Source organism: Myxine glutinosa, chromosome 2, assembly GCF_964187855.1.
Source record: "Myxine glutinosa chromosome 2, kmMyxGlut1.1, whole genome shotgun sequence".
Classification (NCBI taxonomy): domain Eukaryota; kingdom Metazoa; phylum Chordata; class Myxini; order Myxiniformes; family Myxinidae; genus Myxine; species Myxine glutinosa.
The window spans coordinates 188,910,022-188,982,110 of record NC_136262.1 but is presented as its reverse complement, the minus strand read 5'-3'; positions in this window follow the sequence as shown (position 1 = coordinate 188,982,110).

Below are 72,089 nucleotides of genomic sequence, written 5' to 3'. Positions count from 1 at the left end.
TCCAGATTTGAACCCAGGTTCATAGCTCGGTCCAGATTTGCACCCAGGTTCATAGCTCGGTCCAGATTTGCACCCAGGTTCATAGCTAGGTGCAGATTTGAACCCAGGTTCATAGATAGGTGCAGACCTGAACCCAGGTTCATAGCTAGGTCCAGACCTGAACCCAGGTTCATAGCTAGGTCCAGATTTGAACCCAGGTTCATAGTTAGCTCCAGATCTGAACCCAGGTTCATACCTCGGTCCAGATTTGAACCCAGGTTCATAGTTAGCTCCAGATTTGAACCCAGGTTCATAGCAAGGTGCAGATTTGAACCCAGGTTCATAGCTCGGTTCCAGATTTGAACGCAGGTTCATAGCTAGGTGCAGATTTGAACGCAGGTTCATAGCTAGTTCCAGATTTGAACCCAGGTTCATAGCTCGGTCCAGTTTTGAATGCAGGTTCATAGCTAGGTGCAGATTTGAACCCAGGTTCATAGCTAGGTGCATATTTGAACCCAGTTTCATAGCTAGGTCCAGATTTGAACGCAGGTTCATAGCTAGGTGCAGAATTGAACCCAGTTTCATAGATAGGACCAGATTTGAACCCAGTTTCATAGCTAGGTCCAGATTTGAATCCAGGATTGATAGCTCAATGGTGAGTGCGCGTACCTTCCAGCTATCCTGCCAGCCCATAGGTGTCGTATACATCATAATTCAATATCCATGAACCATTCCCTCCAAAATATTTATTTATTTCTTTTTACCGGGCATGCATATCATGGATATTGAATCATAATTCAATATCCATGAATTTACCTCAGCGCATTTCAGCGAGGAATATTATGCACGGAATCTGAGGCGGTGGCAGAGCAGCGTGCTGATTCGCTCAGAGCGATCACGTGATGTTCCTTGCCGCCATAAACTCACAGTTACGCGTTCGCACATAATTCAGAGCGAAAAGCGATTGCGTTTTTTCACATTTCAGCGAGGAACATTGCCATTCACACCACATAGGTTTTTACACACAAACTGTGTTTTATATATATAGATTTTTTTTCAGCGAGGAATATTATACACGGAATCTGAGGCGGTGGCAGAGCAGCGCGCTGATTCGCTCAGAACGATCACGTGATGTTCCTTGCCGCCATAAACTCACAGCAAGTAGCATAGATTTTAGCATGATTAGCATTTAGCATGATTTAGCATGACTTAGCATGATTTAGCATAGATAGCAGTGAAGGAGCTGCGCTCCAACGCGAGTCGAAAGAATTGACGCGACCAAAGACGGAATTTGTCCGAGTTGCTTTATTGAAACAAAACAGCTCAGGTATTCTGACAAGCCCGGTTTTCGGGCAACAATATATATACACATTTATGCCGGGGCGTTTGCCCGGGAAAACCGAGACCGGGCATGCCCGGGTGTCAAGGGCGAGTCCTGGAAAGGCGAGTCTGGACATGCCCGGGCGTCCTGGATGCGGCCTGGCAAGTCGAGGCTGGGCGTGCCCGAGCGCTCTGGGCGAGCCCTGGAAAGGCGAGAGCGGGCATGCCCGGACGCTCTGGGCGAGCCCTGGAAAGGCGAGTCTGGACATGCCTGGGCGTCCTGGAGACGGCCTGGCAAGTCGAGGCTGGGCGTGCCCGGGCGCTCTGGGCGAGCCCATGAAAGGCGAGAGCGGGCATGCCCGGGAAAGACGAGACCGGGCGTGCCCGGGAGGTTCGGGCGTGCCCGGGAACAGCGAGTCCGGGCATGCCCAGGAGAGGCGCGTCTGGGCCCGCCCGGACGAGCCCGGCATGGCGATCGCGCCCTGGCCGCGTCCTGGCAGGTGCAAGGCGATTGTGTACCTTCAGCGGGAACCGCTACACACGCCCCTACAGAATCGACCTGCACCGGCAGGGTCAATTTAAGGGGGGTCCGATGACCCGGCCGAAGCGACCCCTGGAGGGTCGTGGGGGGGGGGGGGGGGTCTGATCCGGTGGTGGGTGATCGAGCGGGGGGAACTGTGGACGGGGGGCGGCCTCGCCACGGAGGAAGGGCCAACCGTGGTCGTCGGTCGACGTCCACTTGCGCCGGTTTGAGGCGGTCCACAGAGATCCGGTCCGACCGGCCGCCGACGTCGACGACGAAGGACTTGTCGCCCCGTCGCAGGACCCGGAAGGGCCCGTCGTACGGCGGCCGGAGTGGCCCCCGGTGTGCGTCATGACGCACAAAGACGTACTCCGCTGTGCGAAGCGCCGGGGGGACGTAGGACTGGGGGCCACCGTGGCGGGACGTTGGCAAGGGGGCAAATCGCCGGGCGGCATCCTGGAGGTCCGAGCGCTGGTGTGCGGCGGACCAGGGACTGGTAGCGTCGGGCACGAACTCGCCCGGGACGCGGAGCGGCTGGCCGTAGACGAGCTCGGCGGCGGACGCCCGGAGGTCCTCCTTGGGGGCCGTGCGGAGGCCCAAAAGGACCCACAGCAGCCGGTCGGTCCAACCGTCGTCCTGAAGGCCGGCCATGAGTGCGGCCTTCATGGAGTGGTGAAACCGCTCGCACAACCCGTTGGCTTGGGGGTGGTAGGCCGTGGTGCGGTGCAGTGTGATCCCCAACGAGCGGGCGACTGCGCCCCAAAGTTCGGACGTGAACTGTGGGCCGCGGTCGGACGAGATGTCCGCCGGTGTGCCTAAGCACGCGACCCAGGTGGCAATGAACACCTGCACCACGTCGGCGGTGGTGGTGGAGGTGAGGGGCACGGCCTCCGGCCACCTGGTGGTCCTGTCCACCATGGTGAGCAGATGGGTGAACCCCCGCGATGGGGGCAGGGGACCCACCAGGTCCACGTGGACGTGGTCGAAACGCCGTGCAGGCACGGTGAAAGGTGCTAGCGGGGCCTGGGTGTGGCGGTGGACCTTGGCCCACTGGCAGGCCGTGCAGGCGTTGGCCCAGTCGCGGACATTCCGTCGAAGGCCGTGCCAGACGAAATGCGCCGACACCAGCTTCTGAGAAGCTTTCCGGCCTGGGTGAGAAAGGCCGTGGATGGAGGCGAAGATGCGGCGCTGCCAGGAAACGGGCATGATGGGGCGAGGCTGGCCCTGGGAGACGTCGCAGAGCAGGACGGTGCCCGCGAAGGGGATGTCAGCCAGGCGGAGACCCGTGTCCGCCGCCCGGAGGGCCTGCACCGAGGTGTCGGTGGTCTGGTCGGCCGCCATGAGCGCGAAGTCCACGCTGAGGTGGACCGCGTTTGCGCTGGCCCGAGAAAGACAGTCGGCCACGGCGTTGTCTTTGCCGGCGACGTGCCGGATGTCCGTGGTTAATTCCGACACGGCGGAGAGGTGGCGCTGCTGGCGGGCCGACCACGGCTCCGTGACTTTGGCCATTGCGTAGACCAACGGCTTGTGGTCGACGAAAGGAGTGAACGGGCGGCCCTCCAGGAGGTGTCGGAAATGGCGAACGGCCAGGAATAGACCGAGCAGCTCGCGGTCGAACGTGCTGTATTTTAACTCGTTCGGCCGGAGCTGACGGCTGAAAAAAGCGAGTGGCTGCCAAACCCCGTCCACCCATTGTTCATGGACGGCGCCCACGGTGTAGTTGGAGGCGTCCGTAGTGAGGGCGATGGGCGCGTTGAGCACCGGGTGAGCCAGCAGCGTTGCATCGGTGAGGGACCGTTTTGCGCTCGCGAAGGCCGCGTCCATGGCCGCGGACCAAACGATGTCATGCTTGGCCGGCTTGCCCCGGAGGGCCTCGTAAAGGGGCCGCATGAGCTGAGCAGCGCGGGGCACGAATCGGTGATAAAAATTCACCATGCCGAGGAACTCTTGTAAGGCCTTGATGGAACGGGGACGCGGGAACGTGGTGATGGCCTCGACCTTGGTCGGGAGCGGCACGGGCCCGGTCTTGGTGATGCGGTGGCCCAAAAAGTCAACGGTCGTCGTGCCGAAGTGGCATTTGGCCGGGTTGACAATTAAGCCGTGCTCGCTGAGGCGACCGAACAGTGTTCGGAGGTGGAGGAGGTGCTCGGCGCGGGACGTGCTGGCGACGAGGATGTCGTCCAGATAGACGAAAAGAAATGGCAGGTCGCGCAGCACGCCGTCCATTAAGCGCTGGAATGCCTGGGCCGCGTTCTTGAGGCCAAACGGCATCCTCAAAAATTCGAACAGGCCGAACGTCGTGATGACGGCCGTCATTCGGGACGTCGGCCGCCCGGACAGGTACCTGGTGGTATCCCCGTATCAGGTCAATTTTGGAAAATATGACCCGTCCCGCCAAACGGGCGGAAAAGTCCTGGATGTGCGGGATCGGGTACCTGTCGGGGGTGGTAGCGTCGTTGAGGCGGTGGTAGTCGCCACACGGGCGCCATCCGCCCCCCGGCTTTGGCACGATGTGCAGTGGTGAGGCCCACGCGCTATTGGAGCGCCGCACGATGCCGAGGTGCTCCAACGCATCGAACTCGGCCTTTGCCACGGCGAGCTTGGCCGGGTCGAGGCGGCGGGCCCTGGCGTAGACCGGCGGGCCCGTAGTGGGTATGTGGTGCTCGATCCCATGCCGCACTGTGACGGCCGAAAACGTCGGCCGCGTGAGGGCCGGGAATTCCGCGAGCAGGCGAGCGAACTCGTTCGCCGTCGGGAGGGCGCACGCCAGTTCGGTCGGCGTGGAGCTGCTCATCGTGCACGCCAGGGAGCTGAAGGTCTCCGCGTTGACAAGGCGACGACGTTTGGCATCGACCAGCAGCCCGTGCGCGCAGAGGAAGTCGGCGCCCAGCAAAGCCATGGGGACGCAGGCAGTCACAAAGGTCCACTGAAAGCGCTGGCTGCCGAAGCAGAGGGTGACGTCGCGTGGGCCGAAAGTGCGTATGGCCAAGCCATTAGCAGCGACCAAAGAGGGGCCGCAAACGGCGTCCCGCCTGTCCTGCTCAGAGGCGGGTATGACGCTCAGTTGGGCGCCGGTGTCACAAAGGAAACGCCGCCCGGACTCTTTGTCCCGAATAAAAAGCAAGTTGCCCGAGTGGCTGGCGCTCATGGCTGGGAATGAACGCTGGCCCGGCCGTTTCCCGACTTGCCGAAAGTGCACGGGGGTCGGCACGTCCGAGCCTTGGGTCCGAACCTGGCGTGGTAATAACACCACGCCTGGTCAGGTGGAAGCCCCGGCCGTTGTGTCGGAAGCGGTCGGCGCGGCGTGGCGGCAGCCAGTTGCACCGGCAGTTCGGCCTCCAACCGCGCAGGGCGCTCGGGCGTCGCCTCAGATGGCGGCAGGCTCCAGGTAGCCGCGCCGATGTGTTGGCCCGCCGAGGAGATCTTATCGGCTCCCCTGGCGAGGGCGCGGGGATCGGTGATCGACATGCCAGCCAGGGCGAGGCGTACCGGGTGAGGCAGCTGGCGAAGGAACAGCTCGCGGAACAGAAAATCCGGAGAGTGCTCACCGAGCAACGAGAGCATATAGTCCATGCGCTCGGAAGGGCGCGTGTCGCCGAGCTCGGGCAGGTCGAGCAGGCGCCGTGCGCGTGCCGCTGGTGAGAGGGCGAAAGCGTCGAGGAGGAGCGTCTTCAGCACGTCATACTTGTCGGCAGCCGGCGGGTGCTCGAGGAGGCTCAGGGTGCGGGCCGCGGTGGCGGAACCGAGCGCTGCCACGACGTGGTGGAAGCAGGTGTCGTCCGCAGTGATGCCTCGCAGGGCGAACTGGGAGTCCGCCTGGGCGAACCAAACAGCCGCGTGAGCCTCCCAGAAGGTAGGCAGTTTAAGAGTCACTGCCGTGTCCATGTCGGTAGGTCACCAGTGAAGGAGCTGCGCTCCAACGCGAGTCGAAAGAATTGACGCGACCAAAGACGGAATTCGTCCGAGTTGCTTTATTGAAACAAAACAGCTCAGGTATTCTGACAAGCCCGTTTTTCGGGCAGCAATATATATACACATTTATGCCGGGGCGTTTGCCCGGGAAAACCGAGACCGGGCATGCCCGGGTGTCAAGGGCGAGTCCTGGAAAGGCGAGTCTGGACATGCCCGGGCGTCCTGGACGCGGCCTGGCAAGTCGAGGCTGGGCGTGCCCGAGCGCTCTGGGCAAGCCCTGGAAAGGCGAGAGCGGGCATGCCCGGACGCTCTGGGCGAGCCCTGGAAAGGCGAGTCTGGACATGCCCGGGCGTCCTGGACGCGGCCTGGCAAGTCGAGGCTGGGCGTGCCCGGGCGCTCTGGGCGAGCCCTGGAAAGGCGAGAGCGGGCATGCCCGGGAAAGACGAGACCGGGCGTGCCCGGGAGGTTCGGGTGTGCCCGGGAACAGCGAGTCCGGGCATGCCCAGGAGAGGCGCGTCTGGGCCCATCCGGACGAGCCCGGCATGGCGATCGCGCCCTGGCCACGTCCTGGCAGGTGCTAGGCAATTGTGTACCTTCAGCGGGAACTGCTACAGTAGCATGTTTCACATAGATTTTTTTCAGCGAGGAATATTATCTCCCCTCCTCCCCATTCCCCTCCCCTTCCCCCTCCCCCTCCCTTTCCCCCTACTCCTCCCTTTCCCCCACACCCCTTTCCCTTCCCCCTCCCCTCCCCCTCCCTTCCCCCCTCCCCTCCCCCTCCCCTCCCCATCCCTTCCCCCTCCATTTCCCCCCTCCCTCTCCCCCTCCCCCTCCCCCCTCTCCTCCCCTCCCCTCCCCTCCCCCTCCTCTTGCCCCACCCCTCCCCTCCCCTCCCCCCTCCCCTCCCCCATCCAGCCTCCCCTTTCCCCCCTTCCCCTCCCCCCTCCTCTTCCCCCCTTCCCCTTCCCCCTCCCTCCACCCTACCCCTCCCTTCCCCCTACACCCTACCCCCTCCCCTTTCCCCCTCCCATTCCCCCCTTACCCTCCCCCTTCCACCCTTACCCTCCCCCTCCTCCCCCCTCCCCCTCCTTTTCCCTCCCTCCTCCCTCCCCTCCCCCCTCTTCTCCTCTCCTCCCCTCCCCCCCATTCCCATCCCCTCCCCTTCCCCCTTCCCCTCCCCTTCCCCCTCCCTCTCCCCTCCCCCGCCCGGCAATGCCGGTACTGGAGGGCGTCACAGGATCGGTGAGTCTCCAAAATCTGCTTCGTGCTGTTGCGAAGATGCAGGACGATGTCGCGATTGTTGTGCTGCTCTCCGACCATGAGAACTGCAACGTCATTGTTGACTGGCCCTCCCCTTCCCTTCCCCCCACCCCCACCCCTCCCCACCCCTCCCCACCCCTCCCCACCCCTCCCCCCTCCTCCTCACCCTCCCCCCTCCCCCTCCCCCTTCCCCCCTTCCCCTTCCCCTCCCCTCCCCCTCTTCTCCCCTCCCCCCTCTTCTCTCCTCCCCCCCTCTTCTCCCCTCCCCTCCCCCCTCTCCTCCCCTCCCCCCCGTTCCCCTCCCCTCCCCTCCCCCCCGTTCTCCTCCCCTCCCCTCCCCCGCCCGGCAATGCCGGGTACTTCTGCTAGTACCCGGCATTGAAAGAAGGAAGGGGGAGGGGGAGGGGGAGGGGGGAAGGGGTATGGGGAGGGGGAAAAGGGAGGGGGAAAAGGGAGGGGGAGGGGGAAAAGGGAGGGGGAGGGTGAGGGGAGAAGGGGAGGGGGTAGGGTGGAGGGGGAGTGAGGGGGAGGGGAGGATGGAGGGGGGAGGGGGAAGGGGGAGGGCCAGTCAACAATGACGTTGCAGTTCTCATGGTCGGAGAGCAGCACAACAATCGCGACATCTTCCTGCATCTTCGCAACAGCACGAAGCGGATTTGGAGACTCACCGATCCTGTGACGCCCTCCAGTACCGGCGTTGCCGGGCGGGGGAAGGGAGACCCGTACATTACACACATTACAACATTACACACACACAAACTGTGTTTTATGTTCAATGGTCTGGCGGCGGGGATGGAACATCACGTGATCGCTCTGAGCGAATCAGCGCGCTGCTCTGCCACCAGGTCAGATTCCGTATATAATATTCCTCGCTGAAATGCGCTGAGGTAAATATGAATAAAAAATATGGATCTCGTCAAATATTTTTAGGTCGGCCATGTCCTTCCCAGGCTCAATGGCCATGTCTGTGCCAAATATCAAGTACGTGAGCCTCTCCGTTTCGGAGCCTATCGGTAACATTACACACACACAAACTGTGTTTTATATATGTAGATAAAACCAAAGTATTCCAACTCCACTTTACATACAAATCACAACCTCATTTCCAATGCATTTGCACAAAACACCCCCCATGCCCGATAACTCTTCAAACACAAGAAGGTTCCCCATGTTTACATGATAAGCATGTTCGAGCTTTATACGTGCTGACACCATCCCTATGGAACAAAAAAGTGCATTTTCATTTTTTCCACTACCTAATCTGGCTTTTCTGGTTTTATAAATTACAAGCTTAGCAATTCCAAGCAAAAAATTCAAAAGCAAAATCACAGAGTTTTTCCTAGTATTACATGCAAGTCCGTAAACAAAGACTGTAACAGAAAAAAGCAATTTTGAATTTACAAAAGATTCGGCTCAGATACAGAAACAGAGATGACAATCTCTTGCACTCAATAAACGCATGATACAAATGTTCAACATTAGCACAAAAAGGACATAAATTAGACACAGCAGGGTTAAACTTCTGAACTAACACCTGTGTGGCCAGGACGTGATGGATCAGTCTCCAATTTAGGTCTTCTGTACGTCTGACGTCTGACTAGGACACCTGTACATTTCATCCCAATTTGGAGTGAGAAAAGCTCCTGCAGGTAAAAGCTCTTTCCACTGGTTTCTTAATGGTGCCGCACAGCCCGGTAAGCACACCTCTAGACAAATTCTGTAATTGCCCTTTTCTCCATGATGTGGAACACATCGGATTCTTCGCTGTCAGAGGAAAACACACCAAGTTGTTCTTGGGCAGTGACTGAGAGTTCAGGGAAGGTTAAACGAAAATCTACTTCCTCATTTACCCCATTCCACCAAATATTTAAATCTAAAAAAGTCTGGGATACAATCTTTATGACCCTGCTCACTATTCTAATTGAACGCAAGCCAATATTTCGAGAAAAAGCGCTGGCAGACAACCATCGCTTCAAGGATAGCTCCATAAGATCTCGCACTTTATTAATCCCATTGTTCATAAAATGTTCCATAAAAGCTCGGCTGGTAGATATTTCAGCGAATAGTGAGTTTTGGAACAATGGCTCATGCACAAACCTCCTGGGATCATGAGAGATCTCCAACCGCTGCACTCCTAGAGCTTGCCAGGCATTCAGGAGAGACCGATGAAATGCATGGAGCCGAGCTCTATCGACCTGCTTCAAGCCCAGAAGGAAAAGTTCCCGGTCATAGTCCATTCCGCCTACTTGCCTGAGCAAGGTATTCGTGAGAAGACGCCAGGGCACAACCTCGCTGTACAGCAGACGTTTTATTGTCATTAGCCGAAAAGCCATTATTCGACTAGGGATGTGCACCAGGTTTTGACCACCTGAATTACGTGGTCTGCACAACACATCTGGCTTAAGCCAGTGGTGGCCTCCCCAGAAAAAGTCAACTGGACCCCTCTGAATGTTGGTGATCAGAGCTTGAGGAGGCTGGAGTGCTATGATCTTATGCCATACGATTGGAAGCACCAGGTTGTTTATTATCGTTACCCATGCCTTAAGTGACAAGATATGGAGCATCCCCTTCCACTTTGATAGTGTCTGCTTAATGTTATCTGGGAAACCATCCCAGTTTTTCTTCATATAGCTTGTAGTTCTCAAATGGATGCCTACGTATTTAAACCCATCCGTTTTCCATAACATTCCTCGTGGAAGAGTTGGGGGAACCGTATGTGAAGCCTGTGATGCAGATAGGGTATCTGGGTACAGAGAAAGAGCTACGCTCTTGTTCCAATTTACTCTTGCTGATGAAGCAAGTTCAAATTTGGCAAAAACACCGGGATAGCTCAAAAACATCTTCCTGGTTTTTAACCACAACACACAGGTCGTCTGCATATGCTGACGTAACAATTTTGGAATTGTTTGAAAAGGACAAACCAGATAAGGTGGTACGAAGGAGAGCCAGTAAGGGTTCGATGGACAGTGTGTACAACATGCCTGACAGTGGACAGCCCTGACGGATGCCGCACTGAAAGGGGAAAAGATGACACAGACTGTTATTTACTTTTAGCAGGCATGATACATTGTTATATAAAAGTTTTATGCAAAAAATAAATTTTTCTCCAAATCCTGCTTTCGTAAGAACTGCACCACACTGTCAAAAGCTTTCTCCTGATCAAGGAGTAATAACCCAAAAGCATGCGACGCAGTTAGACCGATAGTAATCAAGTCTCTAACCAAGAAAATACTGTCATACATGGATCGTTCAGGTATGCAATACGTTTGGCCATTCCCAACTAAGAAAGAGATGACCTTTTTAAGACGCATTGCAAGCATTTTTGACACAATCTTATACTGGCGACTGACGTATTTAACAATGACACAGGCCGCCAGTTTGTAATCTGCTGCAAATCCCCTTTTTTGGGAAGAAGGCATAAGACAGCTCTTCTGCAGCTCAGGCGCAATTCCCCCTGATTTAGGCTCTCGTGAAAAATCTCAATTAGAGCAGGACCTAGAACACTCCAAAAAAACTTTGTAAAATTCAGCAGGAAGTCCGTCAATTCCGGGGGCCTTGCTGTCTTCGAGTTGTTTCACTGCTGTAGTGAGCTCCTCCAGAGAAATGTCACATTCCAGTTGGAGTTGCTGCTCTTCAGAAAGAGATGGGAGAAGTTCAATCATCTCATTTGCCGTTGTTTTATCCACCGTTCTTGGAGTAAACAAGTTTGAGTAAAACTCTTGCAGTGAATGTTTAATGTCACTCTGGCAAGTCAGAACACCGTCGGAAGAGCACAGACTCTGAATCTGCCGAGAAGTGTTGGCAGCCTTCTGCATTTTGAAGAAATCTTTGTTTGGAGTCTCGAGGTGTATTCTGCTCATCCGCAGGTGAATCATTGCTCCAGCCGCACGCTCTTTGACCAGTTCGGCCAGCAGGGTCTTTGTTTCTATCAGCTGCTGATATTGGTCACTTCCCCAAGATGTTCCAGCTTCTTGTTCATATTTAAGTACATCTGCTTTTAGAGCACTTATCAACCCAGACGTATTACTGGTGGCATACGAGCAATATTGTTGGCAGAAAATCCCTGAATTTGTGATTTGGTACAATCCCACCACTGTCGCATATTGACAAAGGAAAACTTTTTATTTTCTAATCCTTCCCATACCAGTCTGAAGGCATTTTAAAAATGTTCATCTTGTAGCAATTTCACATTGAAATTCCAGTGTACACTCTTACAGCAATGATAGGGTAACATACATTCCATTGCAATCATATGGTGATCAGAAAAGCCAGATGGAGTTATACATGTTCTCTTAATCAGATTCACCATTCCTTGGTTCACGTACAATCTGTCCAGTCGACACATGGTTAACTGTTTTTTTGCACAGCACACCCATGTATATTGACGGGTGTTTGGATTTTCGCCATACATCTCTAAGTTTGTATTTTTTCACAAGTTGTGCCAAGGACTTTGCACTGAGTGGATGTGGCTCAGGAGTGTTCCTGTCCAGTCGAGGGTTGACTGTGACGAGGAACCCAGCGAAAACTTTCTTTGCCGGCCAACTTGGATAAACAAACCAGATAACTCACCCCCCCCCCCCCCCCAAATCATCCGTTCCCCCCAGGCACAGTCATCACTTAAAAATAAAGCAAAAATATTTCACCCAATCCCCTAGATTAATTCCCTCTGGACCAAGCGTCAACCACTTCTAGTTTATCTTGAATGATGGTTAAGAGGTGGTGACCAAAGCCCCAAAGTTAAACCTCTCGATAGCACTTTTTCGGGAGGCCCAGCTGAGTATTCCCTACATGGACGCCTTAAGGAATGTGGAGTTCACGGTTAGTCCGGGGAGGAAAGTTCATTACATGGACGCCTTTAAGAACGTGGAGTTCACGGTTAGTCCGTGCAGGAAAGTTCACTACCTGGACGCCTTTAAGAACGTGGCGTTCACGGTTAGTCCGTGTAGGAGCCCCGGCTCGGCGGCTCCACCGTGTATAGTGCTTCAACTTCTCCAGACTCCTAACAGTTACGGTGGGACCCCTTGTCCCAGCCTTTACCTGACTGGCGGTCTCCTTCCCGGCCAGTGCTCTGACATTCATTCTTTCGGGAGGTGCTGTAACTCTGGGAGCCTCCATAGTAATATCGGCTGCTGCCAACACCAAAACTACCGCCAAGTGGTCCTCTTCTGTAGACCTCTCGACGCCTACGAAATGCCTTCCCTACTGTTATGGTCCGACCTTCCAAATCCTTACCATTCCAATTCTTCTCTGCCTCCCTGGCGTCTCTTGTGCTTGCAAACGTGACAAAGCCGAACCCTCTTGACCATTGCGTTTCCCTGTCTTTTACCACCCGCACTTCCACCAGCGGCCCATATCTGTTGAAGACAGAGGTCAGAACTTCTTCCTCTGTGTTGAAGTTCAGTCCCCCTACAAATAACTTGGAACTTTTGTCGCCATTCCGAGCTGGTGTGGTGTTATTTCCCCTGCGGGGCTCTTTAACCCCCCCTCGGGTTACCATAAATTTGCCCCCCGGCCAAATCATTCCCGAGAACCACAGATACACCCTCTACAGGAAGCGTGGCTTGTAAACTGACGGTGACCGGTCCTGACACCAAATCGGATTCCAAATGGATGACATGAAGTGGGGCACGAACACAGTCACCGATCCCTTGTAACCGAACACTATCACCAGTTGCGGTACTCTTTGACAATGGCAAAATGCCTTCAAGCATTAAGGATTGATGGGCTCCTGTGTCCCTCAAAACCCTAACCGGTCTTGGGTTAATCAAGTCTCCCTTGAGTGAGACCAACCCCTCATAAATAAATGGTTGGTAACTCTTCTGTGGGTGATTTCTTACGCTTGCCATCGCATTCGGAGTGGTAATAGTCAGACTCCGCTCTGGGTTTTCCCTTTTCATGAGGTAACAACTGGACATCAAGTGTCCAGGTTTCTTGCAAAAAGCGCAAGTAGGCCCGGAGGAAAAAGTCGTGGTCTGCCTCGGGCCCCCCGAAAAATAAGTTTGTCTTGGGCCCGTAGCCCCCTGATTTCGAACCGTTCGGGTATCAGCGTTGTCCCCATAATCATCTCGAGGCCGCCGCCATGTATGGTCGTTCTCCGCACCTGCTGTTCCCCACCTCCCCTGCGGAGATCTAGGCGAGGAGTTAGGTTCGTGGACCCCTATTCGGTGGGTTAAGGCATAATCATCTGCCATGGTGGCTGCGTCCCACAACTTCGGTACTTTCTTTTCCTGCAGGTACACTTTGATGTCCTCGTGGACACACTGTTGAAATTCCTCCACCAGCATCAGGTCACGCAATGCTTCGAAGTCATTCCCGACTCCTTTTGACTCACACCACCGATCAAACATGTTTTCTTTCACTCTAGCAAACTCCACATGGGTCTCACTCTTCCTCTTCCTGGCATTCCTGAATTTTTGCCGGTAAGCTTCCAGAACCAACTCATAGGCTTTGAGGATGTGCTTCTTCAATACCTCATAATCTGCACATTGGTCCATTGGTAGCGCCAAATAAATCTCTTGAGCTTTACCCACCAGCACACTTTGCACTAGTATGGTCTAGGCCTCCTCTGGCCAGTTTAACTGTCGAGCCACTTTCTCAAAGTGTGGAAAAAATTTTGCGACTTCCTTTTCACTGAAGGGTGGAACCAGCCTCACATGTCTGCCCACATCCCAGGTGTTCTGGCTAGGTGTCGACCCCGTCAGCAAGGGTGGTACCTCTCCCCGTTCTCTCATTAAATCCAGCTCCTTGAATTTAATCTCTTGCTGAAGCGCCAGATCACGTTCCTTCAACTCCCTTTCGGCTTTTCTCTCCTCTGCTTCGAGTTCCCTGGCAGCTCTCCTCTCCTCTGCTTTTCTCCCTTCTAACCTTTCCTGGAGTTCTCGTTCCACTCTCCTTTCCTCTGCTTGTTTCTCTTCTCTCCTCTCTTCTGCTTTCCTTTCTTCTTCTGCTCTTTCCTTTTCTGCTTTCCTTTCTTCTTCTGCTAACCTTTCCTGGAGTTCTCGTTCCACTCTCCTTTCCTCTGCTTGTTTCTCTTCTCTCCTCTCTTCTGCTTTCCTTTCTTCTTCTGCTCTTTCCTTTTCTGCTTTCCTTTCTTCTTATTTTAACCTTTCCTGGAGTTCTCGTTCCACTCTCCTTTCCTCTGCTTGTTTCTCTTCTCTCCTCTCTTCTGCTCTTTCCTTTTCTGCTTTCCTTTCTTCTTCTGCTCTTTCCTTTTCTGCTTTCCTTTCTTCTTCTTTGATCCATTCCTGGCTCCGTAATTGCAACTCCAGTTTCCGGAGCTCAACGTCTTCTGGTTCTTCGGGTAGCCACTGCCAGGCTAACTCATCCCATGTTCCTAATCCCACCATAGATTGTATCACCGTGGTCTGCAACTCTGCCTTCCTCAAATTAGTTCGGACCTCCAAGTTAAAATGTTTGGCCAATTTCAAGAGGTCCGACTTTAGTAACGCTCGGAACTGTGCCTCACTCGGGGTTACCGCAAAGTTCTGTGCCACAAACGCCATGGTGACTATCGTTAACACCTGTTAACCTTCACCCAAGACTTTACCACAATTTCTCAAAAATTTACCAATTAATAATTAATTAATTAATTTTAATTAATAAAAATTATTATTTTATTATGTTATACAATTTTATATCCCGGACGAGCCCCCAATTCTGTTACGTGGTCCTCCTGGTAACTACCTGGTCTTGGTGACCCCCGGACCGTGAGAGGAACTCCGCCAGAAAGATCAATGATTTATACGCTTTCGTAACGCAATCAATATGAATTCCAGTCAATAAGAAACCCCACACCAAGGATCCGGAATAACCAATAATATTTTCCCCGAGCAATCAACAATCAACAACCATCAACAACCATCAACAATCAACAATCAATCACCAATATTATTAATATGGCCATCTTATATATGTGTGTCCCCTTTCCCCACTCCCGACCCCTTGGGTACTCACGACCCCTTTTGGTCTCTGTCCCTCACAATGTCTCTGGGCCCCTCCTGACCAAGATGAAGGTTGGCTTCTCCGCACACGGGCGGTTGAACGAACCCCTGGCTGACGTGCTCCCAAACGTGCACGTCACGTACCGGGAACAACGGTTGCAGCGCACACCTCCTTGCCAAGCAAAGCGGGCAAAGCAACGCGCGGCTTGTCCAGCGTGCGAGGCCCAAGGTGCGACCCGTACACGTCCTTGTAGACGGTGAGGCGAACTGTGCCGGACGCTTGGTTCCGTGCACGAACCCACGGCAACTTGATGTGTCAAGGGGTAATTACCCTGCGCAGGTAACTCCTTTCGCCAGACGGGCTTTCCAACGCAGCGTCAAACGCTGCTCAATATCGATACCCTCGCCTCGGAGCTCGGCGAGGAAGAGGAAGAAGATCGTCGCTTCTCCAGGACCTCGTGTCTTTTTCCTTCCGTTTCTGGTCTCCTTTTTCCCAGAAGGGCTCCTGACCCTTTAATCACAACAACCTTTAATCGACTACACATTGATAAGCAAAGAGCTGAATAGTAATTCACAGGAATTCGTAACACTTGTAACATGAAAATATCAATATTTTCTTTCTCAAATAGTTGTAACACCTCCAGACGCCGCATACAGCTGCGGCCTCCATTTATGTTGAGAGACGTTACCTTCATTTATTCTTTATTAATTTTCCTCCTCTTGGAGTTATTTTCCTGCCTTAGTGGCACACTTCCTCAACCGCTGAAATTGAGGTTCTGAGATCCGAACTTGCTGGGGTTCACGAATCATGTTTCTAGTAGTTTTTAGAAAAGCATGTAGGTTTGGGAAATAATCCTGAATTCTGACATTCCTTTTCCTGAAGGATTCATCGAGGAATTTTATAATTTCATCTTCTGTAACTACAGTGTCCCCATCCTCATCCTTTTGGGCACAAAACCCACTACCTGATGGGGTAGAGTAGGGTTCATCAAGATCAAACGCATCATCTTTGTCATTCTCTTCCTGATGCAAACTTATTTCTGAGGCACAAATCTCCCCAGGATCAGAAACATGGATATCGTTTTCATTCCTGTGTAGCTGCTCATCGTCACATGCAGCTTCCTTCTTATCATCCCTTTTGTTTTGTTTGAAACGTACAGGTTTCCTCTGAGGGGCTGTCCGACTTATCTGTTCTGTCATTACGCCCGGCCATCCCTGCATCCACCTCTGTGACCATTACATGAATGTCATGTAAGACATCAGGGTTATCAATATCACCACTTGTGTCCTCCTGAGAGGTGCGAGGATTCTCGATGTCTATATCACACTCAGAACCCTCAAACAGTTCGGCAAGTGGTGCAAACGAATTGCTTAGATTTAAACCCGGTTCCGGTTCAGTTTGCAATCCCAAACAGGGATTCTCTACACAAGCTCCATCTTGCAAGCTCGGCGACACATTTGACACAACCAGTACCTTACTTTGCACTGTGCTTGCATCCTTCACGACGGGACATGAACAAAAAATATGTTATCATACATAGATCTACCTGGAATACAATAACTCTGATCAGGGTGAACCAAATCGCAAATTACCCTTTTAGCTCGATTCGCCAGAACTTTTGAAAGGATTTTATAATCAGTGCATAGTAGAGAAACAGGTCTCCAATTCTTCATTTGTCGCAAATCACCAGCCTTTGGAAGAAGGGACATCACCGCTCTTCTCAAACTTAAAGGCAATTCACCATGAGTCAGTGATGATTCAAGAACATGCATCAGTTCTGGACCTAATAGTTCCCAAAATTCCACATAAAATTCAGCCGGCAGACCATCGATTCCAGGGGCTCTTCCCGAGTCCATTCCAGCCAGGGCTTGCGTTAACTCCTCGAGTGTAATTGGCGAGTCCATATCCAGCCGCTGGGACTCGGTTAACGAGGATAGGTGAGAGGTTAAAAGTCTCATTGTTTCATCACAAACAACCTGTTTTGAAAACAGTTCGGAAAAGAAGTCTTGAACACATAACCGTCTGTCTCTGGGATTTACAATGACAGCTCCGCCAGGATTAATTACAGAAAAAATGTTCTTGGGTGCTTTACTGACAGAGTCCAGACGAAAAAAAGCTTTACTAGGGGTATCTAAAACCTTTAAGTTCTTAACCCTTAGTCTGAGCAACAACCCTGCTGCTTTCTCCTGGATTAACTCTCTCAACTGAGTCTTCTTTTCTAGTAATAACTGGAAGTTTCTTGCATTATTATTTTTAGCAAGTTTACCTTCGAGCTGTACAATGTCAGCTTCCAAACAAGTCATTGTTATATTCTTAACATTTGTAATGTTTGCTCTAAACTGTTGACAAAACACCCGAATCTGGGCTTTCGTATTGTCCCACCAAAGATTAACTGAAGAAAAAGAGGGCTTTCTTTGGATTTGATTAGCCCAGAAAACTTGGAAGGCTTCTTTAAATAGACCATCTTCTAGAAGACTGGTATTAAATTTCCAGTATGCACTTTTATTTATTGACTGAGGAAAAAGAAACCCCATGGTTACTAAATGATGGTCTGAGAATATTGACGGAAAATAGTCCGGAGAGACTATAGCGTTTCTAAAGGGTGAGTTTATATACCATCGGTCGAGTCTCGCGAAGGACACTCTTCCTCTGGTGATGCGGCTCCAGGTAAACTGAGGTTCATTGGGGAAAAGTACCCTCCGTACATCTAGCAAACCAACCTGAGAAAGGAAAAGGGATAAATCAATACATGATTCGGGATGAGGTTCTGCCGAGTTCCTGTCCATTACAGGTTCAAAGGTACAGTTGAAATCACCCCCGATACACACACATTGGTTTAGATCAACTGTCTGCAGGTGATTAATCACAGACGCAAAGAAAGCTTTCCGTTCTGTGCTCTCACTTGGTGCGTACACATTGAATAATGTGAAATGGAAATTATTAACCTCCAGTTCAAGAGAGCTGAATCGGCCTTTAATGATCTCCTGGAAGAGGATTGACTCAGGTACTAGCCCTGGTCGAAGTACGAAAGCAACACCTGCTGAAAGAGAAGACAGGTTGCTAAAAAAGCACTGTCCCCCAAAAACGCGACACCAATCATATTCTACGTTTTGGGTGATGTGCGTTTCCTGCAGTAAAAGTACATCGACATTTTTGCGCCGAAACAAACTTTGCACTTGAGCTTGGCGGTTTGGGTTTGCACCTCCACCCTTAATGTTCAAGGTGCCAAAGGTAATTTGCTTCATTCCTTATCAAAAGGTTTGATTGGGTGTTGCGAAATCTCAAGACTGGCTTTTGTAATAAATTTCCTGAGTCGGTGAAATTGTGACCTTGTTAGTGGAAATTCTTTGCCCTTTCTTGTTATTTCCTTTGCTGATTGAATGAATGAACCTAAATCAGGAAATGTATCCCTGATAACTACATTTCGCTGTCTGTAGGTTTCATTCAGAAAGGAGAGTACGAGTTGAGGAGATATCATTGGCTGACTCAACTGAGACTGAGACAACTCGGGCACCTCGTCATCATCATCAGATTCCGACAAGTCTGACAAGGTCCCTCCAGGATCGAGGATGTCGGCCTTCGTGGTCACTATGGGAATTGTCAGTATCTCTGGGGATTCGCTGGAGAGCTCCACTGTGCAATCCACGATGCCATGGTGATATTTGTGCTCGTCAGAAGTTGAAGCCTTGGTTTCATCCTCTTGTGGAGCACAATCTACCGAATCGATGAGCGACTCGGTAACACAGTTTTGAATCTGCATCGGTAGAGCAGCACTGTAGAGGGATGAGTCAGTCACTGTCTGCTCGTTCACAGTGACTGATGTCAATGATCGTAATGGTTCGTTCGAGGGTTTATCAACGTATTCAGCATTGCAACTTATTTCACCCATATAGCAATTTGCGTCCACAGAGTTTGAACACAAACTTTCAGACATATTATCCTCAATTGCAGCACCCGATTCACCATCCTTTTTTTCAAACCCGATGGAAGCATGAGGAACACATTGAGGTGTGTGTTCAGCTACACTGGCCTTCTCCAATACCACCTTTTTTGGATTACTGGTAGAAAAATTATCAACCGACGCCCTTCGTTTTTTAGAACCAATAATAGGGTCCTCCTCCATTCCTTTCCTTCACTACATGAGGGAATCGCAGCAAAGGTTGTGCGAGTTGGGGTCGCTTCGGTTTCTGTGACAGGAAGTGAAGTGCGATCGTTTTCTAGACTCGGGATATGCCCATCGATGCTGCTATTGTTCGTCTCACTGCAGGAGGGAACAGCAGGAACCGGTAAACTCACAGGATTAACTCCAGTCGGTTGAATAGGAACACGAGTATTATCATTTTTACAATCGGTGTATGCGTGGCCATTTTCCCCACACTTTGAACACGAAACCTTGGGACAAAAACGTTTAACGGGACCAAAGGCTCCACAGTGAAAGCACGTTAGTGAGGCTGACGAGGCGTACATTTGATACTCCCGATCGTCGGATTTTACTTTAAATGAAATATTTAACCCTGTATCATCACCACGATCGGGAAGTACCATGTAAACTTGGCGACGGAAACTCATAACGTGTTTTATCCTCTCGTCTCGGCTCTTCAGAGGGATCATGGACATTCTCGACACAGCTGTTCCATAACGAGAAAGGACTGACATTAGTTTGTCGTTTGATATAAATGGTGGTACTGTAGCGGTTACCGCTGGATGCACACAATCGCCTTGCACCGGCCAGACGCGCCTCTCCCGGGCATGCCCGGACTCACTGTTCCCAGGCACGCCCGAACCTCCCGGGCACGCCCGGTCTCGTCTTTCCCGGGCATGCCCGCTCTCGCCTTTCCAGGGCTCGCCCAGAGCGTCCGGGCATGCCCGCTATCACCTTTCCAGGGCTCGCCCAGAGCGTCCGGGCATGCCCGCTATCGCCTTTCCAGGGCTCGCCCAGAGCGTCCGGGCATGCCCGCTATCGCCTTTCCAGTGCTCGCCCAGAGCGCCCGGGCATGCCCAGCCTCGACTTGCCAGGCCGCAGCCAAACACGCCCGGGCAGGTCCAGACTCGCCTTTCCAAGGCTCGCCCTTGATACCCGGGCATGCCCGGTATAGCTTTTGCCGGGCAAACCTCCCGACATAAATGTGTATATATATTGTTGCCCGAAAAACGGGCTTGTCAGAATACCTGAGCTGTTTTGTTTCAATAAAGCAACTCGGACGAATTCCGTCTTTGGTCGCGTCAATTCTTTCGACTCGCGTTGGAGCGCAGTTCCTTCATTGGTGACCTACCGACATGGATACGGCAGTGATGCTTAAACTGCCTACCTTCTGGGAGGCTCACGCGGCTGTTTGGTTCGCTCAGGCGGACTCTCAGTTCGCCCTGCGAGGCATCACCGCAGACGACACCCGCTTCCACCATGTTGTGGCGGCGCTCAGTTCCGCCACCGCGGCCCGCGCCTTGAGCCTCCTCGAGCACCCGCCGGCTGCTGACAAATACGACGCGCTGAAGACACTCCTCCTCGACGCTTTCGCCCTCTCACCGGCAGCACGCGCACGGCGCCTGCTCGCTCTGCCCAAGCTCGGCGACACGTGCCCGTCAGAGCGCATGGACTATATGCTCTCGTTGCTCGGTGAGCACTCTCCGGATTTTCTGTTCCGCGAGCTGTTCCTTCGCCAGCTGCCTCACCCGGTACGCCTCGCCCTGGCTGGCACGTTGATCACGGATTCCCGCGCCCTCGCCAGGGAAGCCGATAAGATCTCCTCGGCGGGCCAGCACATCGGCGCGGTTACCTGGAGCCCGCCGCCGTCCGAGGCGACGCCCACGACGCCCGAGCGCCCTGCGCGGTTGGAGGCCGAACTGCCGGTGCAACTGGCGGCCGCCACGCCGCACCGCCCGCTTCCGACACGACGGCCGGGGCCTCCACCTGACCGGGCGTGGTGTTATTACCACGCCAGGTTCGGACACAAGGCTCGGACGTGCCGGCCCCCGTGCACTTTCGGCAGGTCGGGAAACGGCCGGGCCGGCGTTCATTCCCAGCCATGAGCGCCGGCCACTCGGGCAACTTGCTGTTTATTCAGGACAAAGCGTCTGGGCGGCGTTTCCTGTGTGACACCGGCGCCCAACTGAGCGTCATACCCGCCTCCGAGCAGGACAGGCGGGACGCCGTTTGCGGCCCCTCTTTGGTCGCTGCTAATGGCTCGGCCATACGCACTTTCGGCCCACGCGTCGTCACCCTCTGCTTCGGCAGCCAGCGTTTTCAATGGACTTTTGTGACCGCCTGCGTCCCCATGGCTTTGCTGGGCGCCGACTTCCTCTGCGCGCACGGGCTGCTGGTCGACGTCAAACGTCGTCGCCTTGTCAACGCCGAGACCTTCAGCTCCCTGGCGTGCACGATGAGCAGCTCCGCGCCGACCGAACTGGCGTGTGCCCCCCCGGCAGCGAACGAGTTTGCTCGCCTGCTCGCGGAATTCCCGGCCCTCACGCGGCCGACGTTTTCGGCCATCGCGGTGCAGCATGGGATTGAGCACCACATACCCACTACGGGCCCGCCGGTCTACGCTAGGGCCCGCCGCCTCGACCCGGCCAAGCTCGCCGTGGCGAAGGCCGAGTTCGACGCGTTGGAGCACCTCGGCATCGTGCGGCACTCCGATAGCGCGTGGGCCTCGCCACTGCACATCGTGCCAAAGCCGGGGGGTGGATGGCGCCCATGTGGCGACTACCGCCGTCTCAACGACGCTACCACCCCCGACAGGTACCCGATCCCGCATATTCAGGACTTTTCCGCCCGTTTGGCGGGACGGGTCATCTTTTCGAAAATTGACCTGATATGGGGCTACCACCAGGTACCTGTCCGGGCGGCCGACGTCCCGAAGACGGCCGTCATCACGCCGTTCGGCCTGTTCGAATTTTTGCGGATGCCGTTTGGCCTCAAGAACGCGGCCCAGGCGTTCCAGCGCTTGATGGACGGCGTGCTGCGCGACCTGCCGTTTCTTTTCGTCTATCTGGACGATATCCTCGTCGCCAGCATGTCCCGCGCCGAGCACCTCCTCCACCTCCGAACACTGTTCGGTCGCCTCAGCGAGCACGGCTTAATTGTCAACCCGGTCAAATGCCACTTCGGCGCGACGACCGTTGACTTTTTGGGCCACCGCATCACCAAGACTGGGGCCGTGCCGCTGCCGACCAAGGTCGAGGCCATCACCACGTTCCCGCGTCCCCGTTCCATCAAGGCCCTCCAAGAGTTCCTCGGCATGGTGAATTTTTATCACCGATTCGTGCCCCGCGCTGCTCAGCTCATGCGGCCCCTTTACGAGGCCCTCCGGGGCAAGCCGGCCAAGCATGACATTGTTTGGTCCGTGGCCATGGACGCGGCCTTCGCCAGCGCCAAACGGGCCCTCGCCGACGCAACGCTGCTGGCTCACCCGGTGCTCAACGCGCCCATCGCCCTCACTACGGACGCCTCCAACTACGCGGTGGGCGCCGTCCATGAGCAATGGGTGGACGGGGTTTGGCAGCCACTCGCTTTTTTCAGCCGGCAACTCCGGCCGAACGAGTTAAACTACAGCACGTTCGACCGCGAGCTGCTCGGGCTATTCCTGGCCGTTCGCCATTTCCGACACCTCCTGGAGGGCCACCCGTTCACGGCTTTCGTCGACCACAAGCCGTTGGTCTACGCAATGGCTAAGGTCACGGAGCCGTGGTCGGCCCGCCAGCAGCGCCACCTCTCCGCCGTGTCGGAGTTCACCACGGACATCCGGCACGTCGCCGGCAAAGACAACGCCGTGGCCGACTGTCTTTCTCGGGCCAGCGCGAACGCGGTCCACCTCGGCGTGGACTTCGCGCTCATGGCGGCCGACCAGACCACCGACGCCTCGGTGCAGGCACTCCGTGCGGTGGACACGGGCCTCCGCCTGGCCGACATTCCCTTCGCGGGCACCGTCCTGCTCTGCGACGTCTCTCAGGGCCAGCCTCGCCCCATCGTGCCCGTTTCCTGGCAGTGCCGCATCTTCGCCTCCATCCATGGCCTTTCTCACCCGGGCCGGAAAGCTTCTCAGAAGCTGGTGTCGGCGCGTTTCGTCTGGCACGGCCTTCGACGAAACATCCGCGACTGGGCCAACGCCTGCACGGCCTGCCAGTGGGTCAAGGTCCACCGCCACACCCAGGCCCCGCTGGCACCTTTCGCCGTGCCTGAACGGCGTTTTGACCACGTCCACGTGGACCTGGTGGGTCCCCTGCCCCCCTCGCGGGGGTTCACCCACCTGCTCACCATGGTGGACAGGACCACCAGGTGGCCGGAGGCCGTGCCCCTCGCCTCCACCACCACCGCCGACGTGGCGCAGGCGTTCATCGCCACCTGGGTCGCGCGCTTCGGCGCACCAGCGGACATCTCGTCCGACCGCGGCCCACAGTTCACGTCTGAGCTTTGGGGCGCGGTCGCCCGTTCGTTGGGGGTCACGCTGCACCACACCACGGCCTACCACCCCCAAGCCAACGGGTTGTGCGAGCGGTTTCACCGCTCCATGAAGGCCGCACTCATGGCCGGCCTTCAGGACGACGGTTGGGCCGACCGGCTGCCGTGGGTCCTTTTGGGCCTTCGCACGGCCCCCAAGGAAGACCTCCAGGCGTCCGCCGCCGAGCTCGTCTACGGCCAGCCGCTCCGCGTCCCGGGCGAATTCGTGCCCGACGCTACCAGTACCTGGTCCGCCGCTAGCCAGCGCTCGCACCTCCAGGAGGCCGCCCGACGATTTGCCCCCGTGCTGACGTCCCGCCACGGTGGCCCCCAGTCCTACGTCCCCCCGGCGCTTCGCACAGCGGAGTACGTCTTTGTGCGTCATGACGCGCACCGGGGGCCACTCCGGCCGCCGTACGACGGGCCCTTCCGGGTCCTGCGACGGGGCTACAAGTCTTTCATCATCGACTTCGGTGGCCGGCCAGACCGGATTTCTGTGGACCGCCTCAAACCGGCGCACATGGACGTCGACCGACCACCACGGTTGGCCCTTCCTCCGCGGCGAGGCCGCCCCCCGTCCACAGTTCCCCCCGCTCGACCACCCACCACCACGTCGGACCCCTCCCCATGACCCTCCAGGGGTCGCTTCGGCCGGGTCATCCGGACCCCCCTTAAATTGACCCTGCCGGTGCAGGTCGATTCTGGAGAGGCGTGTGTAGCGGTTACCGCTGGATGCACACAATCGCCTTGCACCGGCCAGACGCGCCTCTCCCGGGCATGCCCGGACTCACTGTTCCCGGGCACGCCCGAACCTCCCGGGCACGCCCGGTCTCGTCTTTCCCGGGCATGCCCGCTCTCGCCTTTCCAGGGCTCGCCCAGAGCGTCCGGGCATGCCCGCTATCACCTTTCCAGGGCTCGCCCAGAGCGTCCGGGCATGCCCGCTATCGCCTTTCCAGGGCTCGCCCAGAGCGTCCGGGCATGCCCGCTATCACCTTTCCAGTGCTCGCCCAGAGCGCCCGGGCACGCCCAGCCTCGACTTGCCAGGCCGCAGCCAAACACGCCCGGGCAGGTCCAGACTCGCCTTTCCAAGGCTCGCCCTTGATACCCGGGCATTCCCGGTATAGCTTTTGCCGGGCAAACTTCCCGACATAAATGTGTATATATATTGTTGCCCGAAAAACGGGCTTGTCAGAATACCTGAGCTGTTTTGTTTCAATAAAGCAACTCGGACGAATTCCGTCTTTGGTCGCGTCAATTCTTTTGGCTCGCGTTGGAGCGCAGTTCCTTCAGTACGTTTGATACAACGATTTTCATCGCTGGAGTATCCATGGGGGACGCTAACATAAAAACACCACCTTCTGTGGTTAAACCTGCACTCACGACGTCGTGAACAAAGTTTTCTTCGGACAGGAAAATAACAACTTTTTGATTCATTCGTGAGGCAGCTCGGACATGCTCGCACCCGATTATTTTCCCCAGCTGCGAGTACCACATCCTCAGTGAGGACTCCTTCTGGTGGAACACACACAAATGCATGCTTCCTCGTTAGGCTATCGAACGCCTCTAAACGAGAGCGTGCATTCGCCATACCAGCGAATTTAACACCCCCCACTTGTCCGAAACGGACAAGAAGGTATCAAACCTAAATAATCGAACTAAAGTAAGTAATAAACGTGCATTATAAGCACAAAAATGGCTTACAAAATGCCGTCAAAGCCAGTAGGCCGCACCCAAAATGGGCCCGCTCTCAATCCTCTCTCTCTCGAAGACAAATGTGTAGAACGGATGAAAACAAAATGCCAAAGTACACAGGATGGGAAGGAGAGGGAGGGGGGGGGGGGCAGGGGAGGGCAGGAGAGGAGGAAAACTCACAAAGAACTCACTACAACACAGAGCAGTTGCTCACAGCCGCCATGACGCCACGCCCACCACAAACGGTCTGCAGGGGGCAGGAGAGAGAGAGAGAGAGAGAGAGAGAGAGAGAGAGAGAGAGAGAGAGAGAGAGAGAAAGTGAGGGTGAAAAAAAATACAGAGACAAGAGGGAAAGGGCCGGTCCATGGGGACCAATCAACACTCTGGCCATGACTGCGCTGCACTGACGAATCCGGGCAGCAGGAAATAATGGGGAATATTTGTCCCCCGACTGGAGTTGGGGGTTGTTGGAGAAGTTGTTCTCACAAGAGGATTGAGTAAACCTGAACATGATGGCCCAGACAGCATTTGCTCAAGTGCCACAACAGCATCTATCTATAATTCCAGCAATCTCTGTGTGTGTGTGTGTGTGTGTGTGTGTGTGTGTGTGTGTGTGTGTGTGTGTCTGTGTGTCTGTGTGTGTGTTTGTTTGTTTGTCTGTGACCGCTGTTTCTCGACAACCACGGGTCCGATATACTTTAAACTTGCCAGGTATATTGCTGGGGACCCGAGGATGTGCCTTTTCAAGGTTTTAAATTAATCGCAGAAGTAGTTACCGAGCTATGTCCAAAAAACGATTCAACCAATCAGAGAGCAGCGAGCTATCACGTGTGCCGAACGTGGCGAACAGACTCTGCCTCGGACGGCACATTTGAGAGCGTATTCATTTATTTCCCGTCGGCAAACTATGTTGGCGTTAAACTATGTTTTAAAACTAATAAAAACTAATTTGCGATTCTTTCGCTTTCCTGCGCGTTTGGGCACGCTATGGCGATTTCTTTACCAAACTCCGCAAGCCGTTCGCTTTGGACCAAACCATTTCATGTAAATAGAGGGGGGGGGGGGGGGGGATTGTCACCGTACTCGCAAGCCGTTCGCTTTGGACCAAACCATTTCATGTAAATAGAGGGGGGGGGGGGGGGGGATATAATTTTAGATATAGATATAGTACGGGCATGCCCTAGTTGTTTCAATGGAGACTACCATGTTGTTAAGCGATGTCGAGCGCTCCGTTTCGTTGGAGTGCTTCCTTGAGTGCTCTGAATCAAGCAAGCTGCTTGAAAAGCAATAGCAAGCTGCTATCTAATGGAACATACCCCTGGTTAATGCGTATGTCATTGCATCACAATAAGTTAATTTTTATTCTGTTTCTTGGTGCAGTGATGGTTCAGGTGTGTCCCCAGAGCAGATTTAAGATTCAATACTTGCTTGATAATTGTCTGTAAGCCATATGTTTACATGTGTTCTGCAGGGTGGTTAAATGTTTGATTTGGTGTCACGTGTGGTGCATATATGTACAGTTGAAAAGAAACCCCATAAAGCTCTGTGATTTGGAACAGGGCAATTTACAAGCATAACGTGGTAGGATATAGGAGTAAAGTACGAATTTGTTAGGAGTAAAGCCAATCTATTGTCCGTCCGTCAGTCCTTCCATCCATCCATCCGTCAGTCCATCCGTCCATCCATCTGTCTGTCTGTCATTCCATCAGTCCACCAGTCCATTATTCCATCAGTCTCCCTTTTAGTTTTGTGTTAAACAGCATTAACTTATCAAAAACAATGGCAAACCAGAGAAGTTGAGTTGAATAAAATATTTTGCCTTCACCCCTGTGACTCTAAGCACCCACCCACAGGCAATAACCAAAGGCCAAACCCAAAATATTGTTACATATTTCATGCATGCCCCAATGTTGATTGCATGCACAGTTTCATCAAAACACGTTTCAAAATGTGTCCATAATTGCATTTTTAGGATTTGAACTTTTGACCCCACTCCAGGGGTGGGGTCAAAAGGGCCAAAAGGCCGGGCCAACAATGATACTGTTCACCTTCTTGCCATGTGGTGATCATAATGATCAATTTTGGTGAATTTCTGCACAACCGTTGAGGAGGACATAGCAGGACAGACAGACAGACGGACGTAGCCGATTACAATACGCCTCCCTGCCCCCCGTTTTGTTTTAAGCGTGGGGATAATGACTCTAACGGCATCGATGCATTACGGTGAAGGATGGAAGCAGGTAGATTACAGGTGCCCCCTAGAGGTCAGCTTGTGTTCTAGCAACTGTAATAAATGTCAGCAGCGTGATTTTTAACAAAGATGTACAGAATCCTACAATGTGTGAGATTTTTTTGTCGGATATTTTCAATTTGGTTTAGAGTGTTATAAAACAACAACCTTGGGTTAAACTAATTGGCAAAAATTCCAAGTTCATCCTTATCCATCCTCTTTACAAAATACATAGTGATAGGACCTGAAAGTAGAGTTCTCTATCATGTATAACAAGGTAGGGGTCTTCCATACAGAGAGTAGTTAATGCTTGGAATGGTCTCCCTGGAAAGGTAGTCGCAGCAGAAAAAGTAGATAAGTTTAAAGTGTAATTACAAAGGTACCTGGATGCATTGGAGATAGAAGGGGAGAAGGATGTTGGCAGGACTTGTAGGTAGATTGTGTGTGATAGTTTCTGGTGTTGGTGTAACACATGCATGATGGGCCGAATGTCCTCCTCGTGAGCCTCAACCTTGTGCGTCCACCTCGTGCGATCAAAACCTATCGGTAAATGCAATGTACTGTATTGAAGACATTTCATTATGAGATTTTACACACTTCGATACATAAGGTGAAGCCATTAGAAAGAAGATTCACAAACAGTTGTTCAATGGAAACTGAATGCAGAAAAAACAAGAACGCCACTCGGTAGAGAGCATACCTGCGCCATGTTGAACAAACGGTTTACGTTTTGTGTCCCACAGCTCGGCCTGATCTGGATTTGGATCTGAACCAGAATCTAATCGCATTGTTCTCGTCATCGAACCAACTCATCCACCTGGTTTCGTCATAACTCGTCCACAACCTTTTGAGATATCGTGCTATATATCGTTTTTGGCTCCATCGCTCAATGGGTAAGAATCACTTAAAAAATAAAAATTTCTCGGATCCGGATCTTCCCCAATATCGAATCACTTCGTCCTTGGCACACACCAATGATCTCTATCGTAAATGGATAGCGTGCCTAACGTTAATTGCTTCTGGAGCCACCGGAAGTGTACTGGGGGCCATATTGTTTCCCCCAAAAGATTGGACTTCTACACGGATCTCTGCACCAGATCAGTGGCTTTCTCAGAAAACATTACCCCAGTGCATTGCTCCCGACAATTTCATCGATATTTCAGTTTATTTTATCAATTCGATTTTTGTGAAGGTCCGAATCCAGGTCCGGATATGCTGTTTTAATGGTTTTAATCCTCAAAAGGTACAACTCTGAGGATTTAAAAAGCAAGATATGTGAAAATACCCTAAAGCGAGCTACTTTTTCAAGGTCGTTGTGGGTCTGCTTATGTGGTGCACGGTGCATGCAACAAGGGATTCCGAACCAGCCCACGCCATCCACTTTTTCCCCTTTACTTTGCTTTTTCAATCAATTTCATTCATGTTATATTGATCTTTCCAGGGGAGGGGGTGCACAACAAGACTAATGATTAATTTGCAGATTACTGGTACACACCTACGTGGGCGGCAGGAAGGGTCATTCCTCTCTGGGGTACCATATATAGATTACAGTAGATCTACGGTTGGGTCTCAAGAACATTGGGGGAGTGTTAATTTACCATGTTTCTTGTGGAGAGCTCACCAAGTGGTTTATGCATTCGAGCAAGCACTCCATTCAAAACCGTTAAGGAACTGCTGGCTTGACAAGCGCTATCCAGCTGCTTGGTAAAGGAACACAATTCCGGTTTTCTCCCTTTTTGTTTCGTGTTAAACAGCATTAGTGACAGTTTCAAAAAGGTAATCATATGTGTTTGTGGCTTATAATAGTTTTAGCTCACCTAGAACATAGGTCTTTCGGGGAGCCCATGGGACGACGACGCATGTCGTCTACCGTCAGTCCATCACTCGTCAGTAAACACTTGCAACTTCTTCTCCGAAGCGCGCTGATGGGATTGTGACCAAACTTGACCAAATTACATTTGCTATGTTGCAACTCAAGTTTGTTCACGGCATCTAAAAGAGCGGGATCTCCGGGGGTCAATGTGGGCCCAGGTTTGCCCCCAAAAATAGGTATTTGTTTGTTTGTTTGTTTAAAGTTTTATGATTATGTTAGCATGATTCTACATGCTGCCCTGTCTTCTAGAAACCATTGAAATTGGTTTAAAATACCTTTAGTTAGTGCAGTATACTGTTTAATCTACCAGGTGAGCACCAGGGGTATTGCCCCTATTTTTACTTCTTGTAGGGGCCGTTGCTCTCATTAAAACGGCACGATAAGCTCTTTACACACATTAACACTGCGTTTGTTCAAGGAGGAAAAATCCCTTGGGGAGGGGGCATACCCCTGCAGGAAACGCACTTGTGTTGGTGCAGGAAACCACTTTTGCCTTTGTATTAGTGTGGAAAAACCACTTTTGGCACTTGTGATAGTGTTGAAAAACCACTTTTCACACTTGTGTTAGTGTTGAAAAACCACTTTTCGCAGTTGTGTTAGTGTTGAAAAACCACATTTCGCACTTGTGTTGGTGCAGGAAACCACTTTTGCACTTGCGATAGTGTTGAAAACCCACTTTTCGCTCATGTGTTTGTGAAGGAAACCACTTTTCGCACTTGTGTTAGTGTTGAAAAACCACCTTTCGCACTTGTGTTGGTGCAGGAAACCACTTTTGCACTTGTATTAGTGTGGAAAAATCACTTTTTGCACATGTGATAGTGTTGAAAAACCACTTTTCGCACTTGTGTTAGTGTTGAAAAACCACTTTTCGCAGTTGTGTTAGTGTTGAAAAACCACTTTTCGCACTTGTGTTGGTGCAGGAAACCACTTCTGCACTTGTATTAGTGTGGAAAAACCACTTTTCGCACTTGTGTTGGTGTTGAAAAACCACTTTTCGCACTTGTGTTAGTGTTGAAAAACCACTTTCGCACTTGTATTAGTGTGGAAAAAACACTTTTTGCACTTGTGTTAGTGTTGAAAAACCACTTTTCGCACTTGTGTTGGTGCAGGAAACCACATTTGCACTTGTATTAGTGTGGAAAAAACACTTTTCGCACTTGTGATAGTGTTGAAAACCCACTTTTCGCACATGTGTTAGTGAAGGAAACCACATTTCGCACTTGTGTTGGTGCAGGAAACCACTTTTGCACTTGTATTAGTGTGGAAAAAACACTTTTTGCACTTGTGATAGTGTTGAAAAACCACTTTTCGCACTTGTGTTGGTGCAGGAAACCACATTTGCACTTGTATTAGTGTGGAAAAAACACTTTTCACACTTGTGATAGTGTTGAAAACCCACCTTTCGCACATGTGTTAGTGAAGGAAACCACATTTCGCACTTGTGTTGGTGCAGGAAACCACTTTTGCACTTGTATTAGTGTGGAAAAAACACTTTTTGCACTTGTGATAGTGTTGAAAAACCACTTTTCGCACTTGTGTTAGTGTTGAAAAACGACTTTTCGCACTTGTGTTAGTGTTGAAAAACCACTTTTCGCACTTGTGTTGTTGCAGGAAACCACTTTTGCACTTGTATTAGTGTGGAAAAACCACTTTTTGCACTTGTGATAGTGTTGAAAAAACACTTTTCGCACTTGTGTTAATGTTGAAAAACCACTTTTCGCACTTGTGTTGGCGCAGGAAACCACTTTTGCACTTGTATTAGTGTGGAAAAACCACTTTTCGCACTTGTGTTGGTGCAGGAAACCACTTTTGCACTTGTATTAGTGTGGAAAAAACACTTGTGCACTTGTATTAGTGTGGAAAAACCACTTTTCGCACTTGTGATAGTGTTGAAAACCCACTCTTCGCACATGTGTTAGTGAAGGAAACCACTTTTCGCACTTGTGTTAGTGTTGAAAACCCACTTTTCGCACTTGTGTTAGTGTTGAAAATCCACTTTTCGCACTTGTGTTGGTGCAGAAAACCACTTTTGCACTTGTATTAGTGTGGGAAAAAGACTTTTTGCACGTGTGATAGTGTTGAAAAACCACTGTTCGCACTTGTGTTCGCGTTGAAAAACGACATTTCGCACTTGTATTAGTGTTGAAAAAACACTTTTGCACTTGTATTAGTGTGGAAAAACCACTTTTCGCACTTGTGATAGTGTTGAAAACCCACTTTTCGCACGTGTTAGTGAAGGAAACCACTTTTCGCACTTGTGTTGTTGTTGGAAAACCACTTTTCGCACTTGTGTTGGTGCAGGAAACCACTTTTGCACTTGTATTAGTGTGGAAAAACCACTTTTTGCACTTGTGTTAGTGTTGAAAAACCACTTTTCGCACTTGTGTTGGTGCAAGAAACCACTTTTGCACTTGTGTTAGTGTGGAAAAAACACTTTTTGCACTTGTGATAGTGTTGAAAAACCACTTTTCGCACTTGTGTTAGTGTTGAAAAACCACTTTTCGCACTTGTGTAAATGTTGAAAAACGACTTTTCGCACTTGTGCTAGTGTTGAAAAACCACTTTTCGCACTTGTGTTAGTGTTGAAAACCCACTTTTTGCACTTGTGATAGTGTTGAAAAACCACTTTTCGCACTTAGGTTAGTGTTGAAAATCCACTTTTCACACTTGTGTTGGTGCAGGAAACCACTTTTGCACTTGTATTAGTGTGGAAAAACCACTTTTCGTACTTGTGTTATTGTTGAAAAACCACTTTTCGCACTTGTGATAGTGTTGAAAACCCACTTTTCGCACTTGTGTTAGTGTTGAAAAACCACTTTTTGCACTTGTGATAGTGTTGAAAACCCACTTTTCGCACATGTGTTGGTGAAGGAAACCACTTTTCGCACTTGTGTTAGTGTTGAAAAACCACTTTTCGCACTTGTGTTGGTGCAGGAAACCACTTTTGCACTTGTATTAGTGTGGAAAAAACACTTTTGATACTGTTGCACTTGCACTTGTGATAGTGTTGAAAAACCACTTTTCGCACTTGTGTTAGCGTTGAAAAACCACTTTTCGCACTTGTGTTGGTGCAGGAAACCACTTTTGCACTTGTATTAGTGTGGAAAAAACACTTTTTGCACTTGTGATAGTGTTGAAAAACCACTTTTCGAACTTGTGTTAGTGTTGAAAATCCACTTTTCGCACTTGTGTTGGTGCAGGAAACCACTTTTGCACTTGTATTAGTGTGGAAAAACCACTTTTCGCACTTGTGTTAGTGTTGAAAAACCACTTTTCGCACTTGTGTTAGTGTTAAAACCACTTTTCGCACTTGTGTTGGTGCAGGAAACCACTTTTGCACTTGTATTAGTGTGGAAAAAACACTTTTTGCATTTGTGATAGTGTTGAAAAACCACTTTTCGCACTTGTGTTAGTGTTGAAAAACCACTTTTCGCACTTGTGCTAGTGTTGAAAAACCACTTTTCGCACTTGTGTTAGTGTTGAAAACCCACTTTTTGTACTTGTGATAGTGTTGAAAAACCACTTTTCGCACTTGTGTTTGTGTTGAAAAACCACTTTTGCACTTGTATTGGTGCACTTTTGCACTTGTATTAGTGTGGAAAAACCACTTTTCGCACTTGTGTTGGTGCAGGAAACCACTTTTGCACTTGTATTAGTGTGGAAATCCCACTTTTTGCACTTGTGATAGTGTTGAAAAACCACTTTTCACACTTGTGTTAGTGTTGAAAAACCACTTTTCGCACTTATGTTAGTGTTGAAAAACCACTTTTCGCACTTGTGTTACTGTTGAAAAACCACTTTTCGCACTTGTGTTACTGTTGAAAAACCACTTTTCGCACTTGTGTTGGTGCAGGAAACCACTTTTGCACTTGTATTAGTGTGGAAAAATCACTTTTTGCACATGTGATAGTGTTGAAAAACCACTTTTCGCACTTGTGTTAGTGTTGAAAAACCACTTTTCGCAGTTGTGTTAGTGTTGAAAAACCACTTTTCGCACTTGTGTTGGTGCAGGAAACCACTTTTGCACTTGTATTAGTGTTGAAAAACCACTTTTTGCACTTGTGTTAGTGTTGAAAAACCACTTTTCGCACTTGTGTTAGTGTTGAAAAACCACTTTTCGCACTTGTGATAGTGTTGAAAACCCACTTTTCGCACATGTGTTGGTGAAGGAAACCACTTTTCGCACTTGTGTTAGTGTTGAAAAACAACTTTTTGCACTTGTGATAGTGTTGAAAAACCACTTTTCGCACTTGTGTTAGTGTTGAAAAACCACTTTTCGCACTTGTGTTGGTGCAGGAAATGACTTTTGCACTTGTATTAGCGTGGAAAAAACACTTTTTGCACTTGTGATAGTGTTGAAAAACCACTTTTCGCACTTGTGTTAGTGTTGAAAAACCAGTTTTCGCACTTGTGTTAGTGTTGAAAAACCACGTTCGCACTTGTGTTGGTGCAGGAAACCACTTTTGCACTTGTATTAGTGTGGAAAAAACACTTTTGCACTTGTATTAGTGTGGAAAAACCACTTTTCGCACTTGTGATAGTGTTGAAAACCCACTTTTCGCACATGTGTTAGTGAAGGAAACCACTTTTCGCACTTGTGTTAGTGTTGAAAACCCACTTTTCGCACTTGTGTTAGTGTTGAAAATCCACTTTTCGCACTTGTGTTGTTGCAGGAAACCACTTTTGCACTTGTATTAGTGTGGAAAAAACACTTTTTGCACTTGTGATAGTGTTGAAAATCCACTTTTTGCACTTGTGATAGTGTTGAAAAACCACTTTTCGCACTTGTGTTAGTGTTGAAAAACCACTTTTCGCACTTGTGTTGGTGCAGGAAATGACTTTTGCACTTGTATTAGCGTGGAAAAAACACTTTTTGCACTTGTGATAGTGTTGAAAAACCACTTTTCGCACTTGTGTTAGTGTGGAAAAACCACTTTTCGCACTTGTGTTAGTGTTGAAAAACCACGTTCGCACTTGTGTTGGTGCAGGAAACCACTTTTGCACTTGTATTAGTGTGGAAAAAACACTTTTGCACTTGTATTAGTGTGGAAAAACCACTTTTCGCACTTGTGATAGTGTTGAAAACCCACTTTTCGCACATGTGTTAGTGAAGGAAACCACTTTTCGCACTTGTGTTAGTGTTGAAAACCCACTTTTCGCACTTGTGTTAGTGTTGAAAATCCACTTTTCGCACTTGTGTTGTTGCAGGAAACCACTTTTGCACTTGTATTAGTGTGGAAAAAACACTTTTTGCACTTGTGATAGTGTTGAAAATCCACTTTTTGCACTTGTGATAGTGTTGAAAAACCACTTTTCGCACTTGTGTTAGTGTTGAAAAACCACTTTTCGCAGTTGTGTTAGTGTTGAAAAACCACTTTTCGCACTTGTGTTGGTGCAGGAAACCAATTTTGCACTTGTATTAGTGTGGAAAAACCACTTTTCGCACTTGTGTTAGTGTTGAAAAACCACTTTTTGCACTTGTGTTAGTGTTGAAAAACCACTTTTCGCACTTGTGTTGGTGCAGGAAACCACTTTTGCACTTGTATTAGTGTGGAAAAACACTTTTTGCACTTGTGGTAGTGTTGAAAAACCACTTTTCGCACTTGTGTTAGTGTTGAAAAACCACTTTTCGCACTTGTGTTAGTGTTGAAAAACCACTTTTGCACTTGTATTAGTGTGGAAAAAATACTTTTTGCACTTGTGTTAGTGTTGAAAAACCACTTTTCGCACTTGTGTTCGTGCAGGAAACCACATTTGCACTTGTATTAGTGTGGAAAAAACACTTTTCGCACTTGTGATAGTGTTGAAAACCCACTTTTCGCACATGTGTTAGTGAAGGAAACCAATTTTCGCATTTGTGTTGCTGCAGGAAACCACTTTTGCACTTGTATTAGTCTGGAAAAAACACTTTTTGCACTTGTGATAGTGTTGAAAAACCACTTTTCGCACTTGTGTTAGTGTTGAAAAACCACTTTTCGCACTTGTGTTAGTGTTGAAAAACCACTTTTCGCATTTGTGTTGGTGCAGGAAACCACTTTTGCACTTGTATTAGTGTGGAAAAAACACTTTTTGGACTTGTGTTAATGTTGAAAAACCACTTTTCGCACTTGTGTTGGTGCAGTAAACCACTTTTGCACTTGTATTAGTGTGGAAAAACCACTTTTCGCACTTGTGTTAGTGTTGAAATCCCACTTTTCGCACTTGTGTTAGTGTTGAAAATCCACTTTTCGCACTTGTGTTGTTGCAGGAAACCACTTTTGCACTTGTATTAGTGTGGAAAAAACACTTTTATGACTTGTGTTAGTGTTGAAAACCCACTTTTCGCACTTGTGTTAGTGTTGAAAATCCACTTTTCGCACTTGTGTTAGTGTTGAAAATCCACTTTTCGCACTTGTGTTGTTGCAGGAAACCACTTTTGCACTTGTATTAGTGTGGAAAAAACACTTTTTGCACTTGTGATAGTGTTGAAAATCCACTTTTTGCACTTTTGTTGTTGCAGAAAACCACTTTTGCACTTGTATTAGTGTGGAAAAAACACTTTTTGCACTTGTGATAGTGTTGAAAATCCACTTTTCGCACTTGTGTTGTTGCAGGAAACCACTTTTGCACTTGTATTAGTGTGGAAAAAACACTTTTGCACTTGTATTAGTGTGGAAAAACCACTTTTCGCACTTGTGATAGTGTTGAAAACCCACTTTTCGCACATGTGTTAGTGAAGGAAACCACTTTTCGCACTTGTATTAGTGTGGAAAAACCACTTTTCGCACTTGTGTTAGTGTTGAAAAACCACTTTTTGCACTTGTGTTAGTGTTGAAAAACCACTTTTCGCACTTATGTTGGTGCAGGAAACCACTTTTGCACTTGTATTAGTGTGGAAAAAACACTTTTTGCACTTGTGTTAGTGTTGAAAAACCACTTTTCGCACTTGTGTTAGTGTTGAAAAATCACTTTTCGCACTTGTGTTAGTGTTGAAAAACCACTTTTCGCACTTGTGTTAGTGTTGAAAAACCACTTTTTGCACTTGTGTGAGTGTTGAAAAACCACTTTTCGCACTTGTGTTGGTGCAGGAAACCACTTCTGCACTTGTATTAGTGTGGAAAAAACACTTTTTGCACTTGTGATAGTGTTGAAAAACCACTTTTCGCACTTGTGTTGGTGCAGGAAACCACTTTTGCACTTGTATTAGTGTGGAAAAAACACTTTTGCACTTGTATTAGTGTGGAAAAACCACTTTTCGCACTTGTGATAGTGTTGAAAACCCACTTTTCGCACATGTGCTAGTGAAGGAAACCACTTTTCGCACTTGTGTTAGTGTTGAAAACCCACTTTTCGCACTTGTGTTAGTGTTGAAAATCCACTTTTCGCACTTGTGTTGTTGCAGGAAACCACTTTTGCACTTGTATTAGTGTGGAAAAAACACTTTTTGCACTTGTGATAGTGTTGAAAATCCACTTTTTGCACTTGTGATAGTGTTGAAAAACCACTTTTCGCACTTGTGTTAGTGTTGAAAAACCACTTTTCGCAGTTGTGTTAGTGTTGAAAACCCACTTTTCGCACTTGTGTTGGTGCAGGAAACCAATTTTGCACTTGTATTAGTGTGGAAAAACCACTTTTCGCACTTGTGTTAGTGTTGAAAAACCACTTTTTGCACTTGTGTTAGTGTTGAAAAACCACTTTTCGCACTTGTGTTGGTGCAGGAAACCACTTTTGCACTTGTATTAGTGTGGAAAAAACACTTTTTGCACTTGTGGTAGTGTTGAAAAACCACTTTTCGCACTTGTGTTAGTGTTGAAAAACCACTTTTGCACTTGTATTAGTGTGGAAAAAATACTTTTTGCACTTGTGTTAGTGTTGAAAAACCACTTTTCGCCCTTGTGTTCGTGCAGGAAACCACATTTGCACTTGTATTAGTGTGGAAAAAACACTTTTGCACTTGTATTAGTGTGGAAAAACCACTTTTCGCACTTGTGATAGTGTTGAAAACCCACTTTTCGCACATGTGTTAGTGAAGGAAACCACTTTTCGCACTTGTGTTAGTGTTGAAAACCCACTTTTCGCACTTGTGTTAGTGTTGAAAATCCACTTTTCGCACTTGTGTTGTTGCAGGAAACCACTTTTGCACTTGTATTAGTGTGGAAAAAACACTTTTTGCACTTGTGATAGTGTTGAACCACTTTTTGCACTTGTGATAGTGTTGAAAAACCACTTTTCGCACTTGTGTTAGTGTTGAAAAACCACTTTTCGCAGTTGTGTTAGTGTTGAAAAACCACTTTTCGCACTTGTGTTGGTGCAGGAAACCAATTTTGCACTTGTATTAGTGTGGAAAAACCACTTTTCGCACTTGTGTTAGTGTTGAAAAACCACTTTTTGCACTTGTGTTAGTGTTGAAAAACCACTTTTCGCACTTGTGTTGGTGCAGGAAACCACTTTTGCACTTGTATTAGTGTGGAAAAAACACTTTTTGCACTTGTGGTAGTGTTGAAAATCCACTTTTTGCACTTGTGATAGTGTTGAAAAACCACTTTTCGCACTTGTGTTAGTGTTGAAAAACCACTTTTCGCACTTGTGTTGGTGCAGGAAACCACTTTTGCACTTGTATTAGTGTGGAAAAACCACTTTTCGCACTTGTGTTAGTGTTGAAAAACCACTTTTTGCACTTGTGTTAGTGTTGAAAAACCACTTTTCGCACTTGTGTTGGTGCAGGAAACCACTTTTGCACTTGTATTAGTGTGGAAAAAACACTTTTTGCACTTGTGTTAGTGTTGAAAAACCACTTTTCGCACTTGTGTTAGTGTTGAAAAATCACTTTTCGCACTTGTGTTAGTGTTGAAAAACCACTTTTCGCACTTGTGTTAGTGTTGAAAAACCACTTTTTGCACTTGTGTTAGTGTTGAAAAACCACTTTTCGCACTTGTGTTGGTGCAGGAAACCACTTTTGCACTTGTATTAGTGTGGAAAAAACACTTTTTGCACTTGTGATAGTGTTGAAAAACCACTTTTCGCACTTGTGTTGGTGCAGGAAACCACTTTTGCACTTGTATTAGTGTGGAAAAAACACTTTTGCACTTGTATTAGTGTGGAAAAACCACTTTTCGCACTTGTGATAGTGTTGAAAACCCACTTTTCGCACATGTGTTAGTGAAGGAAACCACTTTTCGCACTTGTGTTAGTGTTGAAAACCCACTTTTCGCACTTGTGTTAGTGTTGAAAATCCACTTTTCGCACTTGTGTTGTTGCAGGAAACCACTTTTGCACTTGTATTAGTGTGGAAAAAACACTTTTTGCACTTGTGATAGTGTTGAAAATCCACTTTTTGCACTTGTGATAGTGTTGAAAAACCACTTTTCGCACTTGTGTTAGTGTTGAAAAACCACTTTTCGCAGTTGTGTTAGTGTTGAAAAACCACTTTTCGCACTTGTGTTGGTGCAGGAAACCAATTTTGCACTTGTATTAGTGTGGAAAAACTACTTTTCGCACTTGTGTTAGTGTTGAAAAACCACTTTTTGCACTTGTGTTAGTGTTGAAAAACCACTTTTCGCACTTGTGTTGGTGCAGGAAACCACTTTTGCACTTGTATTAGTGTGGAAAAAACACTTTTTGCACTTGTGGTAGTGTTGAAAAACCACTTTTCGCACTTGTGTTAGTGTTGAAAAACCACTTTTGCACTTGTATTAGTGTGGAAAAAATACTTTTTGCACTTGTGTTAGTGTTGAAAAACCACTTTTCGCACTTGTGTTCGTGCAGGAAACCACATTTGCACTTGTATTAGTGTGGAAAAAACACTTTTCGCACTTGTGATAGTGTTGAAAACCCACTTTTCGCACATGTGTTAGTGAAGGAAACCAATTTTCGCATTTGTGTTGCTGCAGGAAACCACTTTTGCACTTGTATTAGTATGGAAAAAACACTTTTTGCACTTGTGATAGTGTTGAAAAACCACTTTTCGCACTTGTGTTAGTGTTGAAAAACCACTTTTCGCACTTGTGTTAGTGTTGAAAAACCACTTTTCGCATTTGTGTTGGTGCAGGAAACCACTTTTGCACTTGTATTAGTGTGGAAAAAACACTTTTTGGACTTGTGTTAATGTTGAAAAACCACTTTTCGCACTTGTGTTGGTGCAGTAAACCACTTTTGCACTTGTATTAGTGTGGAAAAACCACTTTTCGCACTTGTGTTAGTGTTGAAATCCCACTTTTCGCACTTGTGTTAGTGTTGAAAATCCACTTTTCGCACTTGTGTTGTTGCAGGAAACCACTTTTGCACTTGTATTAGTGTGGAAAAAACACTTTTTGCACTTGTGTTAGTGTTGAAAACCCACTTTTCGCACTTGTGTTAGTGTTGAAAATCCACTTTTCGCACTTGTGTTAGTGTTGAAAATCCACTTTTCGCACTTGTGTTGTTGCAGGAAACCACGTTTGCACTTGTATTAGTGTGGAAAAAACACTTTTTGCACTTGTGATAGTGTTGAAAATCCACTTTTTGCACTTGTGTTGTTGCAGGAAACCACTTTTGCACTTGTATTAGTGTGGAAAAAACACTTTTTGCACTTGTGATAGTGTTGAAAATCCACTTTTCGCACTTGTGTTGTTGCAGGAAACCACTTTTGCACTTGTATTAGTGTGGAAAAAACACTTTTGCACTTGTATTAGTGTGGAAAAACCACTTTTCGCACTTGTGATAGTGTTGAAAACCCACTTTTCGCACATGTGTTAGTGAAGGAAACCACTTTTCGCACTTGTATTAGTGTGGAAAAACCACTTTTCGCACTTGTGTTAGTGTTGAAAAACCACTTTTTGCACTTGTGTTAGTGTTGAAAAACCACTTTTCGCACTTGTGTTGGTGCAGGAAACCACCTTTGCACTTGTATTAGTGTGGAAAAAACACTTTTTGCACTTGTGTTAGTGTTGAAAAACCACTTTTCGCACTTGTGTTAGTGTTGAAAAATCACTTTTCGCACTTGTGTTAGTGTTGAAAAACCACTTTTCGCACTTGTGATAGTGTTGAAAAACCACTTTTCGCACTTGTGTTAGTGTTGAAAAACCACTTTTCGCAGTTGTGTTAGTGTTGAAAAACCACTTTTCGCACTTGTGTTGGTGCAGGAAACCAATTTTGCACTTGTATTAGTGTGGAAAAACCACTTTTCGCACTTGTGTTAGTGTTGAAAAACCACTTTTTGCACTTGTGTTAGTATTGAAAAACCACTTTTCGCACTTGTGTTGGTGCAGGAAACCACTTTTGCACTTGTATTAGTGTGGAAAAAACACTTTTTGCACTTGTGGTAGTGTTGAAAAACCACTTTTCGCACTTGTGTTAGTGTTGAAAAACCACTTTTCGCAGTTGTGTTAGTGTTGAAAAACCACTTTTCGCACTTGTGTTGGTGCAGGAAACCAATTTTGCACTTGTATTAGTGTGGAAAAACCACTTTTCGCACTTGTGTTAGTGTTGAAAAACCACTTTTTGCACTTGTGTTAGTGTTGAAAAACCACTTTTCGCACTTGTGTTGGTGCAGGAAACCACTTTTGCACTTGTATTAGTGTGGAAAAACACTTTTTGCACTTGTGGTAGTGTTGAAAAACCACTTTTCGCACTTGTGTTAGTGTTGAAAAACCACTTTTGCACTTGTATTAGTGTGGAAAAAATACTTTTTGCACTTGTGTTAGTGTTGAAAAACCACTTTTCGCACTTGTGTTCGTGCAGGAAACCACATTTGCACTTGTATTAGTGTGGAAAAAACACTTTTCGCACTTGTGATAGTGTTGAAAACCCACTTTTCGCACATGTGTTAGTGAAGGAAACCAATTTTCGCATTTGTGTTGCTGCAGGAAACCACTTTTGCACTTGTATTAGTCTGGAAAAAACACTTTTTGCACTTGTGATAGTGTTGAAAAACCACTTTTCGCACTTGTGTTAGTGTTGAAAAACCACTTTTCGCACTTGTGTTAGTGTTGAAAAACCACTTTTCGCATTTGTGTTGGTGCAGGAAACCACTTTTGCACTTGTATTAGTGTGGAAAAAACACTTTTTGGACTTGTGTTAATGTTGAAAAACCACTTTTCGCACTTGTGTTGGTGCAGTAAACCACTTTTGCACTTGTATTAGTGTGGAAAAACCACTTTTCGCACTTGTGTTAGTGTTGAAATCCCACTTTTCGCACTTGTGTTAGTGTTGAAAATCCACTTTTCGCACTTGTGTTGTTGCAGGAAACCACTTTTGCACTTGTATTAGTGTGGAAAAAACACTTTTATGACTTGTGTTAGTGTTGAAAACCCACTTTTCGCACTTGTGTTAGTGTTGAAAATCCACTTTTCGCACTTGTGTTAGTGTTGAAAATCCACTTTTCGCACTTGTGTTGTTGCAGGAAACCACTTTTGCACTTGTATTAGTGTGGAAAAAACACTTTTTGCACTTGTGATAGTGTTGAAAATCCACTTTTTGCACTTTTGTTGTTGCAGAAAACCACTTTTGCACTTGTATTAGTGTGGAAAAAACACTTTTTGCACTTGTGATAGTGTTGAAAATCCACTTTTCGCACTTGTGTTGTTGCAGGAAACCACTTTTGCACTTGTATTAGTGTGGAAAAAACACTTTTGCACTTGTATTAGTGTGGAAAAACCACTTTTCGCACTTGTGATAGTGTTGAAAACCCACTTTTCGCACATGTGTTAGTGAAGGAAACCACTTTTCGCACTTGTATTAGTGTGGAAAAACCACTTTTCGCACTTGTGTTAGTGTTGAAAAACCACTTTTTGCACTTGTGTTAGTGTTGAAAAACCACTTTTCGCACTTATGTTGGTGCAGGAAACCACTTTTGCACTTGTATTAGTGTGGAAAAAACACTTTTTGCACTTGTGTTAGTGTTGAAAAACCACTTTTCGCACTTGTGTTAGTGTTGAAAAATCACTTTTCGCACTTGTGTTAGTGTTGAAAAACCACTTTTCGCACTTGTGTTAGTGTTGAAAAACCACTTTTTGCACTTGTGTGAGTGTTGAAAAACCACTTTTCGCACTTGTGTTGGTGCAGGAAACCACTTCTGCACTTGTATTAGTGTGGAAAAAACACTTTTTGCACTTGTGATAGTGTTGAAAAACCACTTTTCGCACTTGTGTTGGTGCAGGAAACCACTTTTGCACTTGTATTAGTGTGGAAAAAACACTTTTGCACTTGTATTAGTGTGGAAAAACCACTTTTCGCACTTGTGATAGTGTTGAAAACCCACTTTTCGCACATGTGCTAGTGAAGGAAACCACTTTTCGCACTTGTGTTAGTGTTGAAAACCCACTTTTCGCACTTGTGTTAGTGTTGAAAATCCACTTTTCGCACTTGTGTTGTTGCAGGAAACCACTTTTGCACTTGTATTAGTGTGGAAAAAACACTTTTTGCACTTGTGATAGTGTTGAAAATCCACTTTTTGCACTTGTGATAGTGTTGAAAAACCACTTTTCGCACTTGTGTTAGTGTTGAAAAACCACTTTTCGCAGTTGTGTTAGTGTTGAAAACCCACTTTTCGCACTTGTGTTGGTGCAGGAAACCAATTTTGCACTTGTATTAGTGTGGAAAAACCACTTTTCGCACTTGTGTTAGTGTTGAAAAACCACTTTTTGCACTTGTGTTAGTGTTGAAAAACCACTTTTCGCACTTGTGTTGGTGCAGGAAACCACTTTTGCACTTGTATTAGTGTGGAAAAAACACTTTTTGCACTTGTGGTAGTGTTGAAAAACCACTTTTCGCACTTGTGTTAGTGTTGAAAAACCACTTTTGCACTTGTATTAGTGTGGAAAAAATACTTTTTGCACTTGTGTTAGTGTTGAAAAACCACTTTTCGCCCTTGTGTTCGTGCAGGAAACCACATTTGCACTTGTATTAGTGTGGAAAAAACACTTTTGCACTTGTATTAGTGTGGAAAAACCACTTTTCGCACTTGTGATAGTGTTGAAAACCCACTTTTCGCACATGTGTTAGTGAAGGAAACCACTTTTCGCACTTGTGTTAGTGTTGAAAACCCACTTTTCGCACTTGTGTTAGTGTTGAAAATCCACTTTTCGCACTTGTGTTGTTGCAGGAAACCACTTTTGCACTTGTATTAGTGTGGAAAAAACACTTTTTGCACTTGTGATAGTGTTGAACCACTTTTTGCACTTGTGATAGTGTTGAAAAACCACTTTTCGCACTTGTGTTAGTGTTGAAAAACCACTTTTCGCAGTTGTGTTAGTGTTGAAAAACCACTTTTCGCACTTGTGTTGGTGCAGGAAACCAATTTTGCACTTGTATTAGTGTGGAAAAACCACTTTTCGCACTTGTGTTAGTGTTGAAAAACCACTTTTTGCACTTGTGTTAGTGTTGAAAAACCACTTTTCGCACTTGTGTTGGTGCAGGAAACCACTTTTGCACTTGTATTAGTGTGGAAAAAACACTTTTTGCACTTGTGGTAGTGTTGAAAATCCACTTTTTGCACTTGTGATAGTGTTGAAAAACCACTTTTCGCACTTGTGTTAGTGTTGAAAAACCACTTTTCGCACTTGTGTTGGTGCAGGAAACCACTTTTGCACTTGTATTAGTGTGGAAAAACCACTTTTCGCACTTGTGTTAGTGTTGAAAAACCACTTTTTGCACTTGTGTTAGTGTTGAAAAACCACTTTTCGCACTTGTGTTGGTGCAGGAAACCACTTTTGCACTTGTATTAGTGTGGAAAAAACACTTTTTGCACTTGTGTTAGTGTTGAAAAACCACTTTTCGCACTTGTGTTAGTGTTGAAAAATCACTTTTCGCACTTGTGTTAGTGTTGAAAAACCACTTTTCGCACTTGTGTTAGTGTTGAAAAACCACTTTTTGCACTTGTGTTAGTGTTGAAAAACCACTTTTCGCACTTGTGTTGGTGCAGGAAACCACTTTTGCACTTGTATTAGTGTGGAAAAAACACTTTTTGCACTTGTGATAGTGTTGAAAAACCACTTTTCGCACTTGTGTTGGTGCAGGAAACCACTTTTGCACTTGTATTAGTGTGGAAAAAACACTTTTGCACTTGTATTAGTGTGGAAAAACCACTTTTCGCACTTGTGATAGTGTTGAAAACCCACTTTTCGCACATGTGTTAGTGAAGGAAACCACTTTTCGCACTTGTGTTAGTGTTGAAAACCCACTTTTCGCACTTGTGTTAGTGTTGAAAATCCACTTTTCGCACTTGTGTTGTTGCAGGAAACCACTTTTGCACTTGTATTAGTGTGGAAAAAACACTTTTTGCACTTGTGATAGTGTTGAAAATCCACTTTTTGCACTTGTGATAGTGTTGAAAAACCACTTTTCGCACTTGTGTTAGTGTTGAAAAACCACTTTTCGCAGTTGTGTTAGTGTTGAAAAACCACTTTTCGCACTTGTGTTGGTGCAGGAAACCAATTTTGCACTTGTATTAGTGTGGAAAAACTACTTTTCGCACTTGTGTTAGTGTTGAAAAACCACTTTTTGCACTTGTGTTAGTGTTGAAAAACCACTTTTCGCACTTGTGTTGGTGCAGGAAACCACTTTTGCACTTGTATTAGTGTGGAAAAAACACTTTTTGCACTTGTGGTAGTGTTGAAAAACCACTTTTCGCACTTGTGTTAGTGTTGAAAAACCACTTTTGCACTTGTATTAGTGTGGAAAAAATACTTTTTGCACTTGTGTTAGTGTTGAAAAACCACTTTTCGCACTTGTGTTCGTGCAGGAAACCACATTTGCACTTGTATTAGTGTGGAAAAAACACTTTTCGCACTTGTGATAGTGTTGAAAACCCACTTTTCGCACATGTGTTAGTGAAGGAAACCAATTTTCGCATTTGTGTTGCTGCAGGAAACCACTTTTGCACTTGTATTAGTATGGAAAAAACACTTTTTGCACTTGTGATAGTGTTGAAAAACCACTTTTCGCACTTGTGTTAGTGTTGAAAAACCACTTTTCGCACTTGTGTTAGTGTTGAAAAACCACTTTTCGCATTTGTGTTGGTGCAGGAAACCACTTTTGCACTTGTATTAGTGTGGAAAAAACACTTTTTGGACTTGTGTTAATGTTGAAAAACCACTTTTCGCACTTGTGTTGGTGCAGTAAACCACTTTTGCACTTGTATTAGTGTGGAAAAACCACTTTTCGCACTTGTGTTAGTGTTGAAATCCCACTTTTCGCACTTGTGTTAGTGTTGAAAATCCACTTTTCGCACTTGTGTTGTTGCAGGAAACCACTTTTGCACTTGTATTAGTGTGGAAAAAACACTTTTTGCACTTGTGTTAGTGTTGAAAACCCACTTTTCGCACTTGTGTTAGTGTTGAAAATCCACTTTTCGCACTTGTGTTAGTGTTGAAAATCCACTTTTCGCACTTGTGTTGTTGCAGGAAACCACGTTTGCACTTGTGTTAGTGTTGAAAAATCACTTTTCGCACTTGTGTTAGTGTTGAAAAACCACTTTTCGCACTTGTGTTAGTGTTGAAAAACCACTTTTTGCACTTGTGTTAGTGTTGAAAAACCACTTTTCGCACTTGTGTTGGTGCAGGAAACCACTTTTGCACTTGTATTAGTGTGGAAAAAACACTTTTTGCACTTGTGATAGTGTTGAAAAACCACTTTTCGCACTTGTGTTGGTGCAGGAAACCACTTTTGCACTTGTATTAGTGTGGAAAAAACACTTTTGCACTTGTATTAGTGTGGAAAAACCACTTTTCGCACTTGTGATAGTGTTGAAAACCCACTTTTCGCACATGTGTTAGTGAAGGAAACCACTTTTCGCACTTGTGTTAGTGTTGAAAACCCACTTTTCGCACTTGTGTTAGTGTTGAAAATCCACTTTTCGCACTTGTGTTGTTGCAGGAAACCACTTTTGCACTTGTATTAGTGTGGAAAAAACACTTTTTGCACTTGTGATAGTGTTGAAAATCCACTTTTTGCACTTGTGATAGTGTTGAAAAACCACTTTTCGCACTTGTGTTAGTGTTGAAAAACCACTTTTCGCAGTTGTGTTAGTGTTGAAAAACCACTTTTCGCACTTGTGTTGGTGCAGGAAACCAATTTTGCACTTGTATTAGTGTGGAAAAACTACTTTTCGCACTTGTGTTAGTGTTGAAAAACCACTTTTTGCACTTGTGTTAGTGTTGAAAAACCACTTTTCGCACTTGTGTTGGTGCAGGAAACCACTTTTGCACTTGTATTAGTGTGGAAAAAACACTTTTTGCACTTGTGGTAGTGTTGAAAAACCACTTTTCGCACTTGTGTTAGTGTTGAAAAACCACTTTTGCACTTGTATTAGTGTGGAAAAAATACTTTTTGCACTTGTGTTAGTGTTGAAAAACCACTTTTCGCACTTGTGTTCGTGCAGGAAACCACATTTGCACTTGTATTAGTGTGGAAAAAACACTTTTCGCACTTGTGATAGTGTTGAAAACCCACTTTTCGCACATGTGTTAGTGAAGGAAACCAATTTTCGCATTTGTGTTGCTGCAGGAAACCACTTTTGCACTTGTATTAGTATGGAAAAAACACTTTTTGCACTTGTGATAGTGTTGAAAAACCACTTTTCGCACTTGTGTTAGTGTTGAAAAACCACTTTTCGCACTTGTGTTAGTGTTGAAAAACCACTTTTCGCATTTGTGTTGGTGCAGGAAACCACTTTTGCACTTGTATTAGTGTGGAAAAAACACTTTTTGGACTTGTGTTAATGTTGAAAAACCACTTTTCGCACTTGTGTTGGTGCAGTAAACCACTTTTGCACTTGTATTAGTGTGGAAAAACCACTTTTCGCACTTGTGTTAGTGTTGAAATCCCACTTTTCGCACTTGTGTTAGTGTTGAAAATCCACTTTTCGCACTTGTGTTGTTGCAGGAAACCACTTTTGCACTTGTATTAGTGTGGAAAAAACACTTTTTGCACTTGTGTTAGTGTTGAAAACCCACTTTTCGCACTTGTGTTAGTGTTGAAAATCCACTTTTCGCACTTGTGTTAGTGTTGAAAATCCACTTTTCGCACTTGTGTTGTTGCAGGAAACCACGTTTGCACTTGTATTAGTGTGGAAAAAACACTTTTTGCACTTGTGATAGTGTTGAAAATCCACTTTTTGCACTTGTGTTGTTGCAGGAAACCACTTTTGCACTTGTATTAGTGTGGAAAAAACACTTTTTGCACTTGTGATAGTGTTGAAAATCCACTTTTCGCACTTGTGTTGTTGCAGGAAACCACTTTTGCACTTGTATTAGTGTGGAAAAAACACTTTTGCACTTGTATTAGTGTGGAAAAACCACTTTTCGCACTTGTGATAGTGTTGAAAACCCACTTTTCGCACATGTGTTAGTGAAGGAAACCACTTTTCGCACTTGTATTAGTGTGGAAAAACCACTTTTCGCACTTGTGTTAGTGTTGAAAAACCACTTTTTGCACTTGTGTTAGTGTTGAAAAACCACTTTTCGCACTTGTGTTGGTGCAGGAAACCACTTTTGCACTTGTATTAGTGTGGAAAAAACACTTTTTGCACTTGTGTTAGTGTTGAAAAACCACTTTTCGCACTTGTGTTAGTGTTGAAAAATCACTTTTCGCACTTGTGTTAGTGTTGAAAAACCACTTTTCGCACTTGTGATAGTGTTGAAAAACCACTTTTCGCACTTGTGTTAGTGTTGAAAAACCACTTTTCGCAGTTGTGTTAGTGTTGAAAAACCACTTTTCGCACTTGTGTTGGTGCAGGAAACCAATTTTGCACTTGTATTAGTGTGGAAAAACCACTTTTCGCACTTGTGTTAGTGTTGAAAAACCACTTTTTGCACTTGTGTTAGTATTGAAAAACCACTTTTCGCACTTGTGTTGGTGCAGGAAACCACTTTTGCACTTGTATTAGTGTGGAAAAAACACTTTTTGCACTTGTGGTAGTGTTGAAAAACCACTTTTCGCACTTGTGTTAGTGTTGAAAAACCACTTTTGCACTTGTATTATTGTGGAAAAAATACTTTTTGCACTTGTGTTAGTGTTGAAAAACCACTTTTCGCACTTGTGTTCGTGCAGGAAACCACATTTGCACTTGTATTAGTGTGGAAAAAACACTTTTCGCACTTGTGATAGTGTTGAAAACCCACTTTTCGCACATGTGTTAGTGAAAGAAACCACTTTTCGCGCTTGTGTTGCTGCAGGAAACCACTTTTGCACTTGTATTAGTGTGGAAAAAACACTTTTTGCACTTGTGATAGTGTTGAAAAACCACTTTTCGCACTTGTGTTAGTGTTGAAAAACCACTTTTCGCACTTGTGTTAGTGTTGAAAAACCACTTTTCGCATTTGTGTTGGTGCAGGAAACCACTTTTGCACTTGTGTTAGTGTGGAAAAAACACTTTTTGGACTTGTGATAGTGTTGAAAAACCACTTTTCGCACTTGTGTTAATGTTGAAAAACCACTTTTCGCACTTGTGTTGGTGCAGGAAACCACTTTTGCACTTGTATTAGTGTGGAAAAACCACTTTTCGCACTTGTGTTAGTGTTGAAAACCCACTTTTCGCACTTGTGTTAGTGTTGAAAATCCACTTTTCGCACTTGTGTTGTTGCAGGAAACCACTTTTGCACTTGTATTAGTGTGGAAAAACCACTTTTCGCACTTATGTTAGTGTTGAAAACCCACTTTTCGCACTTGTGTTAGTGTTGAAAATCCACTTTTCGCACTTGTGTTGTTGCAGGAAACCACTTTTGCACTTGTATTAGTGTGGAAAAAACACTTTTTGCACTTGTGGTAGTGTTGAAAATCCACTTTTTGCACTTGTGATAGTGTTGAAAAACCACTTTTCACACTTGTGATAGTGTTGAAAAACCACTTTTCGCACTTGTGTTAGTGTTGAAAAACCACTTTTCGCACTTGTGTTGGTGCAGGAAACCACTTTTGCACTTTTATTAGTGTGGAAAAAACACTTTTTGCACTTGTGATAGTGTTGAAAAACCACTTTTCGCACTTGTGTTAGTGTTGAAAAACCACTTTTCGCACTTGTGTTGGTGCAGGAAACCACTTTTGCACTTGTATTAGTGTGGAAAAAACACTTTTTGCACTTGTGATAGTGTTGAAAATCCACTTTTCGCACTTGTGTTAGTGTTGAAAAACCACTTTTCGCACTTGTGTTGGTGCAGGAAACCACTTTTGCACTTTTATTAGTGTGGAAAAAACACTTTTTGCACTTGTGATAGTGTTGAAAAACCACTTTTCGCACTTGTGTTCGTGTTGAAAAACCACTTTTCGCACTTGTGTTGGTGCAGGAAACCACTTTTGCACTTGTATTAGTGTGGAAAAAACACTTTTTGCACTTGTGATAGTGTTGAAAAACCACTTTTCGCACTTGTGATAGTGTTGAAAACCCACTTTTCGCACATGTGTTAGTGAAGGAAACCACTTTTCGCACTTGTGTTAGTATTGAAAACCCACTTTTCGCACTTGTGTTAGTGTTGAAAATCCACTTTTCGCACTTGTGTTAGTGTTGAAAATCCACTTTTCGCACTTGTATTGTTGCAGCAAACCACTTTTGCACTTGTATTAGTGTGGAAAAAACACTTTTTTCACTTGTGATAGTGTTGAAAATCCACTTTTTGCACTTGTGTTGTTGCAGGAAACCACTTTTGCACTTGTATTAGTGTGGAAAAAACACTTTTTGCACTTGTGATAGTGTTGAAAATCCACTTTTCGCACTTGTGTTGTTGCAGGAAACCACTTTTGCACTTGTATTAGTGTGGAAAAAACACTTTTGCACTTGTATTAGTGTGGAAAAACCACTTTTCGCACTTGTGATAGTGTTGAAAACCCACTTTTCGCACATGTGTTAGTGAAGGAAACCACTTTTCGCACTTGTGTTAGTGTTGAAAACCCACTTTTCGCACTTGTGTTAGTGTTGAAAATCCACTTTTCGCACTTGTGTTGTTGCAGGAAACCACTTTTGCACTTGTATTAGTGTGGAAAAAACACTTTTTGCACTTGTGATAGTGTTGAAAATCCACTTTTTGCACTTGTGATAGTGTTGAAAAACCACTTTTGGCACTTGTGTTAGTGTTGAAAAACCACTTTTCGCACTTGTGTTGGTGCAGGAAACCACTTTTGCACTTGTATTAGTGTGGAAAAACCACTTTTCGCACTTGTGTTAGTGTTGAAAAACCACTTTTTGCACTTGTGTTAGTGTTGAAAAACCACTTTTCGCACTTGTGTTGGTGCAGGAAACCACTTTTGCACTTGTATTAGTGTGGAAAAAACTCTTTTTGCACTTGTGTTAGTGTTGAAAAACCACTTTTCGCACTTGTGTTAGTGTTGAAAAATCACTTTTCGCACTTGTGTTAGTGTTGAAAAACCACTTTTCGCACTTGTGTTAGTGTTGAAAAACCACTTTTTGCACTTGTGTTAGTGTTGAAAAACCACTTTTCGCACTTGTGTTGGTGCAGGAAACCACTTTTGCACTTGTATTAGTGTGGAAAAAACACTTTTTGCACTTGTGATAGTGTTGAAAAACCACTTTTCGCACTTGTGTTGGTGCAGGAAACCACTTTTGCACTTGTATTAGTGTGGAAAAAACACTTTTGCACTTGTATTAGTGTGGAAAAACCACTTTTCGCACTTGTGATAGTGTTGAAAACCCACTTTTCGCACATGTGTTAGTGAAGGATACCACTTTTCGCACTTGTGTTAGTGTTGAAAACCCACTTTTCGCACTTGTGTTAGTGTTGAAAATCCACTTTTCGCACTTGTGTTGTTGCAGGAAACCACTTTTGCACTTGTATTAGTGTGGAAAAAACACTTTTTGCACTTGTGATAGTGTTGAAAATCCACTTTTTGCACTTGTGATAGTGTTGAAAAACCACTTTTCGCACTTGTGTTAGTGTTGAAAAACCACTTTTCGCAGTTGTGTTAGTGTTGAAAAACCACTTTTCGCACTTGTGTTGGTGCAGGAAACCAATTTTGCACTTGTATTAGTGTGGAAAAACCACTTTTCGCACTTGTGTTAGTGTTGAAAAACCACTTTTTGCACTTGTGTTAGTGTTGAAAAACCACTTTTCGCACTTGTGTTGGTGCAGGAAACCACTTTTGCACTTGTATTAGTGTGGAAAAAACACTTTTTGCACTTGTGGTAGTGTTGAAAAACCACTTTTCGCACTTGTGTTAGTGTTGAAAAACCACTTTTGCACTTGTATTAGTGTGGAAAAAATACTTTTTGCACTTGTGTTAGTGTTGAAAAACCACTTTTCGCACTTGTGTTCGTGCAGGAAACCACATTTGCACTTGTATTAGTGTGGAAAAAACACTTTTCGCACTTGTGATAGTGTTGAAAACCCACTTTTCGCACATGTGTTAGTGAAGGAAACCAATTTTCGCATTTGTGTTGCTGCAGGAAACCACTTTTGCACTTGTATTAGTATGGAAAAAACACTTTTTGCACTTGTGATAGTGTTGAAAAACCACTTTTCGCACTTGTGTTAGTGTTGAAAAACCACTTTTCGCACTTGTGTTAGTGTTGAAAAACCACTTTTCGCATTTGTGTTGGTGCAGGAAACCACTTTTGCACTTGTATTAGTGTGGAAAAAACACTTTTTGGACTTGTGTTAATGTTGAAAAACCACTTTTCGCACTTGTGTTGGTGCAGTAAACCACTTTTGCACTTGTATTAGTGTGGAAAAACCACTTTTCGCACTTGTGTTAGTGTTGGAATCCCACTTTTCGCACTTGTGTTAGTGTTGAAAATCCACATTTCGCACTTGTGTTGTTGCAGGAAACCACTTTTGCACTTGTATTAGTATTGAAAAACCACTTTTCGCACTTGTGTTGGTGCAGGAAACCACTTTTGCACTTGTATTAGTGTGGAAAAAACACTTTTTGCACTTGTGGTAGTGTTGAAAAACCACTTTTCGCACTTGTGTTAGTGTTGAAAAACCACTTTTGCACTTGTATTATTGTGGAAAAAATACTTTTTGCACTTGTGTTAGTGTTGAAAAACCACTTTTTGCACTTGTGTTGTTGCAGGAAACCACTTTTGCACTTGTATTAGTGTGGAAAAAACACTTTTTGCACTTGTGATATTGTTGAAAATCCACTTTTCGCACTTGTGTTGTTGCAGGAAACCACTTTTGCACTTGTATTAGTGTGGAAAAAACACTTTTGCACTTGTATTAGTGTGGAAAAACCACTTTTCGCACTTGTGATAGTGTTGAAAACCCACTTTTCGCACATGTGTTAGTGAAGGAAACCACTTTTCGCACTTGTAGTAGTGTGGAAAAACCACTTTTCGCACTTGTGTTAGTGTTGAAAAACCACTTTTTGCACTTGTGTTAGTGTTGAAAAACCACTTTTCGCACTTGTGTTGGTGCAGGAAAACACTTTTCGCACTTGTGTTAGTGTTGAAAAACCACTTTTTGCACTTGTGTTAGTGTAGAAAATCCACTTTTCGCACTTGTGTTGTTGCAGGAAACCACTTTTGCACTTGTATTAGTGTGGAAAAAACACTTTTCGCACTTGTGTTGTTGCAGGAAACCACTTTTGCACTTGTATTAGTGTGGAAAAAACACTTTTTGCACTTGTGATAGTGTTGAAAATCCACTTTTTGCACTTGTGATAGTGTTGAAAAACCACTTTTCGCACTTGTGTTAGTGTTGAAAAACCACTTTTCGCAGTTGTGTTAGTGTTGAAAAACCACTTTTCGCACTTGTGTTGGTGCAGGAAACCAATTTTGCACTTGTATTAGTGTGGAAAAACCACTTTTCGCACTTGTGTTAGTGTTGAAAAACCACTTTTTGCACTTGTGTTAGTATTGAAAAACCACTTTTCGCACTTGTGTTGGTGCAGGAAACCACTTTTGCACTTGTATTAGTGTGGAAAAAACACTTTTTGCACTTGTGGTAGTGTTGAAAAACCACTTTTCGCACTTGTGTTAGTGTTGAAAAACCACTTTTGCACTTGTATTATTGTGGAAAAAATACTTTTTGCACTTGTGTTAGTGTTGAAAAACCACTTTTCGCACTTGTGTTCGTGCAGCAAACCACATTTGCACTTGTATTAGTGTGGAAAAAACACTTTTCGCACTTGTGATAGTGTTGAAAACCCACTTTTCGCACATGTGTTAGTGATGGAAACCACTTTTCGCACTTGTGTTGCTGCAGGAAACCACTTTTGCACTTGTATTAGTGTGGAAAAAACACTTTTTGCACTTGTGATAGTGTTGAAAAACCACTTTTCGCACATGTGTTAGTGAAGGAAACCACTTTTCGCACTTGTGTTAGTGTTGAAAACCCACTTTTCGCACTTGTGTTAGTGTTGAAAATCCACTTTTCGCACTTGTGTTGTTGCAGGAAACCACTTTTGCACTTGTATTAGTGTGGAAAAAACACTTTTTGCACTTGTGATAGTGTTGAAAATCCACTTTTTGCACTTGTGATAGTGTTGAAAAACCACTTTTCGCACTTGTGTTAGTGTTGAAAAACCACTTTTCGCAGTTGTGTTAGTGTTGAAAAACCACTTTTCGCACTTGTGTTGGTGCAGGAAACCAATTTTGCACTTGTATTAGTGTGGAAAAACCACTTTTCGCACTTGTGTTAGTGTTGAAAAACCACTTTTTGCACTTGTGTTAGTGTTGAAAAACCACTTTTCGCACTTGTGTTGGTGCAGGAAACCACTTTTGCACTTGTATTAGTGTGGAAAAAACACTTTTTGCACTTGTGGTAGTGTTGAAAAACCACTTTTCGCACTTGTGTTAGTGTTGAAAAACCACTTTTGCACTTGTATTAGTGTGGAAAAAATACTTTTTGCACTTGTGTTAGCGTTGAAAAACCACTTTTCGCACTTGTGTTCGTGCAGGAAACCACATTTGCACTTGTATTAGTGTGGAAAAAACACTTTTCGCACTTGTGATAGTGTTGAAAACCCACTTTTCGCACATGTGTTAGTGAAGGAAACCAATTTTCGCATTTGTGTTGCTGCAGGAAACCACTTTTGCACTTGTATTAGTATGGAAAAAACACTTTTTGCACTTGTGATAGTGTTGAAAAACCACTTTTCGCACTTGTGTTAGTGTTGAAAAACCACTTTTCGCACTTGTGTTAGTGTTGAAAAACCACTTTTCGCATTTGTGTTGGTGCAGGAAACCACTTTTGCACTTGTATTAGTGTGGAAAAAACACTTTTTGGACTTGTGTTAATGTTGAAAAACCACTTTTCGCACTTGTGTTGGTGCAGTAAACCACTTTTGCACTTGTATTAGTGTGGAAAAACCACTTTTCGCACTTGTGTTAGTGTTGAAATCCCACTTTTCGCACTTGTGTTAGTGTTGAAAATCCACATTTCGCACTTGTGTTGTTGCAGGAAACCACTTTTGCACTTGTATTAGTATTGAAAAACCACTTTTCGCACTTGTGTTGGTGCAGGAAACCACTTTTGCACTTGTATTAGTGTGGAAAAAACACTTTTTGCACTTGTGGTAGTGTTGAAAAACCACTTTTCGCACTTGTGTTAGTGTTGAAAAACCAGTTTTGCACTTGTATTATTGTGGAAAAAATACTTTTTGCACTTGTGTTAGTGTTGAAAAACCACTTTTTGCACTTGTGTTGTTGCAGGAAACCACTTTTGCACTTGTATTAGTGTGGAAAAAACACTTTTTGCACTTGTGATAGTGTTGAAAATCCACTTTTCGCACTTGTGTTGTTGCAGGAAACCACTTTTGCACTTGTATTAGTGTGGAAAAAACACTTTTGCACTTGTATTAGTGTGGAAAAACCACTTTTCGCACTTGTGATAGTGTTGAAAACCCACTTTTCGCACATGTGTTAGTGAAGGAAACCACTTTTCGCACTTGTATTAGTGTGGAAAAACCACTTTTCGCACTTGTGTTAGTGTTGAAAAACCACTTTTTGCACTTGTGTTAGTGTTGAAAAACCACTTTTCGCACTTGTGTTGGTGCAGGAAACCACTTTTGCACTTGTATTAGTGTGGAAAAAACACTTTTTGCACTTGTGTTAGTGTTGAAAAACCACTTTTCGCACTTGTGTTAGTGTTGAAAATCCACTTTTCGCACTTGTGTTGTTGCAGGAAACCACTTTTGCACTTGTATTAGTGTGGAAAAAACACTTTTCGCACTTGTGTTGTTGCAGGAAACCACTTTTGCACTTGTATTAGTGTGGAAAAAACACTTTTTGCACTTGTGATAGTGTTGAAAATCCACTTTTTGCACTTGTGATAGTGTTGAAAAACCACTTTTCGCACTTGTGTTAGTGTTGAAAAACCACTTTTCGCAGTTGTGTTAGTGTTGAAAAACCACTTTTCGCACTTGTGTTGGTGCAGGAAACCAATTTTGCACTTGTATTAGTGTGGAAAAACCACTTTTCGCACTTGTGTTAGTGTTGAAAAACCACTTTTTGCACTTGTGTTAGTATTGAAAAACCACTTTTCGCACTTGTGTTGGTGCAGGAAACCACTTTTGCACTTGTATTAGTGTGGAAAAAACACTTTTTGCACTTGTGGTAGTGTTGAAAAACCACTTTTCGCACTTGTGTTAGTGTTGAAAAACCACTTTTGCACTTGTATTATTGTGGAAAAAATACTTTTTGCACTTGTGTTAGTGTTGAAAAACCACTTTTCGCACTTGTGTTCGTGCAGCAAACCACATTTGCACTTGTATTAGTGTGGAAAAAACACTTTTCGCACTTGTGATAGTGTTGAAAACCCACTTTTCGCACATGTGTTAGTGATGGAAACCACTTTTCGCACTTGTGTTGCTGCAGGAAACCACTTTTGCACTTGTATTAGTGTGGAAAAAACACTTTTTGCACTTGTGATAGTGTTGAAAAACCACTTTTCACACTTGTGTTAGTGTTGAAAAACCACTTTTCGCACTTGTGTTAGTGTTGAAAAACCACTTTTCGCATTTGTGTTGGTGCAGGAAACCACTTTTGCACTTGTATTAGTGTGGAAAAAACACTTTTTGGACTTGTGATAGTGTTGAAAAACCACTTTTCGCACTTGTGTTAATGTTGAAAAACCACTTTTCGCACTTGTGTTGGTGCAGGAAACCACTTTTGCACTTGTATTAGTGTGGAAAAACCACTTTTCGCACTTGTGTTAGTGTTGAAATCCCACTTTTCGCACTTGTGTTAGTGTTGAAAATCCACTTTTCGCACTTGTGTTGTTGCAGGCAACCACTTTTGCACTTGTATTAGTGTGGAAAAAACACTTTTCGCACTTGTGTTAGTGTTGAAAACCCACTTTTCGCACTTGTGTTAGTGTTGAAAATCCACTTTTCACACTTGTGTTGTTGCAGGAAACCACTTTTGCACTTGTATTAGTGTGGAAAATCCACTTTTCGCACTTGTGTTGTTGCAGGACACCACTTTTGCACTTGTATTAGTGTGGAAAAAACACTTTTGCACTTGTATTAGTGTGGAAAAACCACTTTTCGCACTTGTGATAGTGTTGAAAACCCACTTTTCGCACATGTGTTAGTGTTGAAAAACCACTTTTTGCACTTGTGTTAGTGTTGAAAACCCACTTTTCGCACTTGTGTTAGTGTTGAAAATCCACTTTTCGCACTTGTGTTGTTGCAGGAAACCACTTTTGCACTTGTATTAGTGTGGAAAAAACACTTTTTGCACTTGTGATAGTGTTGAAAATCCACTTTTTGCACTTGTGATAGTGTTGAAAAACCACTTTTCGCACTTGTGTTAGTGTTGAAAAACCACTTTTCGCACTTGTGTTGGTGCAGGAAACCACTTTTGCACTTGTATTAGTGTGGAAAAACCACTTTTCGCACTTGTGTTAGTGTTGAAAAACCACTTTTTGCACTTGTGTTAGTGTTGAAAAACCACTTTTCGCACTTGTGTTGGTGCAGGAAACCACTTTTGCACTTGTATTAGTGTGGAAAAAACACTTTTTGCACTTGTGTTAGTGTTGAAAAACCACTTTTCGCACTTGTGTTAGTGTTGAAAAATCACTTTTCGCACTTGTGTTAGTGTTGAAAAACCACTTTTCGCACTTGTGTTAGTGTTGAAAAACCACTTTTTGCACTTGTGTTAGTGTTGAAAAACCACTGTTCGCACTTGTGTTGGTGCAGGAAACCACTTTTGCACTTGTATTAGTGTGGAAAAAACACTTTTTGCACTTGTGATAGTGTTGAAAAACCACTTTTCGCACTTGTGTTGGTGCAGGAAACCACTTTTGCACTTGTATTAGTGTGGAAAAAACACTTTTGCACTTGTATTAGTGTGGAAAAACCACTTTTCGCACTTGTGATAGTGTTGAAAACCCACTGTTCGCACATGTGTTAGTGAAGGAAACCACTTTTCGCACTTGTGTTAGTGTTGAAAACCCACTTTTCGCACTTGTGTTAGTGTTGAAAATCCACTTTTCGCACTTGTGTTGTTGCAGGAAACCACTTTTGCACTTGTATTAGTGTGGAAAAAACACTTTTTGCACTTGTGATAGTGTTGAAAATCCACTTTTTGCACTTGTGATAGTGTTGAAAAACCACTTTTCGCACTTGTGTTAGTGTTGAAAAACCACTTTTCGCAGTTGTGTTAGTGTTGAAAAACCACTTTTCGCACTTGTGTTGGTGCAGGAAACCAATTTTGCACTTGTATTAGTGTGGAAAAACCACTTTGTGCACTTGTGTTAGTGTTGAAAAACCACTTTTTGCACTTGTGTTAGTGTTGAAAAACCACTTTTCGCACTTGTGTTGGTGCAGGAAACCACTTTTGCACTTGTATTGGTGTGGAAAAAACACTTTTTGCACTTGTGGTAGTGTTGAAAAACCACTTTTCGCACTTGTGTTAGTGTTGAAAAACCACTTTTGCACTTGTATTAGTGTTGAAAAAATACTTTTTGCACTTGTGTTAGTGTTGAAAAACCACTTTTCGCACTTGTGTTCGTGCAGGAAACCACATTTGCACTTGTATTAGTGTGGAAAAAACACTTTTCGCACTTGTGATAGTGTTGAAAACCCACTTTTCGCACATGTGTTAGTGAAGGAAACCAATTTTCGCATTTGTGTTGCTGCAGGAAACCACTTTTGCACTTGTATTAGTATGGAAAAAACACTTTTTGCACTTGTGATAGTGTTGAAAAACCACTTTTCGCACTTGTGTTAGTGTTGAAAAACCACTTTTCGCACTTGTGTTAGTGTTGAAAAACCACTTTTCGCATTTGTGTTGGTGCAGGAAACCACTTTTGCACTTGTATTAGTGTGGAAAAAACACTTTTTGGACTTGTGTTAATGTTGAAAAACCACTTTTCGCACTTGTGTTGGTGCAGTAAACCACTTTTGCACTTGTATTAGTGTGGAAAAACCACTTTTCGCACTTGTGTTAGTGTTGAAATCCCACTTTTCGCACTTGTGTTAGTGTTGAAAATCCACTTTTCGCACTTGTGTTGTTGCAGGAAACCACTTTTCGCACTTGTGTTAGTGTTGAAAAATCACTTTTCGCACTTGTGTTAGTGTTGAAAAACCACTTTTCGCACTTGTGTTAGTGTTGAAAAACCACTTTTTGCACTTGTGTTAGTGTTGAAAAACCACTTTTCGCACTTGTGTTGGTGCAGGAAACCACTTTTGCACTTGTATTAGTGTGGAAAAAACACTTTTTGCACTTGTGATAGTGTTGAAAAACCACTTTTCGCACTTGTGTTGGTGCAGGAAACCACTTTTGCACTTGTATTAGTGTGGAAAAAACACTTTTGCACTTGTATTAGTGTGGAAAAACCACTTTTCGCACTTGTGATAGTGTTGAAAACCCACTTTTCGCACATGTGTTAGTGAAGGATACCACTTTTCGCACTTGTGTTAGTGTTGAAAACCCACTTTTCGCACTTGTGTTAGTGTTGAAAATCCACTTTTCGCACTTGTGTTGTTGCAGGAAACCACTTTTGCACTTGTATTAGTGTGGAAAAAACACTTTTTGCACTTGTGATAGTGTTGAAAATCCACTTTTTGCACTTGTGATAGTGTTGAAAAACCACTTTTCGCACTTGTGTTAGTGTTGAAAAACCACTTTTCGCAGTTGTGTTAGTGTTGAAAAACCACTTTTCGCACTTGTGTTGGTGCAGGAAACCAATTTTGCACTTGTATTAGTGTGGAAAAACCACTTTTCGCACTTGTGTTAGTGTTGAAAAACCACTTTTTGCACTTGTGTTAGTGTTGAAAAACCACTTTTCGCACTTGTGTTGGTGCAGGAAACCACTTTTGCACTTGTATTAGTGTGGAAAAAACACTTTTTGCACTTGTGGTAGTGTTGAAAAACCACTTTTCGCACTTGTGTTAGTGTTGAAAAACCACTTTTGCACTTGTATTAGTGTGGAAAAAATACTTTTTGCACTTGTGTTAGTGTTGAAAAACCACTTTTCGCACTTGTGTTCGTGCAGGAAACCACATTTGCACTTGTATTAGTGTGGAAAAAACACTTTTCGCACTTGTGATAGTGTTGAAAACCCACTTTTCGCACATGTGTTAGTGAAGGAAACCAATTTTCGCATTTGTGTTGCTGCAGGAAACCACTTTTGCACTTGTATTAGTATGGAAAAAACACTTTTTGCACTTGTGATAGTGTTGAAAAACCACTTTTCGCACTTGTGTTAGTGTTGAAAAACCACTTTTCGCACTTGTGTTAGTGTTGAAAAACCACTTTTCGCATTTGTGTTGGTGCAGGAAACCACTTTTGCACTTGTATTAGTGTGGAAAAAACACTTTTTGGGCTTGTGTTAATGTTGAAAAACCACTTTTCGCACTTGTGTTGGTGCAGTAAACCACTTTTGCACTTGTATTAGTGTGGAAAAACCACTTTTCGCACTTGTGTTAGTGTTGAAATCCCACTTTTCGCACTTGTGTTAGTGTTGAAAATCCACATTTCGCACTTGTGTTGTTGCAGGAAACCACTTTTGCACTTGTATTAGTATTGAAAAACCACTTTTCGCACTTGTGTTGGTGCAGGAAACCACTTTTGCACTTGTATTAGTGTGGAAAAAACACTTTTTGCACTTGTGGTAGTGTTGAAAAACCACTTTTCGCACTTGTGTTAGTGTTGAAAAACCACTTTTGCACTTGTATTATTGTGGAAAAAATACTTTTTGCACTTGTGTTAGTGTTGAAAAACCACTTTTTGCACTTGTGTTGTTGCAGGAAACCACTTTTGCACTTGTATTAGTGTGGAAAAAACACTTTTTGCACTTGTGATATTGTTGAAAATCCACTTTTCGCACTTGTGTTGTTGCAGGAAACCACTTTTGCACTTGTATTAGTGTGGAAAAAACACTTTTGCACTTGTATTAGTGTGGAAAAACCACTTTTCGCACTTGTGATAGTGTTGAAAACCCACTTTTCGCACATGTGTTAGTGAAGGAAACCACTTTTCGCACTTGTATTAGTGTGGAAAAACCACTTTTCGCACTTGTGTTAGTGTTGAAAAACCACTTTTTGCACTTGTGTTAGTGTTGAAAAACCACTTTTCGCACTTGTGTTGGTGCAGGAAACCACTTTTCGCACTTGTGTTAGTGTTGAAAAACCACTTTTTGCACTTGTGTTAGTGTAGAAAATCCACTTTTCGCACTTGTGTTGTTGCAGGAAACCACTTTTGCACTTGTATTAGTGTGGAAAAAACACTTTTCGCACTTGTGTTGTTGCAGGAAACCACTTTTGCACTTGTATTAGTGTGGAAAAAACACTTTTTGCACTTGTGATAGTGTTGAAAATCCACTTTTTGCACTTGTGATAGTGTTGAAAAACCACTTTTCGCACTTGTGTTAGTGTTGAAAAACCACTTTTCGCAGTTGTGTTAGTGTTGAAAAACCACTTTTCGCACTTGTGTTGGTGCAGGAAACCAATTTTGCACTTGTATTAGTGTGGAAAAACCACTTTTCGCACTTGTGTTAGTGTTGAAAAACCACTTTTTGCACTTGTGTTAGTATTGAAAAACCACTTTTCGCACTTGTGTTGGTGCAGGAAACCACTTTTGCACTTGTATTAGTGTGGAAAAAACACTTTTTGCACTTGTGGTAGTGTTGAAAAACCACTTTTCGCACTTGTGTTAGTGTTGAAAAACCACTTTTGCACTTGTATTATTGTGGAAAAAATACTTTTTGCACTTGTGTTAGTGTTGAAAAACCACTTTTCGCACTTGTGTTTGTGCAGCAAACCACATTTGCACTTGTATTAGTGTGGAAAAAACACTTTTCGCACTTGTGATAGTGTTGAAAACCCACTTTTCGCACATGTGTTAGTGATGGAAACCACTTTTCGCACTTGTGTTGCTGCAGGAAACCACTTTTGCACTTGTATTAGTGTGGAAAAAACACTTTTTGCACTTGTGATAGTGTTGAAAAACCACTTTTCGCACATGTGTTAGTGAAGGAAACCACTTTTCGCACTTGTGTTAGTGTTGAAAACCCACTTTTCGCACTTGTGTTAGTGTTGAAAATCCACTTTTCGCACTTGTGTTGTTGCAGGAAACCACTTTTGCACTTGTATTAGTGTGGAAAAAACACTTTTTGCACTTGTGATAGTGTTGAAAATCCACTTTTTGCACTTGTGATAGTGTTGAAAAACCACTTTTCGCACTTGTGTTAGTGTTGAAAAACCACTTTTCGCAGTTGTGTTAGTGTTGAAAAACCACTTTTCGCACTTGTGTTGGTGCAGGAAACCAATTTTGCACTTGTATTAGTGTGGAAAAACCACTTTTCGCACTTGTGTTAGTGTTGAAAAACCACTTTTTGCACTTGTGTTAGTGTTGAAAAACCACTTTTCGCACTTGTGTTGGTGCAGGAAACCACTTTTGCACTTGTATTAGTGTGGAAAAAACACTTTTTGCACTTGTGGTAGTGTTGAAAAACCACTTTTCGCACTTGTGTTAGTGTTGAAAAACCACTTTTGCACTTGTATTAGTGTGGAAAAAATACTTTTTGCACTTGTGTTAGTGTTGAAAAACCACTTTTCGCACTTGTGTTCGTGCAGGAAACCACATTTGCACTTGTATTAGTGTGGAAAAAACACTTTTCGCACTTGTGATAGTGTTGAAAACCCACTTTTCGCACATGTGTTAGTGAAGGAAACCAATTTTCGCATTTGTGTTGCTGCAGGAAACCACTTTTGCACTTGTATTAGTATGGAAAAAACACTTTTTGCACTTGTGATAGTGTTGAAAAACCACTTTTCGCACTTGTGTTAGTGTTGAAAAACCACTTTTCGCACTTGTGTTAGTGTTGAAAAACCACTTTTCGCATTTGTGTTGGTGCAGGAAACCACTTTTGCACTTGTATTAGTGTGGAAAAAACACTTTTTGGACTTGTGTTAATGTTGAAAAACCACTTTTCGCACTTGTGTTGGTGCAGTAAACCACTTTTGCACTTGTATTAGTGTGGAAAAACCACTTTTCGCACTTGTGTTAGTGTTGAAATCCCACTTTTCGCACTTGTGTTAGTGTTGAAAATCCACATTTCGCACTTGTGTTGTTGCAGGAAACCACTTTTGCACTTGTATTAGTATTGAAAAACCACTTTTCGCACTTGTGTTGGTGCAGGAAACCACTTTTGCACTTGTATTAGTGTGGAAAAAACACTTTTTGCACTTGTGGTAGTGTTGAAAAACCACTTTTCGCACTTGTGTTAGTGTTGAAAAACCAGTTTTGCACTTGTATTATTGTGGAAAAAATACTTTTTGCACTTGTGTTAGTGTTGAAAAACCACTTTTTGCACTTGTGTTGTTGCAGGAAACCACTTTTGCACTTGTATTAGTGTGGAAAAAACACTTTTTGCACTTGTGATAGTGTTGAAAATCCACTTTTCGCACTTGTGTTGTTGCAGGAAACCACTTTTGCACTTGTATTAGTGTGGAAAAAACACTTTTGCACTTGTATTAGTGTGGAAAAACCACTTTTCGCACTTGTGATAGTGTTGAAAACCCACTTTTCGCACATGTGTTAGTGAAGGAAACCACTTTTCGCACTTGTATTAGTGTGGAAAAACCACTTTTCGCACTTGTGTTAGTGTTGAAAAACCACTTTTTGCACTTGTGTTAGTGTTGAAAAACCACTTTTCGCACTTGTGTTGGTGCAGGAAACCACTTTTGCACTTGTATTAGTGTGGAAAAAACACTTTTTGCACTTGTGTTAGTGTTGAAAAACCACTTTTCGCACTTGTGTTAGTGTTGAAAATCCACTTTTCGCACTTGTGTTGTTGCAGGAAACCACTTTTGCACTTGTATTAGTGTGGAAAAAACACTTTTCGCACTTGTGTTGTTGCAGGAAACCACTTTTGCACTTGTATTAGTGTGGAAAAAACACTTTTTGCACTTGTGATAGTGTTGAAAATCCACTTTTTGCACTTGTGATAGTGTTGAAAAACCACTTTTCGCACTTGTGTTAGTGTTGAAAAACCACTTTTCGCAGTTGTGTTAGTGTTGAAAAACCACTTTTCGCACTTGTGTTGGTGCAGGAAACCAATTTTGCACTTGTATTAGTGTGGAAAAACCACTTTTCGCACTTGTGTTAGTGTTGAAAAACCACTTTTTGCACTTGTGTTAGTATTGAAAAACCACTTTTCGCACTTGTGTTGGTGCAGGAAACCACTTTTGCACTTGTATTAGTGTGGAAAAAACACTTTTTGCACTTGTGGTAGTGTTGAAAAACCACTTTTCGCACTTGTGTTAGTGTTGAAAAACCACTTTTGCACTTGTATTATTGTGGAAAAAATACTTTTTGCACTTGTGTTAGTGTTGAAAAACCACTTTTCGCACTTGTGTTCGTGCAGCAAACCACATTTGCACTTGTATTAGTGTGGAAAAAACACTTTTCGCACTTGTGATAGTGTTGAAAACCCACTTTTCGCACATGTGTTAGTGATGGAAACCACTTTTCGCACTTGTGTTGCTGCAGGAAACCACTTTTGCACTTGTATTAGTGTGGAAAAAACACTTTTTGCACTTGTGATAGTGTTGAAAAACCACTTTTCACACTTGTGTTAGTGTTGAAAAACCACTTTTCGCACTTGTGTTAGTGTTGAAAAACCACTTTTCGCATTTGTGTTGGTGCAGGAAACCACTTTTGCACTTGTATTAGTGTGGAAAAAACACTTTTTGGACTTGTGATAGTGTTGAAAAACCACTTTTCGCACTTGTGTTAATGTTGAAAAACCACTTTTCGCACTTGTGTTGGTGCAGGAAACCACTTTTGCACTTGTATTAGTGTGGAAAAACCACTTTTCGCACTTGTGTTAGTGTTGAAATCCCACTTTTCGCACTTGTGTTAGTGTTGAAAATCCACTTTTCGCACTTGTGTTGTTGCAGGCAACCACTTTTGCACTTGTATTAGTGTGGAAAAAACACTTTTCGCACTTGTGTTAGTGTTGAAAACCCACTTTTCGCACTTGTGTTAGTGTTGAAAATCCACTTTTCACACTTGTGTTGTTGCAGGAAACCACTTTTGCACTTGTATTAGTGTGGAAAAACCACTTTTCGCACTTATGTTAGTGTTGAAAACCCACTTTTCGCACTTGTGTTAGTGTTGAAAATCCACTTTTCGCACTTGTGTTGTTGCAGGAAACCACTTTTGCACTTGTATTAGTGTGGAAAAAACACTTTTTGCACTTGTGATAGTGTTGAAAATCCACTTTTTGCACTTGTGATAGTGTTGAAAAACCACTTTTCACACTTGTGATAGTGTTGAAAAACCACTTTTCGCACTTGTGTTAGTGTTGAAAAACCACTTTTCGCACTTGTGTTGGTGCAGGAAACCACTTTTGCACTTGTATTAGTGTGGAAAAAACACTTTTTGCACTTGTTATAGTGTTGAAAAACCACTTTTCGCACTTGTGGTAGTGTTGAAAAACCACTTTTCGCACTTGTGCTAGTGTTGAAAAACCACTTTTGCACTTGTCTTAGTGTGGAAAATAAACTTTTTGCACTTGTGATAGTGTTGAAAAACCACTTTTCGCACTTGTGTTAGTGTTGAAAAACCACTTTTCGCACTTGTGTTGGTGCAGGAAACCACATTTGCACTTGTATTAGTGTGGAAAAAACACTTTTCGCACTTGTGATAGTGTTGAAAACCCACTTTTCGCACGTGTTAGGGAAGGAAACCACTTTTCGCACTTGTGTTGGTGCAGAAAACCACTTTTGCACTTTTATTAGTGTGGAAAAAACACTTTTTGCACTTGTGATAGTGTTGAAAAACCACTTTTCGCACTTGTGTTAGTGTTGAAAAACCACTTTTCGCACTTGTGTTGGTGCAGGAAACCACTTTTGCACTTGTATTAGTGTGGAAAAAACACTTTTTGCACTTGTGATAGTGTTGAAAATCCACTTTTCGCACTTGTGTTAGTGTTGAAAAACCACTTTTCGCACTTGTGTATGTGCAGGAAACCACTTTTGCACTTTTATTAGTGTGGAAAAAACACTTTTTGCACTTGTGATAGTGTTGAAAAACCACTTTTCGCACTTGTGTTAGTGTTGAAAAACCACTTTTCGCACTTGTGTTGGTGCAGGAAACCACTTTTGCACTTGTTTTAGTGTGGAAAAAACACTTTTTGCACTTGTGATAGTGTTGAAAAACCACTTTTCGCACTTGTGATAGTGTTGAAAACCCACTTTTCGCACATGTGTTAGTGAAGGAAACCACTTTTCGCACTTGTGTTAGTATTGAAAACCCACTTTTCGCACTTGTGTTAGTGTTGAAAATCCACTTTTCGCACTTGTGTTAGTGTTGAAAATCCACTTTTCGCACTTGTGTTGTTGCAGGAAACCACTTTTGCACTTGTATTAGTGTGGAAAAAACACTTTTTGCACTTGTGATAGTGTTGAAAATCCACTTTTTGCACTTGTGTTGTTGCAGGAAACCACTTTTGCACTTGTATTAGTGTGGAAAAAACACTTTTTGCACTTGTGATAGTGTTGAAAATCCACTTTTCGCACTTGTGTTGTTGCAGGACACCACTTTTGCACTTGTATTAGTGTGGAAAAAACACTTTTGCACTTGTATTAGTGTGGAAAAACCACTTTTCGCACTTGTGATAGTGTTGAAAACCCACTTTTCGCACATGTGTTAGTGAAGGAAACCACTTTTTGCACTTGTGTTAGTGTTGAAAACCCACTTTTCGCACTTGTGTTAGTGTTGAAAATCCACTTTTCGCACTTGTGTTGTTGCAGGAAACCACTTTTGCACTTGTATTAGTGTGGAAAAAACACTTTTTGCACTTGTGATAGTGTTGAAAATCCACTTTTTGCACTTGTGATAGTGTTGAAAAACCACTTTTCGCACTTGTGTTAGTGTTGAAAAACCACTTTTCGCACTTGTGTTGGTGCAGGAAACCACTTTTGCACTTGTATTAGTGTGGAAAAACCACTTTTCGCACTTGTGTTAGTGTTGAAAAACCACTTTTTGCACTTGTGTTAGTGTTGAAAAACCACTTTTCGCACTTGTGTTGGTGCAGGAAACCACTTTTGCACTTGTATTAGTGTGGAAAAAACACTTTTTGCACTTGTGTTAGTGTTGAAAAACCACTTTTCGCACTTGTGTTAGTGTTGAAAAATCACTTTTCGCACTTGTGTTAGTGTTGAAAAACCACTTTTCGCACTTGTGTTAGTGTTGAAAAACCACTTTTTGCACTTGTGTTAGTGTTGAAAAACCACTGTTCGCACTTGTGTTGGTGCAGGAAACCACTTTTGCACTTGTATTAGTGTGGAAAAAACACTTTTTGCACTTGTGATAGTGTTGAAAAACCACTTTTCGCACTTGTGTTGGTGCAGGAAACCACTTTTGCACTTGTATTAGTGTGGAAAAAACACTTTTGCACTTGTATTAGTGTGGAAAAACCACTTTTCGCACTTGTGATAGTGTTGAAAACCCACTTTTCGCACATGTGTTAGTGAAGGAAACCACTTTTCGCACTTGTGTTAGTGTTGAAAACCCACTTTTCGCACTTGTGTTAGTGTTGAAAATCCACTTTTCGCACTTGTGTTGTTGCAGGAAACCACTTTTGCACTTGTATTAGTGTGGAAAAAACACTTTTTGCACTTGTGATAGTGTTGAAAATCCACTTTTTGCACTTGTGATAGTGTTGAAAAACCACTTTTCGCACTTGTGTTAGTGTTGAAAAACCACTTTTCGCAGTTGTGTTAGTGTTGAAAAACCACTTTTCGCACTTGTGTTGGTGCAGGAAACCAATTTTGCACTTGTATTAGTGTGGAAAAACCACTTTTTGCACTTGTGTTAGTGTTGAAAAACCACTTTTTGCACTTGTGTCAGTGTTGAAAAACCACTTTTCGCACTTGTGTTGGTGCAGGAAACCACTTTTGCACTTGTATTGGTGTGGAAAAAACACTTTTTGCACTTGTGGTAGTGTTGAAAAACCACTTTTCGCACTTGTGTTAGTGTTGAAAAACCACTTTTGCACTTGTATTAGTGTGGAAAAAATACTTTTTGCACTTGTGTTAGTGTTGAAAAACCACTTTTCGCACTTGTGTTCGTGCAGGAAACCACATTTGCACTTGTATTAGTGTGGAAAAAACACTTTTCGCACTTGTGATAGTGTTGAAAACCCACTTTTCGCACATGTGTTAGTGAAGGAAACCAATTTTCGCATTTGTGTTGCTGCAGGAAACCACTTTTGCACTTGTATTAGTATGGAAAAAACACTTTTTGCACTTGTGATAGTGTTGAAAAACCACTTTTCGCACTTGTGTTAGTGTTGAAAAACCACTTTTCGCACTTGTGTTAGTGTTGAAAAACCACTTTTCGCATTTGTGTTGGTGCAGGAAACCACTTTTGCACTTGTATTAGTGTGGAAAAAACACTTTTTGGACTTGTGTTAATGTTGAAAAACCACTTTTCGCACTTGTGTTGGTGCAGTAAACCACTTTTGCACTTGTATTAGTGTGGAAAAACCACTTTTCGCACTTGTGTTAGTGTTGAAATCCCACTTTTCGCACTTGTGTTAGTGTTGAAAATCCACTTTTCGCACTTGTGTTGTTGCAGGAAACCACTTTTGCACTTGTATTAGTGTGGAAAAAACACTTTTCGCACTTGTGTTAGTGTTGAAAACCCACTTTTCGCACTTGTGTTAGAGTTGAAAATCCACTTTTCGCACTTGTGTTAGTGTTGAAAATCCACTTTTCGCACTTGTGTTGTTGCAGGAAACCACTTTTGCACTTGTATTAGTGTGGAAAAAACACTTTTTGCACTTGTGATAGTGTTGAAAATCCACTTTTTGCACTTGTGTTGTTGCAGGAAACCACTTTTGCACTTGTATTAGTGTGGAAAAAACACTTTTTGCACTTGTGATAGTGTTGAAAATCCACTTTTCGCACTTGTGTTGTTGCAGGAAACCACTTTTGCACTTGTATTAGTGTGGAAAAAACACTTTTGCACTTGTATTAGTGTGGAAAAACCACTTTTCGCACTTGTGATAGTGTTGAAAACCCACTTTTCACACATGTGTTAGTGAAGGAAACCACTTTTCGCACTTGTGTTAGTGTTGAAAACCCACTTTTCGCACTTGTGTTAGTGTTGAAAATCCACTTTTCGCACTTGTGTTGTTGCAGGAAACCACTTTTGCACTTGTATTAGTGTGGAAAAAACACTTTTTGCACTTGTGATAGTGTTGAAAATCCACTTTTTGCACTTGTGATAGTGTTGAAAAACCACTTTTCGCACTTGTGTTAGTGTTGAAAAACCACTTTTCGCACTTGTGTTGGTGCAGGAAACCACTTTTGCACTTGTATTAGTGTGGAAAAACCACTTTTCGCACTTGTGTTAGTGTTGAAAAACCACTTTTTGCACTTGTGTTAGTGTTGAAAAACCACTTTTCGCACTTGTGTTGGTGCAGGAAACCACTTTTGCACTTGTATTAGTGTGGAAAAAACACTTTTTGCACTTGTGTTAGTGTTGAAAAACCACTTTTCGCACTTGTGTTAGTGTTGAAAAATCACTTTTCGCACTTGTGTTAGTGTTGAAAAACCACTTTTCGCACTTGTGTTCGTGATGAAAAACCACTTTTTGCACTTGTGTTAGTGTTGAAAAACCACTTTTCGCCCTTGTGTTGGTGCAGGAAACCACTTTTGCACTTGTATTAGTGTGGAAAAAACACTTTTTGCACTTGTGATAGTGTTGAAAAACCACTTTTCGCACTTGTGTTGGTGCAGGAAACCAGTTTTGCACTTGTATTAGTGTGGAAAAAACACTTTTGCACTTGTATTAGTGTGGAAAAACCACTTTTCGCACTTGTGATAGTGTTGAAAACCCACTTTTCGCACATGTGTTAGTGAAGGAAACCATTTTTCGCACTTGTGTTAGTGTTGAAAACCCACTTTTCGCACTTGTGTTAGTGTTGAAAATCCACTTTTCGCACTTGTGTTGTTGCAGGAAACCACTTTTGCACTTGTATTAGTGTGGAAAAAACACTTTTTGCACTTGTGATAGTGTTGAAAATCCACTTTTTGCACTTGTGATAGTGTTGAAAAACCACTTTTCGCACTTGTGTTAGTGTTGAAAAACCACTTTTCGCAGTTGTGTTAGTGTTGAAAAACCACTTTTCGCACTTGTGTTGGTGCAGGAAACCAATTTTGCACTTGTATTAGTGTGGAAAAACCACTTTTCGCACTTGTGTTAGTGTTGAAAAACCACTTTTTGCACTTGTGTTAGTGTTGAAAATCCACTTTTTGCACTTGTGATAGTGTTGAAAAACCACTTTTTGCACTTGTGATAGTGTTGAAAAACCACTTTTCACACTTGTGATAGTGTTGAAAAACCACTTTTTGCACTTGTGATAGTGTTGAAAAACCACTTTTCACACTTGTGATAGTGTTGAAAAACCACTTTTCGCACTTGTGTTAGTGTTGAAAAACCACTTTTCGCACTTGTGTTGGTGCAGGAAACCACTTTTGCACTTGTATTAGTGTGGAAAAAACACTTTTTGCACTTGTGATAGTGTTGAAAATCCACTTTTCGCACTTGTGTTAGTGTTGAAAAACCACTTTTCGCACTTGTGTATGTGCAGGAAACCACTTTTGCACTTTTATTAGTGTGGAAAAAACACTTTTTGCACTTGTGATAGTGTTGAAAAACCACTTTTCGCACTTGTGTTAGTGTTGAAAAACCACTTTTCGCACTTGTGTTGGTGCAGGAAACCACTTTTGCACTTGTTTTAGTGTGGAAAAAACACTTTTTGCACTTGTGATAGTGTTGAAAAACCACTTTTCGCACTTGTGATAGTGTTGAAAACCCACTTTTCGCACATGTGTTAGTGAAGGAAACCACTTTTCGCACTTGTGTTAGTATTGAAAACCCACTTTTCGCACTTGTGTTAGTGTTGAAAATCCACTTTTCGCACTTGTGTTAGTGTTGAAAATCCACTTTTCGCACTTGTGTTGTTGCAGGAAACCACTTTTGCACTTGTATTAGTGTGGAAAAAACACTTTTTGCACTTGTGATAGTGTTGAAAATCCACTTTTTGCACTTGTGTTGTTGCAGGAAACCACTTTTGCACTTGTATTAGTGTGGAAAAAACACTTTTTGCACTTGTGATAGTGTTGAAAATCCACTTTTCGCACTTGTGTTGTTGCAGGACACCACTTTTGCACTTGTATTAGTGTGGAAAAAACACTTTTGCACTTGTATTAGTGTGGAAAAACCACTTTTCGCACTTGTGATAGTGTTGAAAACCCACTTTTCGCACATGTGTTAGTGAAGGAAACCACTTTTTGCACTTGTGTTAGTGTTGAAAACCCACTTTTCGCACTTGTGTTAGTGTTGAAAATCCACTTTTCGCACTTGTGTTGTTGCAGGAAACCACTTTTGCACTTGTATTAGTGTGGAAAAAACACTTTTTGCACTTGTGATAGTGTTGAAAATCCACTTTTTGCACTTGTGATAGTGTTGAAAAACCACTTTTCGCACTTGTGTTAGTGTTGAAAAACCACTTTTCGCACTTGTGTTGGTGCAGGAAACCACTTTTGCACTTGTATTAGTGTGGAAAAACCACTTTTCGCACTTGTGTTAGTGTTGAAAAACCACTTTTTGCACTTGTGTTAGTGTTGAAAAACCACTTTTCGCACTTGTGTTGGTGCAGGAAACCACTTTTGCACTTGTATTAGTGTGGAAAAAACACTTTTTGCACTTGTGTTAGTGTTGAAAAACCACTTTTCGCACTTGTGTTAGTGTTGAAAAATCACTTTTCGCACTTGTGTTAGTGTTGAAAAACCACTTTTCGCACTTGTGTTAGTGTTGAAAAACCACTTTTTGCACTTGTGTTAGTGTTGAAAAACCACTGTTCGCACTTGTGTTGGTGCAGGAAACCACTTTTGCACTTGTATTAGTGTGGAAAAAACACTTTTTGCACTTGTGATAGTGTTGAAAAACCACTTTTCGCACTTGTGTTGGTGCAGGAAACCACTTTTGCACTTGTATTAGTGTGGAAAAAACACTTTTGCACTTGTATTAGTGTGGAAAAACCACTTTTCGCACTTGTGATAGTGTTGAAAACCCACTTTTCGCACATGTGTTAGTGAAGGAAACCACTTTTCGCACTTGTGTTAGTGTTGAAAACCCACTTTTCGCACTTGTGTTCGTGTTGAAAATCCACTTTTCGCACTTGTGTTGTTGCAGGAAACCACTTTTGCACTTGTATTAGTGTGGAAAAAACACTTTTTGCACTTGTGATAGTGTTGAAAATCCACTTTTTGCACTTGTGATAGTGTTGAAAAACCACTTTTCGCACTTGTGTTAGTGTTGAAAAACCACTTTTCGCAGTTGTGTTAGTGTTGAAAAACCACTTTTCGCACTTGTGTTGGTGCAGGAAACCAATTTTGCACTTGTATTAGTGTGGAAAAACCACTTTTTGCACTTGTGTTAGTGTTGAAAAACCACTTTTTGCACTTGTGTTAGTGTTGAAAAACCACTTTTCGCACTTGTGTTGGTGCAGGAAACCACTTTTGCACTTGTATTGGTGTGGAAAAAACACTTTTT